The sequence below is a fragment of the Pinus tabuliformis genome, chromosome Q, assembly GCF_031772625.1.
Source record: "Pinus tabuliformis cultivar Carrire ecotype Pingquan chromosome Q, CPIR1, whole genome shotgun sequence".
Taxonomy (NCBI): Eukaryota; Viridiplantae; Streptophyta; class Pinopsida; order Pinales; family Pinaceae; genus Pinus; species Pinus tabuliformis.
In genome coordinates this window covers 216,001,730-216,073,818 of record NC_142296.1, presented here as the reverse complement: position 1 = coordinate 216,073,818, position 72,089 = coordinate 216,001,730, and positions in this window count along the sequence as shown.

Here is a 72,089-nt window from a genome sequence, read left to right as displayed (position 1 = left end):
ATTTCTAATGTGAGCTTCTATTTCTATTTCAATGTCTAACATGTTGAATTCGATGTACATGTTAAGTTTAGATACATTGATTTGAATGTACAATGTTAATTTCCAATACATTAGCTTTAGTGGTCATCCGAATTTCTCATTTTATTTTAGTTCTATTCAAATTATAACACATTTTTTTTATCGTACATATCAATTTCTAAGGCATTGCCTCCATGTACATGTCAATTTATATTTATATTCTATTCAATGTCAATATCTATTTCAAATTTCTATTTATTTATTTTTATTATTTCTATCTCCATTTACACATTAGAAATTGAAATAGAGACATCCAAACATACAAATTACTCATTGCATAGATGATCATAAATTTTTTAATTGATCGAGTTAATAAGTGGAAAAAGTCTACATGTCAACTATGGGATTTGTTAAAAGGTTATGAGGTATGAGATCACCATAACAACCTAGTTTCATTGGAAAAAGTCTAGATGTCAACTATGGGATTTGTTAAAATGTTATGAGGTATGAGATCACCATAACAACCTAGTTTCATTGAACACTTTCAACATGTGTGCTCTTTGACTACTTGTTAACTCTCTCTTCACATAACTCATTTCATTGAAAAAGTAAATTTCAATTTCTTGTCATTGTCAACCTGAATTCCTATTCCAATTTCTTTCTTTTTTAGTTTCAATTCAAATTCCACTTTTATTTCATTTTTAATTTTATTTTATACACATAAATTTATATTCAATGCCAGTTTTTATTTTAATTTTTAATTAAATGTCAACATCTATTCCAATTTTTCAATATCAATCTCTATTTTTATTTCAAGGCCAAATGCATTGAATTATTTGTGACTATCAATTTCTATATGCCATGATTTTAATGTTCATTTGAAATTCAACTTCACCTTAATATTTCCTCTCTCTTTTTCATATTAGAAATTGATACAGAAACATGTCACCTGATATTCTATTCAATATATATATATATATATATATATATATATATATATATATATATATATATATATATATATATATATATATATATATATATATATATATATATATATATATTTGTTTGTTTCAGTGTACATATCAAGTTTGATTTCCATCTCTATTTCAATGTGAGCTTCTATTTTCATTTCAATTTCTAACATTTTGATGTCAATTTTAGATGCATTGGTTTTAATTTAATTTTTAATTAAATCTCAATGTATATTTTAATTTTTCAATGTCAATCTCTATTTTTATTTCGAGTCCTGGTGCATTCAATTATTTGTGACTGTCAATTTCTTTATGCCATGATTTTAGTGTTCATTTCAAATGCAAATTCACCTTAATATTTCCATACTCTTTTACATATTATAAATTTATATAGAAACATTTCACATGATATTCTATTCAATATACATATATGTAATTATTTTTTTTAGTGTACACATCAAGTTCAATTTCCGTCTATATTTCAATGTGAACTTCTATTTGCATTTGTATTTCTAACATGTTGATAGCAATTTTAGATGCATTGGTTTTAATGTACATGTCAATTTTTAACACATTGATTTTAATGAATATCTCAATTCTATTCAATTTTTAATATGAGCTTCTATTTCTATTTCAATGTTTAACATGTTGATTCCGATGTATGTGTCAATTTTAGATACACTCATTTTAATGTACAATGTAAATTTTTAATACATGGATATTATTTTACATCCCAATTTCTCATTCTATTTTAGTTCTATCAAAATTCTAATGCATTGATTTTAGTATACACGTAATTTCTAAGACATTTCCTCCATGTACATGTCAATCTATATTAACAATTTATTTAATGTAAATTTAAATTTTAAATTTACATTTTTTTTTTTTTTTTCTTAATTTTTTTTTTTATCACCATTTACATATCAAAATTGAAATAGGGACATATAGACATAGAAATTACTCACTACATAGATTATAATAAGTTATTTAATTGATTAAGTTAATATGTGGAAAAACTCCACATGTCAACTATGGGATTTTTTCAATGGTTCTGAGGTATGAGATCACTATAACTAGCTAATTTGAATGAACACTTTTGGCATCTATGCTCTTTGACTACTTTTTAACCCTTTCTTCATATAACTCATTTTAGTAAAAAAAAATCAATTTCAATTTTTCTTCAATGTCAACCTTAATTCCTATTCCAGTTTCTTTCTATTTTGATTTCAATTCAGATTCCACTTTCTATTTCATTTTCAATTTAATTTTGTACAAATTAGTTTATATTCAATGCCAATTTTAATTTTGAATTTTAATGAAATGTCAACGTCTATTTCAATTTTTCAATGTCAATTTCTATTTTTATTTTAAGTCCCGGTGCATCGAATAATTTGTGACTATCTATTTCTATATGCCATGATTTTAGTGTTAATTTGAAATGCAACTTCACCTTAATTGTTACATACTCTTTTACATATTACAAATTGATACAGAAACATGTCTCATTATATTCTATTCAATATACATATTCATAATTGTTTGTTCCAGTGTACACGTCAATCTCAATTTCCAACTCTATTTGAATGTTAGTTTCTATTTTCATTTCAATTTTTGACATGTTGATGTCAATTTTAGATGCATTGGTTTTAATGTACATGTAAAATTTTAACATGTTGATTTTATTGTACATCACAATTCTATTTGAATGCTAGTCAATTTCAGATGTGAGCTACTATTTTTATTTCAATGTCTAACATGTTGATTTCAATGTACATGTCAATTTTACATGCACTGATTTTAATGTACAATGCCAATTTCTAATACATTGATGTTAGTAAACATATCGGTTTCTCATTCTATTTCAGTTCTATTCAAATTCTAATGCATTGATTTTAGAGTACATGTTTATTTCTAAAACATTGTCTCCATGTACATGTTAATTTATATTTTCATTTTGTTCAACGTCAATTTCAATTTCAAATTTCATTATTTCATATCTTATTTTATTTCTATCTACATTTACAGATTATGATTTCAAATAGAGACATCTAGACATGTAAATTAATCACTACCAAAATGATCTTCAATTATTTAATTGGTTAAGTTAATAAGTGGAAAAAATCCATATGTCCATTGTGCGATTTGTGCAATGGTTCTGAGGTACAATATCACCATAACGACCTAGTTTCAATGAAAACTTTCGACATGTGTGCTCTTTGATTAATTATTAATTGTCTCTTCACATAACTCATTTCAGTAAAGAAACAATTTCAGTTTCTCTTTAATTTCAACCTCAATTCCTACTCGAGCGTCGTTCTATTTAGATTTCAATGCAAATTCCACTTTCTATTTTATTTTAAATTTATTTTTTTACATATAAATTTACATTCAATAACAATTTTAGTTTTAACTGTTAACTAAACGTTAACGTCTATTTCAATTTTAACTTCTATGACTATTGATTTTTCAATGTCAATTTCCATTTTTATTTCATGTCTTGCTGCATCGAATTATTTGTGATTATCAATTTCTATACACCATAATTTTAGTGTTCATTTCAAATGCAAATTCACCTTAATATTTCTAGTATTTTATACATATTAGAGAGATTGATACAGAAACATGTCATCTGATATTCTTCTCAATAAACATATACATAATTGTTTTTTTGTGTGCACACATCAAACTCAATTTCTATCTCTATTTCATTGTGAGCTTCTATTTTCATTTCAGTTTCTAACATGCTGATGTTAATTTTAGATTTATTGGTTTTAATGTTCATGTAAATTTTTAACACATTGATTTTAGAGTACACTTCAATTATATTTCAGTTCTATTTAATTTTTAATGTGATCTTCTATTTCTATTTCAATGTCAATCAAGTTTATTTATAATACATTGAATTTAGTGGAAATCCTAATTTCTTATTCTATTCAAAATCTAACACATAGATTTTATTGTACATGTCGATTTATGTTTATATTATATTCAATGTCAATTTCAGTGTTTATTTCTATTTCTTATTTTATTTCTATCTACATTTACAAATTAGAAATTGAAATAGAGAGATTTAGACATATAAATTCCTCACGGCATATATTATCAAAATTTATTTAATTGATTGAATTAATAAGTGGAAAATCTCTATATCTCAACTGTGCAATTTTTTCAATGGTTCCAAAGTACAAGATCACCATAACAACCTAGTTTCAATGAACACTTTCAACATGTGTGCTCTTTAACTACTTGTTAACTCTCCCTTCAAATAACACATTTTAGTAAAAATACCAATTTCAATTTCTCTTCATTATCAACCACAATTCCAACTCCTGTTTCTTTCTATTTCGGTTCCAATTCGAATTCCATTTTCTATATCATTCTTAATATAATTTTGTACATATCAATTTATATTCAATAAAAAATTTAATTTTAACTTTTAATTAAATGTCAATGTCTATTTCAATTTTAATTTCTATGACTATTGATTTTTGAATGTCAATTTACATTTTTATTTCAAGTCTCGGTGCATCTAATTATTTGTGACTATCAATTTCTATATGCCATGCTTTTAGTGTTCATTTCAAATGCAAATTCACCTTAATATTTCTGTAATATTTTGCATAATAGAAATTGATACAGAAACATGTCTCCTGATATTCTATTCAATATACATATTTATAATTGTTTGTTTGAGTGTACACATCAATCTCAATTTCTATCTCTATTTCAACGTTAGCTTCAATTTTTATATTCCATGATTTTCTTGTTCATTTCAAATGCAACTTCACCTTATTACTTCCAAACTCTTTTACATATTATAATTGATATAGAAACATGTCGCCTGATTTTCTATTCAATATACGTATACATAATTTTTTTTTTCAGTGTACACATCAATCTCAATTTCTATCTTTATTTCGTTGTGAGCTTCTATTTTCATTTCACTTTCTAACATGTTGATATCAATTTTAGATTCCTTGGTTTTAATGTACATGTAAATTTTTAAGACATTTATTGATGCAGGAGCATCCAACTGAGGGTACCATGACTGTGTGTTTAGTCTCAGCTAAGGAGGACAGGTTCATTATCATTTAGTTTCATTTACATTTGTTGATCAAAATAGTGTCTAGGAACTTGTTTTTATTTCATTATTAGTTAAGGGATGTTTAGGAACAATATAGTTAGGTTAGGGTCATTACCACCACATTGTTTTGTCTTTTCATTAATTTATCTTACAACTGTCTTTTCATTTAAAAAAAAAATATTGTAAACCTTACAACACAAGAAAGCCCGAAATAGTTATCAATTATGTAACTATAAAAGCAACTGAAGAATAACTGTGAACAGTTCAGGTAACTGTCTGATAACAATACAAAGACCAATGTAATACATTTTGAGGGGGTTCAATGCACGAGAAGAGGAATACAAAAAAAAAGAGAAAATAATTTTCAAACACCTGAGTATCTGAATCCATCTGCAAACAGTCTGTCTATGATATTTATTTCTTCCCTCTAATTACTGTATGTGTCAATTCAATAGCACTGCGCGTTTCCATTTATTTTTCCTAATAAACAAAGATATAGTTCCCAAGTTCAAACAATGAAGCCATAACAGAGTGTTACTAACATGGAGTTCCGACGACAGGCACAATGCCCAAATATACGAAAGCAAACAATAGCTACGAGCCAGTTCTCAACGAAATGAGGATACAACTACTGTAGAATGCAAACATAACACAGGTAACCCATTTCCACGAAATTTTCTTGTTAATTCCTCCTTCATAAATATAATGCTGGCATACATAAAGAGTAGTTCAAAGTGCTAGATAATAACAGAGAAGGTAAGACAAAAACAAACCCCGAAGCTAGGGTTGAACCCTAGTCGGTCACCAGAGAGTAAGCGAAATAAATTACAAACAACTAGAGCCCGAAACGTAGGCGAAATTACAAACAACCAGAGCCAAAGGTCACTCAACAGCAAAGGACAAATAAATAGAGGAACACCAGGACTTTTCTAGTGTCGTGACAGAGAAAATACCATTACAAATTAAGTAACAGCAACAGAGAGCAACCCCACTGGAGTCATTGGGTTGTAACCGTTTCTGAGACCATGCCTGGAGCAAACCCCAACCTGCCATAGAGAACCAGCAAAACCATGTCAGTTAAATGTATGGCAAGAGCAACTTGGAAGTGAAAGTTGACAAGCAATTCAAGAAGAGTTGGCTTACCTGAAGAGTTATGGTGTTGGAGGAACGAAACCCCAACTGAGTCACAGTCACAAGTGAAAACCTTGCAGACAAAGAAGCGAATGCCATTAGTGTCGAAGAAAAAAGAAGAAGACAAGCTATAGCATGGACGAGTGAACTTACCTTGCCAGGACCAAGCGAAGCCGAGGAAGTACATTGTGACTGAGACCTGCCAGAACATAAAACAGTCATACATCAACCAGAGAACCAATAACCGGAAGCCTAACCAGAAAAATTGAAGCAAAGCAAGATAAGGGAATAGAGGAAAGCATAATAACCATGTAGGAGGTTAAAAAGCCAACAGAGGAATGAGGTAAACCCTCTCACGAAATCGATGAAGCCTTCAGTACAGTTCCCAGGCAACCAGGTGACGAAACGACAAGTGTGGGTGGAGTTACCTTGACACCAGGTGGAGGAACCCATAGCCAAGTGCATATAGAGAGTTATAGTTGAGCTCTACACAGTTGCAAGTAGGCCGATGAGAGCACACAAACCCTCATTGCGACAGAGAGAAACCGGGAAATGCCAAAGTGAAGTGAAATGAGCGTTTTGGAAAAACCAAAGAGCGGGAAGGGGAAAATCGAGGCGAGTACAAAAGCCAGCGTACCAGCAATAACTCCACAATCAATGCCAACAGACAAATATCTTTGTTAATCAACTACTTAAGACTAATCATATGTGTTGACCCAAATCATATATTAATCATTGTTTAATTAACATTAATCCATAGTTAACGGGCTAGTCCCATCATATTGTGGTATCAGAGCAGGATTTGGAGTTTTCCTGAGAAATGGAAGTTGGAAGACAAGGTTGTGGAAGAGGTGCTCGGAGAGTAGCAGAGGAAGGATTGCGGGAGGAAATCAGGATCCTTATTGCCCGTTTGGAGGCAGTTGAAGCAGGAAGAAGAAGGGATCCGTAGGTAGGAGATGAGAGCGAAGAAGAAGCCATAGTTGCAATAGATGGATCAAATGAAGAAGGGCTGAAAATTAGATTATTGAGGTCGGTTCTATTGGCTAGCAACAAGCCTAAGCTAGAAATTCAAAATTACTATAGCAACTTGTCCACAGAAGTTCTGTTGGAATGGATCAACAAATTGGACAAATATTTCAAATGTGAAGAGGTCAGTGAAGATCGGAGAGTTAAGTTCGCTGCAACAAAGTTGAAAGGACATGCAGCCCTGTGGTGGGACAGTGTCCAAGTGGAAAGAAGAAGGATGAACAAGTTGCCAATAAAGAAATGGCCAAGAATGGTGGCCAAGTTGAAGGGCAGATCTTTTCCCAAAGATTACCAGATTGCACTGCATCGGCAAGTGCAGAATCTGAGGCAAAAAGGGATGACAGTGAGAGAATATACTGAAGAATTCTACCTGGTAAATTTAAGAGCTGGTTACATGGAGGACACCCTAGAAAAAACAACAAGGTATGTAAATGGTTTGAGATTGGAAATATTAGATGAGATAAGCATTCTTTCCCCAAAAAATATAGAGGAAGCCTACCAGAGTGCCATGAAGGCATAGGAGAATATCACCTGAAAACAAAATTCTAGGAGAGGAAGTGGAACCGGTAGAGGAAGAGGACAGTACTATGGCAGAGGACAAACTGCGAATAATAGTGAAGAGGGTAGTAGTTCCAAAACTTCAGGGACAACAAAAAAAATGAGACAACATGATAGGTGGAAGGCCATATCAGAGAGAAAGAGGAAATGGCCAAGGTAGAGGAGCTGCCTATCAGTGCTACAGGTGCCGCAAGTGGGGGCACATATCTTTTGATTATCCTGAAGTGGAACAAGTTGGTCAAAGGGGAGCGTATGTTACATAGCCAGAGGAAGTAGAGGCACCACCCCAGGAAGCAAAAAAGGTGCCGGAAACAGGGGAAGCCTTAGTTCTTAATAAAGTGTTGTTGAAACCAGCCAAGGAGACAGTTGAACAAACTCAAAGGAAGGAATTATTCCGGACAGTTTGTAAGTCGCACAAAAAATGCTACAAGTTGATTATCGACAATGGGAGCACGGATAATCTGGTTGCCACAGAGATGGTAGAGAAGTTGGGTTTGAAGCGGCTGAAGCATCCCACTCCTTACAAGGTATCGTGGCTGCAGAAAGGCCATTAGCTGTTGGTGGACGAACAATGTGAAGTTGAGTTCCCTATTGGCAGGTATAATGATAAGGTTGTTTGTAATATTATGCCAATGGACGTATGTCATATACTGTTAGGAAAGCCATGGTAGTACGACCAGAAGGTAGCGCATGATGGGAAGACAAACTGTTACAAATTTGTAAAATATGGGATTAAGCACACACTTGTGCCCATCAAGGAGGAGGAGACAACAGAAACAAGCGGGACGAAAGTGTTACTAATGGGTGGAAAACAGTTTTTGAAGCAGATTGAAGATAGTGAAGTGAACTATGCTGTGGTGAGAAGGGAAAAAACAGTGTTGTTGCACACAGAAATGTTTTATTTACTTGCAGAAATTTAGAAAATGCTGCAGGAATTTAGCGATATTGTAGTGGACGATTTACCAGATAAATTGCCTCCTAAGAGAAGTATAAGTCATCACATTGACTTTATACCTGGAGAAAGTCTACTGAACAAGGCAGCATACCGGATGAGCCCCAAAGATAATGAGGAAATCAGAAAACAGGTGCAGGAATTGCTGGATAAAGGGCTGATAAGGGAGAGTTTGAGCCCCTGTGTAGTTCCAACAGTTCTCGCTCCTAAGAAAGGAGGAGAATGGTGAATGTGCACGGATTCGAGGGCCATCAATAAGATTACCATCAAGTACAAATTTCCATTGCCATGGATGGACGATATGATGGACTGCCTGAGTGGGGTAGCATACTTCTTGAAGATTGATCTGAAGAGTGGTTATCATCAGATTCGAATCAAGGAAGGGGATGAGTGGAAGACAACCTTCAAGACCAATGAAGGGTTGTATGAGTGGCTAGTAATGCCATTCAGATTAAGTAATGCACCTAGTACCTTTATGCGACTGATGAACGAAATGCTGAAAGAGTTCATTGGAAAGTTTGTAATAGTGTATCTTGATGATATATTAATTTTTAGCAAGACTAAGGAGGAACACTTTCGACATGTTTGAAGTGTGATGGAGAAATTGCAGCAGAATAAGCTGCTGATAAATCTTAAAAAATGTACTTTTCTTCAAAGAGAACTGGTTTATCTGGGTTTTGTGATTGCAAAAAATGAGTTGAAGATGGACCCAAATAAGATTGTAGAAGTTATTAAATGGCTATCCCCAAAAAGTCTGTTTGAGGTACGTAGTTCTCATGGGCTAGCAAGTTTTTATCACAAATTTATAATGAATTTCAGTGAAATCTGCGCACCTATGTTGGATACTATAAAGAAGGAAAGTTAGCCTTTTCTTTGGACTGAGGCAAGAGAGAAACGATTTCAGCTGTTGAAGAAGAAGATTACAGAAAGACCAATCCTGAGATTTCCAGATTTTAACAAGCTTTTTTAGGTTCGCTTTGATGCAAGTGGTATGGCCATTGGAGTTGTACTAAGCGAAGAAGACAAACCTGTTTCATTTTTCAGTGAGAAGTTGAATGAGAGCAGGTAGAAGTATTCATGTTATGACAAAGAATTCTATGCTATCATCTAAGAACTGAAGCATTGGAGACACTATCGGCTAGGGAGTGAGTTTGTTTTATTTTCTTATAATTCTGCACTGTAATATGTGATGCAACATCATAAGCTGAATCAAAAGCATGCTAAGTGGGTTGAATATCTATAGAGTTTCACTTTTGTGTTGAAACACATTAGTGGGCAGGCCAACAAGGTGGCAGATGCGTTGAGCAGAAGAGCCTTGCTCTTGCAGGAGAGTACGATACAAGTGCTGGGCTTTGAGAATTTGAAATAATTGTATCAGACTGACACGGATTTCAAAGAGGCTTATGAAGCTTGTCAGAATCCTTTGCTGAGAAAAAATAGTCCATGGTTGGACTATAATTTACAGGAGAAGCTATTGTTTAAAGGGGGACAGTTATGCATTCTCGATTGTTTGATGAGAGAGAATATCATTCAGGAGAAGCACAATGGAGGTCTAGCTAGGCATTTTGGCATAGAAAAAACATTAGATTAGCTCAGCCATTTTTATTATTGGCCAAGAATGTGAAGGGATGTGCAGATATTTGTGACCAGATGTAAAGTGTGTCAGTTGGCGAAAGGACACAGTCAGAATACGGGACTCTACACACCATTTCCTATTCCAAGTAGAGCCTGATGCAGGAGCATCCAGCTGAGGGTACCATGACTGGGTGTTTAGTCTTAGCTCAGGAGGACAGATTCATTATCATTTAATTTCATTTACATTTGTTGATCAAAATAGAGTCTAGGAACTTGTTTTTATTTCATTATTAGTTAAGGGATGTTTATGAACAATATAGTTAGGGTAGGGTCATTACCACCACATTGTTTTTTCTTTTCATTAATTTATCTTACATCTGTCTTTTCATTTAAAAAAAATTATTGTAAACCTTATAGCATAAGAAAGCCCGGAATAGTTATCAATTATGTAACTATAAAAGAAACTGAAGAATAACTATGAAAAGTTCGGGTAACTGTCTGATAACAATACAAAGACCAATGTAATACATTTTGAGGGGGTTCAATGCACGAGAAGAGGAATAAAAAAAAAAAGAGAAAATAATTTTCAAACACCTTAGTATCTGAATCCATCTACAAACAGTTTGTCTATGATATTTATTTCTTCCCTCTAATTACTGTATGTGTCAATTAAATAGCACTGCGCGTTTCCATTTATCTTTCCTAGTAAACAGAGATATAGTTCCTGAGTTCAAACAATGAAGCCATAACAGAGTGTTCCTAACACGGAGTTCCAGCAACAACCACAGTTCCCAAATATACGAAAGCAGACAACAGCTACGAGCCAGTTCTCAACGGAACAAGGATACAACTACTGTAGAACGCAAACATAACAGAGGTAACCCATTTCCACGAAATTTTCTTGTTAATTCCTCCTTCATAAATATAATGCTAGCATACATAAAGAGCACTTCAAAGTGCTAGATAATAACAGAGGAGGTAAGACAAAACAAACCCTAGAGCTAGGGTTGAACCCTAGTCGGTCACCAGAGAGTAAGCAGAATAAATTACAAACAACCAAAGCCTGAAATGTAGGCGAAATTACAAACAACCAGAGCCGAAGGTCACTCAACAACAAAGGAAAAATAAATAGAGGAACACCGGGACTTTTCCAGTGTCATGACAGAGAAAAGATGATTACAAATTAAGTAACAACAGTAGAGAATGACCCTACTGGAGTCATTGGGTTGTAACTGTTTCGGAGACTAAGCCTGGAGCAAACCCCAACCTGCCACAGAGAACCAACAGAACCATGTTAGTTAAATGTATGCCAAGAGAAACCTGGAAGTGAAAGTTGACAAGCAAAGCAAGAAGAGTCGGCTTACCTGAAGAGTTATGGTGTTGGAGGAATGAAACCCCAACTGAGTCACAGTCACAAGTGAAAACCCTGCAGACAAAGGAGCGACTGCCATTAGTGTCGAAGAAAAACAAAGAAGACTAGCTATAGCATGGACGAGTGAACTTACCTTTCTAGGACCAAGCAAAGCTGAGGAAGTCCACTATGATTGAGACCTGCCAGAACATAAAACAGTCATACATCAACTAGAGAACTAATAACCGGAAGCCTAACCAAAAAAATTGAAGCAGAGCAAGATAAGGGAATAGAGGAAAGCATAGTAACCATGCAGGAGGTTAAAGATCCAACAGAGGAATGAAGTAAACCCTCTCACAAAGTCAACGAAGCCTTCAGTACAGTGCCCAAGCAACCAGGTGATGAAACGACAAGTGTGGGCAGAGTTATCTCAGCACCAGGTGGAGGAACCCATAGCCAGGTGCATATAGAGCGTTACATTCGAGCTCTACATAGTCGCACGTAGGCTAACGAGAGAACACAAACCCTCATTGCAATAGAGAGAAACCAGGAAATGCCAAAGTGAAGTGAAACGAGGGTTTTGGCAAAACCAAAGAGCAGGAAGGAGAAAATTGAGGCAAGTACAAGCCAGCGCACCAGCAATAACTCCACAATCAATGCCAACAGACAAATATCCTCGTTAATCAACTTCTTAAGACTAATCATATGTGTTGACCCAAATCATATATTAATCATTGTTTAATTAACATTAATCGATAGTTACGGGCTGGTCCCATCATTTATTTTAGTGTACATCTCAATTCTATTTCAATTCTATTCAGTATTTAATGTGAGCTTCTATTTTTATTTCAATGTCTATCATGTTGATTTTGATGTACATGTCAATTCTAGATGCACTGATTTTGATAAACTATGTCAATTTCTAATACAATGACTTTAGTGAACATCCTAATTTCATCCTATATAAGTTCTATTAAAATTCTAACACATTGGTTTTAGTGTACATGTCAATTTCTAAGACATTGCCTCCATGTACATTTCAATTTATATTTATATTCTATTCAATGTCAATTTCATTTTTTTTTCTATTTCTTATTTTATTTGTATCTCTATTTACACATTAAAAATTGAAATAGAGAGATTTAGACATACAAATTACTCATTACATAGATGATCATAATTTATTTAATTGATTGAGTTAATAAGTGGAAAACATCTACATGTCAACTATGGGATTTGTTCAATAGTTATGAGGTACAAGATCACCATAACGACCTAGTTTCAATAAACACTTTTGACATGTGTGTTCTTTGACTACTTGTAAACTCTCTCTTCACATAATTTATTTCAGTAAGAAAACCAATTTCAATTTCTCTTCCTTATTAACTTCAATTTCTATTTTGATTTCAATTAAAATTCCATTTTCTATTTCATTTTCAATTTAATTTTGTTTATATCAATTTATATTCAATGACAATTTAAATTTAAAATTTTAATTAAATGTCAACGTTTATTTAAATTTAAATTTCTATGACTATTTATTTTTCAATGACAATTTCTATTTCTATTTCAAGTCTTTGTGCATCGAATTATTTGTGACTATCATTTTATATACGCCATGATTTTAGTGTTCATTTCATGTGCAGCTTCAACTTAATATTTCTTGACACTTTAACATATTAGAAATTGATATAGAAACATGTTATGTGATATTCTATTCATTATACATATACATAATTTTTTATTTAATTTTAGGGTACAACTCAATTCTATTTCAATTCTATTCAATTTCTAATGTGAGCTTCTATTTCTATTTCAATGTCTAACTTGTTGATTTCGATGTACATGTCAATTTTAGATGCGTTGATTTTAATCTACAATGTAAATTTATTATACATTGATTTTAGTGGACATCTCAATTTATCATTATATTTTAGTTCTATTCAAATTATAACTTATTGATTTTAGTGTACATGTCAATTTATAATACATTTACTCGATGTACATGTCAATTTATATTGATATTCTATTCAATGTCAATTTCAATTTCGAATTTCTATTTTTATTTCTATTTCTTTTTCTATTTACATCTTCATTTACACATTAGAAATTGAAATAGAGACATCTATACATATAAATTACTCACTACATAGATGATCATAAGTTATTTAATTGATTGAGTTAATTAGTGGAAACATTCTACATGTCAACTGTGGGATTTTTTCAAATGTTCTAAGGTAAGAGATCACCATAACGAACTAGTTTCATTCAACACTTTTGACATGCATGCTCTTTGACTACTTGTTAACTTTCTCTTCACATAACTCATTTATTTTTTCTCAGTAAAACTATGCTAATCTATTTAATTATGTACATAAGAACATTACAGATAGAAAAACTGGTTTCCCATGGCCGACAGTGGCACTATGGGTTGGCAGCTGGCCCTTCCAAGGAAATGAGTCCAAGCCGCCTCAAAATTCATCAGAGTTTTTATTCTTAAACCAACATTACCCTCGCAAGGGCTTTGACACAAAAAACTACCCTCGGAGGGGCGACCAAGGACTTGTGCTATCGCCCTTAAAAGACCTACTAACTGAAACCAAAGCACATAAAGACCTGCATAAGAACTAAAAGACCCAGACATAAACATGTGATTTATCCCATGCACAAATAGCGACCGAGACAAAATACCTGAACAAAAAGATGGTCGACGGAGCGTTCCACTGACTGCTACTCTTCAGGCTCCTCCTCAATGATCGGGACCCATCCATATTCTTCAGGGAGGCCTTCCCGTTCTTCCCCTGCCTTGGATGACGACGCCTCCTGCGTCTGAAGTTGGGTGGGAGCCTTCTCAGGAGCCCTTTCCTTAGCCTTTTGTGGTTGGACATCGGAGGGCGATTCTCTGCTGCTCGACCCGTCTTCATCCTTCTCGTTTTCCTTAATAAATAGGACTGAAATGTGTGCGTTGATGTTTCCAAGAGTAAACACTGCAGTGCCAAACGCTGGAAGCGAGGGTGGTCCTGCATTGGGGCTACCCGTGTCCATGAACTGTGTAGCCTGCAAGTGGGGAGCCCCGGCCCTTCTGTGACAATAGCAGCAGCAGCAATGGTGATGGGAATCCGTTGCTGGAAGGCGTGAGGAGCCCCCTCGACCAATGCCGCGTCTGCACGGCATTCTTTCTCTTGGCCTGGCCATGATGGCATTGGAGCTGACTGTGTAAAACAGTGCTTCAAAGGCAGGGCCTCTCTCCTCAACACCTGAAAATAATACAGTGATGCCCCTGCCTTTATCAACAGGGAATTCGACCGCCGCAGCGTCTGCCAGAAGGAAGAGTTTGCCCAGGCCCGTCTACGCAGCGTGCCTTCCTCTCTGAGAATGGTTATACCCCATACCAACATCCAGCTTAATTCTATCAACATTCTCTTGATACCTGGGCGCCATAAATGCGCTCTGCCACCAATACAATCCACCTTAAGATTCATTGAAGGTTCTGAACAGAGGCCTCAGAATTTATGTCTTCGGCGGTGTTCCGAGTGTCCTCCCTCGTGTAGATTCGTGTCGTCACCTGCTGGCCATGTGGCCTAGCATCCTCTGTCGTGCGAACACCCGCATCCGGGTTCACATAACTCATTTCATTAAAAAAATCAATTTCAATTTCTCTTTAATTTCAACTTCAATTCCTATTCTAGTTTCTTTCTTTTTCAATTTCAATTCAAATTCCACTCTCTATTTCATTTTAAATTTCCTTTTGTACATATAAATTTATATTCAATGCCAATTTTAATTTTAATTTTTAATTAAATGTCAATTCCAATCTCAATATTTCAATGTCAATGTCTATTTTTATTTCAAGTCCTGGTGCATCAAATTATTTGTGGCTATCAGTGTCTATATTCCATGATTTTAGTGTTTATTTAAAATGAAACTTCACCTTAATATTTCTAGACTCTTTTACATATTAGAAATTGATACAAAAACATGTCACATGATATTCTATTCAATATACATATACAGAATTTTTTGTTTCACTATACACATCAAGTTCCATTTCCATCTCTATTTCAATGTGAGCTTTTATTTTCATTTCAATTTCTAATGTTGATGAGAATATTAGATACATGAGTTTTAATTTCACATGTAAATTTTTAACACATTTATTTTAGTGTACATATCAATTCTATTTTAATTCTATTCAATTTTTAATGTTAGCTTCTATTTATATTTCAATGTCTCACATGTTGATTTCGATGTACATGTCAATTTTAGATGCACTGATTTTAATGTACAATGTCAATTTCTAATACATTGAATTTTGTGGACATCCCAATTTCTCATTCTATTTTAGTTATATCCAATTTCTAGCGTATTGATTTTACTGTACACATCAATTTCTAAGACATTTCCTCCGTGTACATGTCAATTTATATTTATAATCTATTCAATGTCAATATCAATTTCAATTTTCAATTTTCAAATTTTATTTTTATTTCTTATTTTATTTGTAACTTCATTTAAACATCAGAAATTGAAATAGAGACATCTAGACATAAAAAATAGCCACTATGTATATGATCATAAGTTATTTAATTTGTTGAGTTAATAAGTTGAAAAACTCTACATGTGAACCATGGGATTTGTTCAATGTTTCTAAGGTAAGAGATCGCCATAATGACCTAGTTTCAATGAAATCTTTTGACATGTGTGTTGTTTGACTACTTGTTAACTCTTTTTTCATATAACTCGCTTCAATGAAAAAATCAATTTCAATTTGTCTTCAATGTCAACCTCAATTACTATTCCAATTTCTTTCTATTTCGATTCGAATTAAGATTCGACTTTTTATTTCATTTTTAATTTAATTTTGTACGAATCAATTTATATTTAATGGAAATTTTAATTTTAAGTTTTATTTAAATGTTAATGTCTATTTTAGTTGTTCAATGTCAATTTTTATTTTTATTGCAAGTCATAGTGCATCGAATTATTTGTGACTATCAATTTCTATATATCATGATTTTAGTGCTCATTTGAAATACAACTTCACATTAATATTTCCGTACTCTTTTACATGTGAGAAATTTATACAAAAACATGTCTCATGACATTCTATTCAATATAAATATTCATAATTTTTTGTTTCAGTGTACACATCAATCTCAATTTCTATCTCTATTTCAATGTTAGATTCTATTTTCATTTCAATTTCTACGATGTTGGTATCAATTTTAGTTGCATTGGTTTTAATGCACATGTAATTTTTAGCACATTGATTTTGGTGTATATCTCAATTCTATTTGAATTCTTTTCAGTTTCTCATGTGAGCTTCTATTTTTGTTTCAATGTCTGATATGTTGATTTCGATGTACATGTCAATTTTAGATGCACTTATTTTAATATACACTGTAAATTTCTAATATATTGACTTTAGTAGACATTCTGGTTTGTCATTTTATTTATGTTTTATTTTAATTATAACGCATCGATTTTAGTGTACATTTAAATTTCTAAGACATTGTCTCCATGTACATGTCAATTTATCTTTTTATTCTATTCAACATCAATTTGAATTTCAAATTTCAATTTTTATTTTTATTTATTATTTTAGTTCTATTTCCATTTACACATTATAAACTGAAATAGAGACATCTAGACATAAAAATTAATCACTACATAGATGTTCTTAAGTTATTAATTGATTGAGTTAATAAGTGGAAAAACTCTACATGTCAACTGTGGGATTTGTTCTATGGTTCCGAAGTACATGATCACCATAACTACCTAGTTTAAATGAACACTTTTTACATGTGAGATCTTTAACTAGTTATTAACTTTCTATTCACATAACTCATTTTAGTAAAAAAACCAATTTTTGTTTCTCTTCAATGAAAATATTAATTCCTACTCTAGTTTCTTTCTATTTCGATTTTAATTCAAATTCCACTTTCTATTTCATTTTAAATTTAATTTTGTACAGATCAATTTATATTCAATGATTTTTTTTATTTTTTTTAAATGTCAGCGTATATTTCAATTTTTATTTCTATGACTATTGATTTGTCAATGTCAATTTCCATTTTTATTTCAAGTCCTAGTGGATTGAATTATTTGTTTCTATCAATTTCTTTACGCCATGATTTTAGTGTTCATTTCAAATGCAACTTCACCTTAATATTTCCAGACTCTTACATTTTATAAATTGATAGAAAAACATGTCATTTGATATTCTATTCAAAATACATATACATAATAGTTTTTTCAGTATACACATAAAACTCAATTTCTATCTCTATTTGAATGTGAGCTTCTATTTTCATTTCAATTTGTAACATGTTGATGTAAATTTTAGATGCATTGGTGTTAATGTACATGTAAATTTTTAACACCTTGATTTTAGTGTATAGTTGAATTCTATTCGATTTATAATGTGAGCTTCTATTTATATTTCAATGTCTAACATTTTGGTTTCAATGTAAATGTCAATTTTAGATGCACTGATTTTATTGTACAATGTCAATTTATAATACATTAACTTTAGTGCACATCATATTTCTCATTCTATTTTAGTTCTATTCGAATTCTAATGCATTGATTTTATTGTACATGTCAATTTATAAGACATTGTCTCCATGTACATGTAAAGTTCAATTTCAAATTTCAAATATTATTTTTGTTTCTTATTTTATTTTTATCTCTATTTAGACATTGAAAATTGGAATAAATACATCTAGACATACAAATTACTCAGTACATACATGATCATAATTTATTTAAATCATTGAGTTAATAAGTGGAAAAACTCTACATGTCAATTATCAGATTTGTTCAATGGTTCCGACGTACGAGATCACCATAGCGACCTAGTTTCAACTAACACTTTTGACATGTGTCCTCTTTGACTACTTGTTAACTCTCTCTTCACATAACTCATTTTAGTGAAAAATCCAATTTCAATTTCTCTTCAATTTGTCCTGAATTCATTCTCCAGTTTTTCAATTAAAATTTCACTTTCTATTTCATTTTCAATTTAATTTTCTACATATCAATTTATATTCAATTTCAATTTTAATTTTAATTTTTAATTAAATGTCTAAGTCTATTTCAATTTTAATTTCTATTATTATTGATTTTTCAATGTCAATTTTTATTTTTATTTCAAGTCCCGGTGCATCAAATTATTTGTGGCTATAAGTTTCTATTTCCCACAATTTTATTGTTAATTTCAAATAAAACCTCACTTTAAAATTTCTAAACTCTTTTACATATTAGAAATTGATACATAAAGATTCGACTGATAATATATTAAATATAGACATACATAATTGTTTGTTTTACTGTCCACATCAAGCTCAATTTCTATCTCTATTCCAATGTGATCTTATATTTTCATTTCAATTTATAACATGTTGATGTCAATTTTAGATGCATTGGCTTTAATGTACATTTAAAATTTTAACACATTGATTTTAGTGTACATCTCAATTCTATTTCAATTCGATTCAATTTCTAATGAGAGCATCTATTTCTATTTCAATATGTAACATTTTGGTGGCCTGGGTGCAGGCGATATGGACAAACGACCGAAGCCTGATATAATTTCTTTAATTTCTAGCTGAATTCCTCTTTTTTCTTCAAGAGGTGTATCAATCATCTAATGTTAGACTCACTGTTTCATGATTTTTTCCTCTCATCACCCCAACCCTCTTATCAGGCACAAATTATATCAAAGGCCTATTTTCCTCTATTGGGACTATAATCCCATAGGAATTATAAATACAGACTATCATTGCTTTAAAATAAGTGATAATGCATTTAAAGTGCAATATACATTGGCACAGGGCTTTCATTCCAAAGGAACGGAAATACACTATCGGCACTTTAAATTCAAACAATGCGTTTAACGCAATTAACACTATCAACGGTCTATAATCATCCCTTCCAAGATTCTTCCCTCGATGCAATAACACATAGGATTATCGGAGATTGCGATCGATGACTCTAATAGTCTAAAGGCTTGCACCTCCCGTTCTGATCTGGTGATGTGATAACAATCGTGGAACCGACAACCTTTTCATTCTTTTCTATAGTGTTTCGGGTTTGGGTTGTCAAAGTTTCGGACTTTGGCAGCTCCAAAGGTCCCTTCCACTCCACTTGGGGTTCTACGATACGATAAAAATCGTGGACCTGATATGCTATCAAAGCCTCCCTATAATATTTTGGCTCCGGTAGTGTCGCACTATCAGATTTCGGCATTCCAACAGTTGAGTTCTGTCTTGCTCTCACTCAATTATGTAACAAAGGTTATGGACCCGATGAGGGTATAATTCCTATACAATAAAATTCAAGTCTGGAACTCTGTTCTGACTAAGTATTTTCATGACTTCTCTATGTAAAACAAAGTTTCTACTATAGAGCTTAACAATGCATGTAAGAAAACAGGCATGCCAATATGAAAGGAAAACACCCCAAAAAGCCATCAACCTAAGTGTTTATTGGGAAACAAAGGTTGAATCACCATTAATGAAACACAGGAAATAACAGAACTGGAACCGATATACGCAGAAAAATAACAGTTTAATAGAGAAACATCAATTAGATGCACAGAAAGAGTTTTTGCCAATGATAATGCCTCCAGGCTTGACTCCTCCAGAGTGTCTCGTTATTTCATTTTATAAATAATAGATAAGCCCTCTCGGTCCTTATCCCATACAAAAGCATGCCTTTTACATAGAACGATTTAAAGCAATTATGCATAAAGCTTATTACAACTTATCCATAAGTGATTATTACAACATAATTTTATTCTTATTTCTATCCTTATCTTAAACTAGAAAAGCATGGAAATTGTTGGCTAGAGGATCCCACTCCTTTTCCTGTAGATTTTTTTGGATTTTTGGAATAAGTTTGAAGATTTTACCTCCAAGTCACATGCTCCTGCATCAGACTCCTGAGGACAAAATTCTTCATGGGCTCCTGTCCATGAGTTCATCTACAGAACTGCCCAGTTTTTGTAACATGTCTTCTATAACCCAAGTAGTTTTAGTGGTTGACTGATCCTTCCATTTTACCAAATACTGGAATTATTCTCATCCCCTTGTTTTCTTAAACACCTTCTTGTCCAGAATTCTTTCTGGCTGCAATTCCTTTGCTGTGGGTAACTGTTTTACCTAGTCAATCTCTTGGGTCTCTTGATCTTGTGTTGTATCATTTGCAATTTCACCTTCATACTTGTATAGGTCTGCAACATTAAAAATTGGTGATATTCCAACATCAGGGGGTAACTCAATCTCATAGGCATTTGCAGAAAATTTCCTCAACACTCTGCACGGTCCAATTTTTTTGAACTTCAACTTGTTATACTCCCTCTTTGGAAACCTCTCCTTTTTGAGATGTTCTAAAACTAGATCTCCAACTTCAAAGTTCACCTCTCTTCTTTTCATGTCTGCTCTAGTTTTGTACTTGAATTTACTATCCCGTAGCTACTGTTTCACTTGTTCATGTATTGCTTGCATTTCTAAAGCAAACTCTTCACCCTCTGCAATTCTCATCTCATCTTTTACCAAGTTTCTTAACTCAGATACTCCTCTTGGATGCATTCCATAAATAATATGGAATGGAATCTGTCCTGTACTCCTGTTAGGTGAGTCATTATATGCATATTCATCTTGTGCCAACACTTGATCCCATTTCTTTAGATGTTCTGCAGTAAGGCTCCTTAAAAGATTGCCCAAACTCCTGTTCACAAATTCAGTCTGTCCATCAGTTTGTGGATGATAGGCAGAATTGAAACTTAATTTAGTTCCCAATTTCTTCCATAATATCTTCCAGAAATGTCCAACAAATTTGGAATCCCTGTCTGAGGCAATACTCTTAGGCAACCCATGCAATCTTACAACCTATTTAAAAAACAAATTAGCAATGTGAGAAGCATCACTAGTCTTATAACATGGAATAAAATGTGCCATTTTTGAAAATCTGTCCACTACAACAAAAATTGAATCATTACCTCTTTGAGTCTTTGGTAAGCCCAAAACGAAATCCATACTTACCATATCCCAAGGCCTATCTGGAATTGGTAATGGGATATACAAACCTATGTTTTGGCTCCTTCCCTTTGCATATTGACAGACTTTACAAGTTCTCACATACTTTCCACATCAGATCTCATTTTTGGCTAGAAATAAAATCTGTTCAACTGTTGAAAAGTCTTCTCTATGCCAAAATGTCCGGCAAGTCCTCCACTAGGTTTTCTTTGATTAAATTCTCCCTCATTGAGCAGTTTGGTATGCACAGTTGATTTTTCTTAGACAACAGTCCATCTTGTAAGAAATAATCCAACCGTCTACTCCTATCAATCAAAATAGGATTTTTACAAGCTTCAAATGCCTCTTTAAAATCTGGATCTATTTCATACAATTCTTTAAGAAAACCAAAACCCATCACTTGGATTTGACTCTCTTGAAATAATACATTCCTCCTACTTAAGGCATCTATAACTTTGTTTGATTGGCCATTTATATGCTTCAAAACAAAATGGAAATCTTGAAGATACTCTAGCCATTTGGCATGTTTTTGGCTAAGCTTTGGCTACTCCATAATATACTGTAGTGCATGGTTATTTCAATAAAGTATGAATTCCTTTGACATTAGATAATGCCTCCATTTCTTCAATGACTGCACAACTGCATATAACTCCTTATCATAAGAAGAATACTTCTTTTTGGAATCATTTAGCTTTTCACTAAAGTAGGCTATAGGTCTATCTTCCTGGCTTAAAACACCTCCAATTGCTTCTCCGTTGGCATCACACTTCACTTGGAAAGGCTTACTAAAATCAGGTAGAACCAAAATAGGCTTTTCAGTGATTTTCTTCTTTAACAACTGAAAATTCTTTTCTGCTTCAGCAGTCCATCTAAATGGTTGTTTGTCTTTCTTTATGGTCTCAATAATATATGCATTGATCTTACTAAAATTCTTAATGAATTTTCTATAAAAGCTAGCAAGACCATGAAAACGTCTTTACCTCAAAGACACTTTTAGGTGAAGGGCACTCCATGATGGGCTTGATCTTCTCTAGATCCATCTTCAGCCCTTCAGTAGAAATAACAAAGCCCAAGTACACTAGCTCTTCTTTCATGAATGAACACTTCTTCAAATTCAGCAATAATTTCTCTTGTTGTAACCTTTGTAAGACATAATTCAAATGCCTCATGTGCTCCTCCTTAGACCTGTTGTAAACTAATATATCGTCCAGATATACTATTACAAATTTACCAATAAAATATTTAAAAACTTCATTCATGAGTCTCAATAATGTACTTGGTGCATTTGACAACCCAAAAGGCATTACTCTCCACTCATACAATCCCTCATTTGTATTAAAAGTGGTTTTCCACTCATCCCCTTCTCTTATCCTTATTTGATGATACCCACTTTTAAGATCTAGTTTTGAAAAATACTTTGATCCACTCAAGCAATCCATTAAATCTTCAATTCTAGGTAAAGAAAATCTATACCTGATTGTGATTTTATTGATGGCTCTTAAATCTATACACCTTCTCCATCCTCCATCTTTCTTTGGACTCAACACTGTTTGCATTGTACAAGGACTCAATCTTTCTCTGATCAGCCCTTTGTCAAGAAATTCTTGCACCTGCTTCCTAACCTCTTCATTTTCTGTAGGAGTCATTGTTAAGGGAAAAGTTCCCCTAGGGTCTTGGGTTGATACCCTAGCAGACTGAAAGTTGTCTATACAGAGAAACACACATTCCATACAGCCATAATGCTAATATAAGCAAACTCTACGATAAGGGGCGTACCTGAGGTCCTATGTTTGAGAAGGTCCTTCCAGGGTCCAAACCCTTCTTGGAGTTCCTTTTGCTCCTTTGACCTGCAAAACAATCAATTCAAGAAAGTACAACAGTATATGGACTAAACATTATAAAGAAACCATCTTCATATTATAAAGAAAGGTAGTTAGTTATGAAATTAAACAACCATTCACATATGAATTCTAACATGAATATCATAAACATGAAGAAGATTTATATCAGGAACAAAGGCAAGTGCTTCTTTTATTATAGACAAATAAAGTACAGAAAGGAATAATTTCACCTGAGTCGTCCTTTCGCAGGCTCCAAGCGGAACCGTCCTCTGGATTCGTCCAGTTTCAAGCCTTTAACAAACTCCTTCCATGACTTACTCCATGATATCTCAAGTAGTAAATGGACATCATCACACAAGGAAACAAGGGTTTCCTATAAAAATGGGGGAAGTGCAGGAGGCACAAGGATCTTCAAACCTGGTTAGGAAAATCTCAGCATAATAACCTTTCTCTCTCTTCTCTCCTCCCTTAGGCCTTCCCATTGAAGCCTTTTTATACTTCTCCCAAAGTAGTGTTTTAGTTGGGAATTCGTTGGGAACAATTGGGCCACGGGCATTAACAGGTGATCAACAGGTAAAACCTGCGATCTCTGCCCGAAATTAAGGAGATTTAATTTCTTTTAAGTGTTTTAAGACATATACGCGGGTTGGGTATACACAGACCCACGTATACACGCGTTTATCTCAGGGCAATGTCGCATATAGGGAATAAAACACTGTTTTTTAGATTTTGGACCAGGTCTGGAAGGAGGGCTTGCCCTAGGCCATGGGTGCAGCATCACAAACCCCAAGAGTGAGATTTGGAGCTATAAAAAATGCCCCCTAATATATGAGGTCAGAAGGGGTACATGATGGCCGAAATGTATTAAGCAAGTACATGGAAAGGAAATCTGTCAAAAATCGAGAAGGACTTCACCAGAGTTTAGCCTACCAAGCCACAAAAGGAGATAAAAAAGAAACACTGTCTGAGGCGGGCATACCCATGCTCAGAAAAAGTAAAGCATGTCCGCATATCAAGTACAAGCAGATCCACTAAGTATACAAGTATAAAGAACTGGAAAAACATAATGGATCATCTGATCATGATCGAACAAGTACATGTCTGAATATCACATATAAGAATGTCAATGATGCTGGAGGATGAACCGGATCACTGATATCGAGAACTGATCACAAAAGGTACCGACTGAACATGATGGAATAGGATGGTACTACACTGCAAACTCAGGTGCCAGCATATAGAATGTCGCCATGATTGACTACAACATATAAGGTGGAATGGTATCAACTAGCAGCAACAGGAGCAACTGTCAAGTGAACCAATGAATGCTGATACAACCTGAGGTCTTCACCAACTGTCGTGGTACATTTCTACACCATGGGAATAAATGATCTGAAGTCGACCATGTGAGAAATCGTTTGATTACCGGTCATTGATGTATACTGTTTAACAAACGCGAGACTACTCACCAATAATGATAATGAGCGTCAAGGTACCCAATACAATCTAACAAGTGTGAATAGATGAGTTGGAGTCGAACACCTATAAGAATCTATCGATCAAGAGACAATGATGGTTTCCCACTATCGATAACGAAGGATATTTCACTAATGACTGCAAACCCCAAGGTATTGCCAAATGGACTCTAGATCTTTGCCCCAGAGCAATGAGTTAGAGCTGATAGGGAAAGATCCGCTAGAAGGAAGACATTAAGGCATCCTTCATCAATCTAGTGCGAGTGTAACCCGTAGGCCAATAATGTGGAAGGAATCGGACGAAAAAGATGTAGTAACACGACCGAAGTACGTTTCCGGCATACACAAGATGTGGCTAACGCACGACAGAAACCCTCTAAACCAACCAATAATGGAAGTTGACATATAGGCGAGGTATCCACCAATAGGGTCAAATGGAAACCAAGGTACTGCACGAATCCCAATGTGTGATAATGTAAGCTAATGTCGAACACAAGGGAAACCACTCAGTAAAAGACCCATGATACTGATCGATGTTGAGCACAAGGTGACCTATCAATAATGAAAATAGGGCCAGGGTGCAGCTCTAGGCCTGTCCTCAGAGCAAGATGTCGTTGTCGATAAGGACAAGACCCGCCAGCAAGAAGTCAATGGAGACCTTCTCAAACCGGCACAAGTAAAGGACCAATATAACTGATGTGATGATAGACATGATATTGACAACCAGGGATGGCCGACTGAAAAATGAGTCAAGAGACACCGTAGAGAGGCCGACTCAGGCTAACTTCCCTTGAACAAAAGCACGACTCAATGTGACTATATGGTAGCATATGATGACTCTGTATAAGTTTGTCATGTAGGAGGCACGAACGAACCCTCCATATGATTGGAAGAGTTAACCAATCGGGGGAGAACTGACTCAATAACAAGGTTAAGGCAGACCTAAGTCAAACTAAATCCCGCCTGAATAGAGGAGACTTTGCTTTTAGTGATTTGTTCAAGGGCGGCACGACTGAATCTAGCTACCAAAAATAAATGGAAATACTGTCCTATTCCCACTTTTTTTGGAATATATATTTTTTTGTCTTTTTCTGTTAAGCTGGAAAAAGAATAAAAGAATGCTATGGTATAGTGGAAAGAATGAGTGTCAGCGAAACAGATGATTTAGTTCCTGGGAATGGAACATTCCTATGCTCAATGCAGGGAGGTGAAAAATGGTCAATGACACTCAAAGGTGTGTTCCTTCCACGAGTCAAGGTGTGTTAAGTTGCAAAGGTCAAAGATATGTGAGGTTGATTTTGCAGTCGTCATGGTCAAAAGTTGGCTTCAACACGAGTCCAAGTGAAGCTGGCTCTAGGCCAAAAGGTGCAAGTAGTCAACATGCAATGCAGTGGTACAACTCAAAACAAAGGATCCTCTAGGGTATAAGGCCATAACGAAGCGAAGAAGCAAAGAGGAATGAGTCTTCATCGCATAAGTCATGGCAGGACTACAGAGGACTCCTAAGCCTACTCAAATCGGAGCAGCATGGGCAACAAATGTCAGTGAGGTGCTAACTATGATGCCCATGTAAAAGATGGCTTCTACCATCGTGTCATGATTTAAAGAATTGGCGAGTGAAGATGGCTTACGAACCATAACACGATGGGATTGACCCTATGGCAGATGTATCGACAAATGAAGGCTAGTATGCATAATGCAACGCAAAAATGGCTTCCCTAACCTATATTCCAGTGAGAAAATGATACCTGGCATGACAGGTCAGCAGTCATGGAACTGTCTCGAAACTGTCGAAAAAACGTCCAAAATATACTGAAAACCAAACCATTCTCAACATTCCAAGCTCCCAAGTTAAAAGTCACATGAGGCCAAACAAAATAAAATTTTGAAAAAATTTTGCATTTTCAAAACCTATAAAAGAGTTTTTGGACTCACCATTTTCACCATTTGAGTTTGAGACCAAAGGAGTGGAGCAAAAGGAGAAAACTTCCCATATGCCAAATTCAACCGTTCAGATTCTTCCAAAATCCCCAGGTAACTCTTATACTTGTCTTGCAATTGATTGTGACTAGTTTTAGAATTTTTAATTTATGTTTTACCGTTGAATTTTTTGCCAAAAATTTCACTGCGGAGTATACACAGGTTGGTAATATGAAACCCGCATACACGTGGGCCCTATATGCGACTGTGTGCAAAGGGACTCGCATATACGCCGCGAACATTTTAAACAAAAAAACTAACGGTTGAAAATCATTTTTTCTTCAGGATGGCGGTCACTTTGCGAGAAAGAAAGCATACCGTAGTGGATGATGAGGTCATGAACGATCCTAATGCTTTGGATGACCTACGGGGATGTGGTTTGCCTAAATTCTTCAAACTTCTGAATATGAAAGAAAACACACGTCTGCTTGAGATGCTCATCGATTACTGGAATATCAAGGTGGATGCCTTTATGATTGACGAGATTCCACTCAGGATAGAAGTGGAAGATATCTATTTCATCACGGGCCTTTCCCGAAGGGGATAGTAGTACATTCCTGGGGCAGGACACGGAGCAATCTCTCGATCGAAGACTACGTACAAATATATTGCCCGAGACATCCAAAAAAGGCTGGAAGTCAAATTTCCATCACACATGTGGCGAGTTTACTGCTGAGGATAATCTTGTTCACCATAGCTTGAGTGAACGGATCAACTTCTCCGCACCAGGCATCACGGCTAACCATGAGCGTGGTAGTTGACTATCTCACCACTGTATTTGACTAGTGTACTCCTCTTCTGGCTAGCATGAAGAGCCAGCTCACTTCTATCAAGAGGGGGCAAACCAAAAACTTTGGATATGGGACTATTCTATGTTCTTTTTTTTTTGAGAGGGTCCCAGCACTCGCCCTAGGGTAGCAGTTTCCATCAACACCCCACGAGATCCATGCATGGGCAGGTGGGCCAACCTGATGAAACGTCTAGGGGGTGGGGACATCCCACAGACTGCATTTGACGATGACTTCTTCACCTAGTGGGATCAACAGATCATTGCCATAGATGACTACCCTTATGCTGGGTTGGATTTCCGAGGAGATCCTGATCTAGCATTACCATCGACCGCAGCATAGGGCGACATTGGTAAGTATTTTTGATTTTATGATTTTTTTTGTATTTTTCAAATAAAATAATAAATTTTGAAAAATATTTTTTATGGGATTCAAATGACTAATATGATGATCATGTTCCAGATATCGGGTCGGTATGACCAGATGGGTTCCCGCGGCATGGACGACGCGGCCAAGGAGCCGAAGAGGCGGCTACTGATATAGAACGACTTCTACATACCATTCAACGACACTTGGTGAGACTAACTCACCGAGTATCGATGGATGCCGTAGAGGACCTTCCTGAGGATATGGAGCGTCATGTGGTTGGCATGCCACGTGACTGGGTTCGCACTTTTTGGCGTGTGGCCAATGTAGTAGTTGCCTACTTAGCCACTCATCCTGAGCCGGGGCATTAGATATACCAGACATGATTATGGGCATTTGAGTCCCAATTTTGTATATTTTTGGACAAACTTATGTACACTCGAGATGCTTTATGATATATATATATATATATATATATATATATATATATATATATATATATATATATATATAGTTCGACTTTTTGATTTGTGATGAATGATTGATATGTCAGTCTAATGCTTGATTAGCGATAGAATCTGCTAACCAATTATGAGATCTTGGAATGTGCAAATAATTAATATAAGTAAATGATATTTGCAACAACCTCACCCTTAAATACTGGCGATATAAACATGGATCCCTTACTCGATAAATGTTGTTCAATTGTGACACTATCAATTGTGAATCAAGATAAACTACCAACAAGTCGATTCCATAAGAAATTGCCTCGGGTAGTAAATTAATGACGGTAGTATTCTCAACCATATTATTTGAAGAGGGACCAATGCATACGCCCCTTGATACCATCAATTGACCAGTTGGAAGTAGAGTACCCAAGCTGCGGAAGCGAGATTCCGAGTGTGCTGACTAGCACCATCGGCGAACCCAAAATGGATGAAGTCATCCATCAATAGCCGCCACAGAAGACCAAAAAGTGTTGATATCAACAAACTCTCAATGAGATATCTACAAATATACAAAACATACAAAGAAGCCTAGCTGCTAAGAAAAGTACTTCTTAAGGTAGAGCCCATCAAGGGGCTCCACCCACTTGCTCCTAGGGATGTTTATCGGTACAATTATCGAACCAATCAATATACTTCCTTCGGCAAGTGACTGTGTTGGAGCCAAAGAGACTGTACAAACATCGCTAGTCAGACTGGAGGACCTGGATTTGACTTCATGCAATGGGGAATGAAAACATGATCGACGATGTAAATCTTCCAAAGGTTGATCTACATCCGTCATTCCTTCGAATATTGCTTCTTCAGATGGAAAAACGATATCTGAGCAATCCAACACAAAAGTGGAATGAAGGTTCCGAGGATGAGCCACATCACCATCTATATCATTCATAAAGGAAGGAGTAGAATGGTTGTCTGCAGAGTTAGTGATAAACTCACATCTAGGTTCTGCTGTAGACATAAGAGATTCTATTTCACCCACCTTGTCGTCATCCGATGTGGTCGCAGATGAAGATAAGGGTCCAGGATCCGAAAAATAACGAGCTTGGACAAACTCTTTCTGTAAAGGGTCCCTGGAGGATGAAATTGTATCTATTCTAGCCGTAGGAGGGGGAAGATCAAACGTACCCATCAATGAAGAGTACATCCCGACTCCTAGATTCTCAGTAGGCGGACGGGGGTTATCCACTAAGGGAACAGTAGAGTCCGAAGTTGCTCGAGGATCGACTGGAGAATAATCCAATTGATCAACCTTAACAATTTTCCCTTCATGAGGAAAGAAAATGACACGAAACAGAGTCGAAACAACAACTTCCATTTCATATACCTAGTTCCTTCCTAAGAGGAGATTGTAGTCTAGGTTAGCATCAATGACTTCTACTTCAATATTAACGACCTTCCCTCCAACACATATAGGAAAGGCCGGGATAATCCCGTATGGCTTATGAGAATGGCCATCAAACGCTGTCAAGAGGGTAGGTGAAGGAACAACCGATGGTGATCCAATGGCCTTCTAGCATGACATAGACATGACACACGTGGAAGCTCCCTCATCTATAACCGTCCGAAAAATATTCGTTTTTTGGTAGGTAGACTTTATCTGGAAAGCCATGTGTTGAGGAAGTCCCTTTTTGAAATTATTCATATCAAAAGTGAGAGCTAAGGAATTACTTGGATCCACTGCCCCCATTGCTGACAGCAAGGCACTTCTTTGAGAAGGACATGATTGGAGAACCTCTAAAGTGGACATAGCACATGGACTCTGAGCCAGATCCTCAAAAATGGAGTAATTCTGGGCTGCCCTAATATTAGGGTTGATAGTCGTGCGTTTAGCGGAACCTTTCGGTACCCATGGTATAGTCTCGACAGAGGGTCGCTCAATATGAAGTGGGTTGGTAGTTTCGGGAACTAATTTACGCTTGGAAGTTTCACCTTCACCATAATTGCGTGACCGTGTGGCCACATTAGCGTGAGAACCCATCATGAAAACATTTGATGATTTGTCCCCTTCCTGGCTGCCCCCTGCAAAGGTACCAGGGTTTGAACTCACGCCAACAAGAAGTTGTTGCCCTTCAGGCATAGAAAATTTTAGGGGCGAATGTTCGCCCTTTGGTGAAATTAAGGGGTTTTATATTTTTAGTGGGCGAATATTTTGTATCATAGTAGATTTTTACAAATCACCTCAAATAGCCCACCTTATTTTAAAGGAGAGGGTAAAAAAGGTAAATTTAGCCCTTCAAATTAGGAGTTACAACCTTCCATTCGCCCATTTTCAAGAATAGGTTTTATTTAAGTGAATCCTATGGGCCAAAGGCCCAAATACCATATTTATAAAAGAGGTATGGTAAATTAATAAAACTATAAATAAATGAGAGGTATGGTAAATAAATAAAACATTTTTTATATTTACTCCATAAGTCACCTTATATACATGCAAGGGTGTAAACAAATAAAAATATAAGAAAGTGGAGGTATGGTAAATAAATAAAACGTCTTTTTATACTTACTCAAAAGGTATGGTAAGTAAATAAAAATATAAATAAACTAGACGCATGGTAATTAAATAAAAGCTCTTTTTATATTTAGTCCATAACCCTCGTTCTATTTATGAAGGCTCAAGAAATAGGTTTTATTTAAGTGAATCCTATGGGCCAAATACCATATTTGTAAAAGAGGTATGGTAAATTAATAAAAATATAAATAAACGAGAGGTATGGTAAACAAATAAAATATTTTTTTATATTTACTCCATAAGTCACCTTATATTTACGAACACTCAAAAAAATGCATTATATTTAAGTGAAACCTATGGGCAAAATACTATGGGACAAATACCATGGACTAGATTGTTATTAATACCATGCAAAAAAACATTATTAACCCTAATATTAGTATTAATAAAAATAAAAATGGCACATGGTATTGACCCATGGTATTCACCAAAATGGCACATGGTATTGACCCATGGTATTCACCTGGAATGTAGCCTATTTAAATGGGGGAATTAAACCAGCATAGATCCATCTTTACTTTGGATCTACTAACCCCCGAGAGGTATCAAATATCGTGATATGCAAACTAGCATAGAGTGAAAAAATATTTGATCCAATCAAAAGTAAAAATGGATGTTGTAATTTAATGTATGTAAAACATTTTAGCTTGGTTAAAATACAAAATAAAATAAAAACCAACTATTAGTTTTATTAATTTTTATAAATTACTAATAGTAATTTTTAAGCTCCAGGTTTATGATAACCCATGGTAATACCATGGTATTCATGTGAGCATAGACTATTTAAAAGGGAAATTCTATTATCTTAGATCCATCTTAATTCTGGGTCTACCAAGTGCTCAGAGGGATAAATAGATTTCATCCCCCTAAGAGTGGTAGATGTGGAGTTAAGATGGATATAGGTTGGTTTTTATGATAATGAAGATATTAAATAGACATAGGAAATTATATTGTAAAAACATCTTAAGGTGAATGGTTAAAGCATAGACATTGGACAAGTATATTTGTATACTTCTGTTTTAAATTGAAACAAATCCAGGGCTAAAAGGAATGGATTGATTGCACTAGTCATCCTTCTATAACTTTCCAACATATGCTGGAGTAAACAGATTGTAATTTGGGTAATTTTTCTAATTGCAAACAGGAACATACTTGTGTATTGGCAGGGTGGTTATGAGGTCCCTAGAAGTGATGAATTTGAATTTTTCTTGGTTTTATATATAGTATTAGGTTTTTTCTCATGCTTTCTATGAATGGCACGGGTGAATTTTATCCTACACCCACTAGGTTATCGATATGTAATTTCGGTAATTTTGATTTCAAAAGATATTTTAAAGAAATGCAATGATTTCATTTGTGTATTCAATAAACACAAGATTTTATAATTGAGTAAAATATTTGCCATGCTTGGTGAGAGATTCGCCAAAAAATTATATATACATATCATATTATTGATAAAATCGCCTTCCATTTTTCCTATATACCATGGAGATTCGCCCATTTATTATACATGTAAATTTTGGGGGGTTCTTAAAATTTTCCCTGCCTTCAGGAAAAGGGTTGGTTAACACAACTTGAGAACTAGAAGTCCCTTGCTGCCCTAACAAGCGCTGAGCATCTTGAATCTTTGGGTAGAGATGAGTTAAATGGTCTCCATTGCATAGCTTGCATGGAAACTTGACTTTCTTTCTAGACTCATTTCTACCACCACCAACATTATTGCCAGGATTATTTGCATCAGTATTCCCATCTTGACTCTTTTTCTTACCTCGTTCTTTCTTCTTCCCATTGGAATTTTTATTTCCTTTAGGGTTATCAAATTAGACGACATTAATTGAAGAGGGTTGGGAAGCCAGAGGGTTAGACGATGTGACTTGGTTGTTAGGAGCGGTTTGCAAAGACAACTGTTGCAATTGGCTCAACAAGTTCACCGCATTTTTGTCTACCGACCCAATGATACCATCTGCATGGGGACCTGGCTTCGACTTGGCTATATCAACCTTAGATCCAGGAGCATCTGGAAAGTATTTTTGTAGGATCCCAGACTGAAAGTAGATCAATTCTAATTGCTAGGCCCTAAAAATGGCTTGCTCCTCAGAATAGACTCCGAACATGGAGACATCCTTAGAGATCTTAGGTTGTAAAGATTTCAGAAAACATTCGAGACACTACTCCGGAGGGATTTCGGCTTTAATGAGCCTCTTTCTCCGTCTCCATTCCTGAATATGGTCAGAAATGTGAGTTTCCTTATCCTCACGAAAAGTGGCCAGAAATTCAGTTCCGGCATCATAACGGATAGGCAACTGGAAATGATTTAAGAAAATATTAGCTACGTCAGCGAAAGATGTAAAGCTGCCCCCTGGTAACTCTATATACCATTTGGCCACATTACCAGTCAAGGTGCGTTGAAAAAGTCTCAACCTAATCGAGTCATCAATAAGGGAGTTCGATGAGCACCACAAATGGAATGTGGTTATATGGTCACCTGGGTCTTCACCGCTCTTACCTCGAATTTTGGAATGTCCGAAGGGAGTTTGGTTGGGACTGGAGGCCAGGCTGGATTGTATTTGATTGGATCGTTTGTTAATTTAGTGAGATCTGGCAAGTTCAAAGTTTCCAGAAACGGAAGCCTAGGAGGACCTTGGGCATTCCACCCAGATTGGGTGGAGCTCCCAAAGTTCTGAAAAGATTGGTCTGGATTTTGGAAGGCACCAGGTTGCCTGAAGTAACCAGCAGAACTAGCTGAACCAAAAGGCAAGCCTTGTGATCCAGCAAAATTCGGAGTTTGACCAACTCCGGCCACAAAGCCTCCATAACCAGCAAAGCTTCCTCCTAAAGGATTATAAGGAGTTGATAACCCCTGATACGGATTCCAAGCAGAAGCTAAGGGAGGAATACTTTGAAACAAACTAACTATGGAGTACGGCCTATTCCCTTGTTGGCCGAAAAACGGATTCCCAGTTCCCATGCCACTAACCGCAGGGTTAGTCCAACCTTGGAAAGGATTGTTGCTTTGTCTTGTAGAAGAAAAAGGAATAGATCCTACTATCGGGTTGGAATGTGGTATATGACCACTTCCAAAAGGAAAACCCTGGAATGAAGCTGATCCACCCATCATGGATGTGGTGGCACTAAACGGAACTGACGGAATACCTTGTGAATGGGTGCCAAATGGGAAGAATCCAGAACTAAAAGCATTGGTTTGGGAATTTCCACTTGTGGAAGGAATGGAGGTAGACCCACTTAAAGATGTGCTAGCAAAAGACTAAAACAAAGAAGCAGAGGAGATGGAAATCATTCCTCCCCCTTGTACTGATGTTGGAGTGTGCATAGTTGTAGCACTTGTAGTAGAAGCCATGCTTCCAGTAGTGGTCATGGATGGTAAGTGCGTAATGTGACCTGGACTTGATGGTCTATGCGTCAGAGTCCCAACGTATTGTAATACTTCCGGATGGCTAGATGGTAGGGGAGAATTCAGAGCTGCTAACGACTCTGAGAGTTCTTCTACCTCTATGTTATTGTCTGTTTGAAAGAGAACTCGAGAAAGAATTGGAGCGTTCCTCTCTTGTTCTACGGAAGTGCCAGGTCTTGCTTGAACACTAATGCCCCCGAGAGGAGGATCAATCCCCGATGCGTCAGCTGCCGTGGAACGAAACCCACCGGCAGTATTACCTCTGCGCCTTCTAGGAGAAGGCTCTAAACTTGTTGGTGAAAGACCACGAAGTCTTTGAGACCATCTAGGTGATTGGTCAGCCACTTTGAATTTTTTATTAAGATCTAACTAAAGACTCAAAAAAATTGAAATCAAGGCCAACTAAGAGCACAGAGCACACACTATAAAGTCCCTAAAAGATATCAGCCAGTCAAACAACTTCCAAGTATTTCCGCTCCAGGTGATTAGGACCGGACACCAAAATAAAAGAAAGTGAATTAAGGGGCCTTCCAAAGATAGTCTGGGATAATGACAGCCTAGTCCTATCAGCGAAGGTAACAGAGAAAGTTACGCTGACCTCCTAACAACTGCCTGCGCCGGTGCAAGCCCCCAAGCTCCGCAAGGGTGCCCTCCAGTAGTACCGTTGAGAGTGATGCAACGTCGACCTCAGGTGCCACGGGATTCCCCTCCTCAGCCACCTGTGTAGATCCCTAGGAGTAGCAACTATGGATACCAGCTCGTTGCAAAAGCCAGGCGGAACAGTCGTGAGGTAAGATCGGACAAGTAGGAGATGGGGTATCTCTCTTCCTTGTCTTCAAAAACCCTCGTGCTTAACTCCCAGATCTGGAGCTTTCCTGGTCTTCCTAACGCTATTGGATTTTCACTCACTATTCAGACTCCTATGTTTGACAGTTTAAATGGCCTTGGAGAGTTATCTCTCCACTCGCCTAATCCAAGGCCCTAAAATATCCTAAAACTTGTTGGTGTGTCTAACTTGACAATTATAAAATGTTCTAGTATATTTTAATTAGCACTTGTTTTTAAATGGGCTGTTTTTTAAGTCAAGGGATAAGCGGAAGTGAAACTAGTGGTGTTTTGACGCAAAAGAAATTAATAAAAACCAAACTACATGCAAATGCACTTGTTTTCGTTTTTCGATGAAAAGAAATTTCTACAGGGTTCAGTGGAACTTCAAGGAAAACAACAAATTTTCTATTCTTCTCTTTTACTCACGCTTCACACTCACAAAAGTTAACAAAACTATGGATGCCTAAAAAGATGTGCAAATCTATCCTAATGCAATGAGTACATGCTGATGCAAAACTTGAGACTACTCTAAATCAAGAAATGAAAGTTACTTGTTTATCAATTTTTATTTTTCCACTTAAAATATTTAGATGGAATATGAGTTGCTACCATTCATTTCGTCTAAACACTAAAAACAAGCTTCAAGACAAACAAAAATGCACTTTCATTCACTGAAAGGAAACCAAATCAAAACAAAGTTCAAGAAAGCCAAACCAAGTTTTTCAAAAAGTTTTCTTCAAAAGCAAAAACAAAAATGTCTTTTCAAAAATGCTCTCAACACGACTAAAACTTTATGATTGAAGAATAGGAAACAAACACTTTTGCAAGTTGACAACACACAATGGATGAAAAATCAACAAAAAGAAATGTGTTTAAAGATGCTCTTAACAATCAAAAGCAGGAATGAAAGCTTTGGCAACAAAGACCAAAAGATCAAAAAGACAATTTTCAAGAAAGTGTCAATCAACAACTTTCATGAAACAAGAAAAGTAGATGGTCACAAAAAGCAGTTTTGTCAAGCAAACAAAAAGGTCACCAAAAACAAGATTTAACACAAAGATTGAGATCAATCTTCCTGCCCTGATGAATCAGAGCAGCCAAGATTCCCAACAAGAAATCTTGCGTGCTTAAGCAAAAAACGATGACACTTGCAAAAACAAAAACAAGACCAACACTTCTCACAATCAGAGAGAATTTGAAATCAGATACTTGTTGTAAAACTAACAACTGACACTGGAAAGTAACTGTTCAGGACTGAATCAAACCAGCAGACAGACCTTCAGAGACAAAAATATTTAAAAAATCTTGAAAATTGCAAGATATACGCGACTGTACTGATGTACAGATTGCATGTATACGCAACTGTGCCTAAGGAAACCTGCGTATACGTGGGTTCACTTAAGGAAACATGCGTATATATGCTTCTGTAAACAAGAAAAACAACGTATATAAAAGATTTCAAGAAAAAATAAAAAACAGTCTGAAGAAACTGACCAAACTTACAATTCAAGTTCCTACAGGAACAGACTACACAGCAACAGCAAGCAAACAGACAGCTGAGCCCTGATTGGCTTGAACACACCCAAACTAGGAACAACAATGGTGTTGTCCCCAGTGGAGTCGCCAATTTTGTTAAGGGAAAAGTTCCCCTAGGGTCTTGGGCTGATACCCTAGCAGACTGAAAGTTGTCTATACAGAGAAACACACATTCCATACAGCCATAATGCTAATATAAGCAAACTCTATGATAAGGGGCGTACCTAAGGTCCTACATTTGAGAAGGTCCTTCCAGGGTCCAAACCCTTCTTGGAGTTCCTTTTGCTCCTTTGACCTGCAAAACAATCAATTCAAGAAAGTACAACAGTATATGGACTAAACATTATAAAGAAATCATCTTCATATTATAAAGAAAGGTAGTTAGTTATGCAATTAAACAACCATTCACATATGAATTCTAACATGAATATCATAAACATGAAGAAGATTTATATCAGGAACAAAGACAAGTGCTTCTTTTATTATAGACAAATAAAGTACAGAAAGGAATAATTTCACCTGAGTCGTCCTTTTGCAGGCTCCAAGTGGAACCGTCCTCCAAATTCGTCCAGTCTCAAGCCTTTAAGAAACTCCTTCCATGACTTACTCCATGATATCACAAGTAGTAAATTGACATCATCACACAAGGAAATAAGGGTTTCCTATAAAGATGGGGGAAGTGCAGGAGGCACAAGGATCTTCAAACCCGGTCAGGGAAATCTCAGCATAATAACCTTTCTCTCTCTTCTCTCCTCCCTTAGGCCTTCCCATTGAGGCCTTTCTATACTTCTCCCAAAGTAGTTTTTTAGTTGGGAATTCGTTGGGAACAGTTGGGCCATGGGCACTAACAGGTGATCAGCAGGTAAAACCCATGATCTCCACCTGAAATTAAGGAGATTTAATATTTTTTTTTAAGTGTTTTAAGACATATACGTGGGTTGGGTATACACAGACCTACGTATACACACATTTATCTCAGGGCAATGTCATGTATAGGGAATAAAGCACTGTTTTTTAGATTTTGGACCAAGTCTGGAAGGAGGGGTTGCCCTAGGCCATGGGTGCAGCATCACAAACCCCAAGAGTGAAATTTGGACCTATAATAGTCATTCTGTAAGATTCTTTGTTAGGTATACTTAATCCAGACTGAATAAAATCTATATGATGGCTAATTCTTCTAATGGGTGGCAACTCATTTTGCAAATCATCAACAATAATATCACAATATTTCTCCAACATTTCTTGACTTTCAATGGGTAAATCAGAAATTTTAGTAGAAGTTATTATTACCTTGGGCTTGCAAATTACAGTAAAATTTACCTCATTCTCTTCAATCTGCTTCAAGTATTCCTTTCCTCCTAGTAACAGAGTTTTTGGACCAGTCTTCTTTCCTGGTACATCTTCTTCTTGCAGAGGTAGCAACGTATGATTGACACCATCCTTTCCAAACTTGTAGGTGTTTCTTTTCCCATCATGCATGGCTCCTCTGTCATATTGCCAAGGTATTCCAAGCAATATGTGACACACATCCATTGGCATCACATCACATACAATTTTATCTTTATACTTGCCCACCTGAAATTCCACTTCACACTGTTCATTCACTAATAGTTGATGTCCCTTTTGTAACCATGACACCTTGTAAGGTGTTGGATGTTTTATTGTCTTCAGCTTCAATTTCTCCACCACTTTTGTAGAGACCAAATTATCAGTGCTACCACTATCAATGATCATCTGACAACATTTCCCTTGAACTTTACACATTTTTCTAAATAAAGTCTTTCTTTTTTATGGTTCAACTATCTCCTTTGCTGGCTTGAGAAAAACTTTATTAACTACCAAAGATTCTCCTCTCTCTGGTATATTTTCTTCTTCTGTCACTACTGTTGTTGCTTCCCCCTCAGCTTGAGCAACAATAACATTCCTTTGATTTGTTTCTTCTTTCTCTGGGCACTCAAAGGCTTTGTGTCCTAGTTTGTTACATCTATAACATCTTACTTCTCTTCCTCTTCCTCTGCCTCCTCTTCCTCTAGAGAAACTTCCTTTGCCTCTTGCATCACCTCCTGTGGGTGCATGCTGGGTTGAGCTGCTACTAGCTCCATCTTTAGGTGCTGTAGATCTTCCTCTACCACCTTGACTTCCCCTTCCTTGGAAATTACCTCTCCCTCTAGCAGACTGCTTCCTCATTAGTTTTTCTTCAGCTTTCAGTGCTATATGATAAGCTTCCTCTACTATTTTAGGAGACAGTATACTTATCTTATCTTGAATGTCCATCCTAAGGCCATTCACATATCTAGCCACCTTCTCATCTGTATCTTTGGCTTCTCCAGCTCTAATGCTTACCTTGTAGAATTTCTTTGTGTATTCTTTCACTGTAAAAAATCTCTGTCTAAGATTCTGCATTTGTCTGAACAAGGTTTGTTGATAATTAGTTGGCAGAAACTTACCTCTTAGCTTTGCTACCATCCTACTCCAATTCTTGATAGGTTGTTTGCCAAGTCTCTTTCTTTATACCTACACACCATCCCACCAAAGTGATGCATGGCCTTTTAGCTTGGTGACAGCAAACTTTACTTTCTTCTCATCTTCCGTTTCTTCATAGTCGAAGAATTTCTCCATGCCATTAATCCAGTCTGTCAATTATTCTAGATTCAGTCCTCCTTCATAAATTGAAACCTTGGTCTTTTGCCTAGCTGTGGATCTCAACATTGACTGGAAGAATCACATCTCAAGGGTAACTGCTACAACTTCCCCCTCTGCAGCTTCAACCACAAGTTCACTAACATCTCCATCATCTATATTTCTGCCTGTTGTTAATGCATCCACTCTAGCTTGCATCTATTATACAACTTCCATTACTTCAATGTTTACAGTAGGCCATCCTCTTCCACCACGTCCTCATCCTCTTCCAACTCTGAAAGCCATAGTAACTTTCCTTCTCCTGCTTTTGAGATTCAATTCAATGTCAGCTGGTTGCTCTGATACCACTAATGGTGGCCTAGGTGTAGGCGACATGGACAAACGGCTGAAGCCTAATATAATTTCTTCAATTTTTGGCTGAATTCCTCTTTCTGCTTCAAGAGGTGTATCAGTCATCTAATGTTAGATTGACTGTCTCAAGAGTTTTTCCTCTGATCACCCCAACGCTTTTATTGGGCACAAATCATATCATAGGCTTGTTTTCCTCTGTCAGGACTATAATCCCATAGGAATTATAAAGACAGTCTATCGTTGCTTTAAAATAAGTGATAATGCATTTAAAACACAATATACACAGGCGAAGGGCTTTCGTTCCAAAGGAACAGAAATACATTATCGGCACTTTAAATTCAAACAATGTGTTTAATGCAATTAACACTATCGGTGGTCTATAATTGGCCCTTCCAATCTTCTTCCCTCGATGCGATAACACATAGGATTATCAGGGATCTCGATCAATGACTCCAATAGTCTAAAGGCTTGCTCCTCCCATTCTGATATGGTGATGCGATAACAATCACAGAACCAACAACATTTTCATTGTTTTCTATAGTGTTTTAGGTCTAGGCTATTGGAGTTTTGGACTTAAGTGGCTCCAAAGGTCCCTTCTACTTGACTTGGGGTTCTGGGATGCGATAACAATCACAGACCCGATATGCTATCAAAGCCTCCCTATAATATTTCGGCTCTGGTAGTGTCGCGCTATCGGATTTCGGCGTTCCAACAGTTGAGTTCTATCTTGCTCTCACTCAGCGATGCGATAAAGGTTATGGACCCAATGAGGGTATAATTCCTGTACAATAAAATTCAATTCTGGAAATCTGTTCTGGCTAAGTATTTTCACGACTTCTCTATGTAAAATAGAGTTTCCACTATGGAACTTAACAATGCATGTAAGAAAACAGGCACACCGATATGAAAGGAAAACACCCCAACAGGCCGTCAACTTAAGTGTTTATTGGGAAACAAAGGTTGAATCATCATTAATGAAACACAAGAAATAATAGAACCAAAACTGATACACGCAGAAAAATAACAATTTAACAGAGAACCATCAATTAGATGCACAAAAAGAGTATTTGCCAATGATAATGCCTCTGGCTTGAATCCTCTAGAGCGTCCCATTATTTCATTTTATAAATAATAGATAAGCCCTCTTGGTCCTTATCCCATACCAAAGCATGTATTTTACATAGAATGATTTAAAGCAATTATGCATACAGCTTATTACAACTTATCCATAAGCGATTATTACAGCATGATTTTATTTTTATTTCTATCCTTATCTTAAACTAGAAAAGCATCAAAATTGCTGGCTAAAGGACCCCACTCCTTTGCCTGTAGATTTTTTTGGATTTTTGGAATAAGTTTGAAGATTTTCCCTCCAAGTCACATGTTCCTGCATCACATCTTGATTTCGATGTACATGTGAATTTTAGATGCGTCGATTTAAATATACAATGTCAATTTCTAATATACTGACTTTAGTGGGCATCCTAATTTCTCATTCTATTTTGGTTCTATTCAAATTCTAACAGATTGATCTTAGTTTTCAGTCAATTTCTAAGACATTTCCTCCTTGTACATGTCAAGTTATATTTTCATTCTATTCAACGTCAATTTCAATTTAAATTTTTAATTCTTATTTTATTTTTATCTCCATTTACGCATTAGAAATTTAAATAGAAACATCTGGACATACAAATTAATCATTACATAAATGACCTTAAGTTAATTAATAAATTGAGCTAATAAGTTGAAAAACTCTACATGTCAACTGTTGGATATGTTCAATGGTTATGAGTTAGGAGAACACCATAACTACCTAGTTTCAATGAACACTTTTTACATGTGTTCTCTTTGAATACTTATTACCTGAATGATCATATAACTCATTTCAGTTAAAAATTCATTTTCAATTTCTCTACAATGCCGATCTTAATTCCTACTCTAGTTTCTTTTTATTTCAGTTTTGGATCAAATTCCACTTTCTATTTCATTTTCAATTGAATTTTGTACATATCAATTTATATTCAATGTTAATTTTAATTTTAATTTTTAATTAAATGTCAACATCTATTTCAATTTTAATTTCTATGACTATTGATTTTTCAATGTCAATTTCTATTTTTTTTGCATCTTGGTGCATTGATTTATTTGTGACTATCAATTTATATACACTTTGATTTAGTGTTCATTTCAAATGAAACTTCACATTAATATTTCTAGACTCATTTACATATTAGAAATTGATACAAAAACATGTCGCTTGATATTCTATTCAATATACATATACATAATTGTTTTTTTTAGTGTACACATCAAGCTCAATTGTTATCTCTATTTCAATGTGAGGTTCTATTTTCATTTCAATTTCTAATTTGTTGATTTCAATTTTATATGCATTGGTTTTAATGTACATGTAAATTTTAATACATTTATTTTACTGTACATCTCAATTGTATTTCAATTCTATTCAATTTTTAATGTGAGCTTCTATTTCTCTTTTAATATATAACAACTTGATTGCGACTTATTTCCGTGAATCTTTGCGGCTTATTTCTCTAGATCTACGGCTTATTTCCATGAAGATTTGCTGCATTACTAGGTCATCTGTTTCTTTGGGAGATTGCAGAGTTGGTTTAAGTACAATACGGTTCATATGTTGTATTGGTTGATAGCAGAGATGGACAGGTAACTTCGCCAGATCTGTCTGTCTATGAATCTCCGACTAGATCTGGAACTGCACCCGTGAGCGCTGGATCTCGGCTCCGCCCTGCCTACTGGTTCTGCAGATCTACGGCTTATTTCTCCAGATCTGCAGCTTATTTCCGTGAAGCTTTGCGGCATTATTTCTCCAGATCTGCGGCTTATTTCTGTGAAAGCTCTATAGCCGTGATTGTATTATTGGCCGAGTGGGTCGAAATCTCAGGGCTGCTCCCTGGATTGGATTTCGATTAATTTGTTGCTTGCCCTCCCGGACCGCTGTAGTTTTATTTGGAGGAAGCCACGACCACAGCGTCAAGATCAGGATCGAAGGTAACTGTGGAATTAAGCTTCGAGAGGGCTGCGTTGTGGAAATGATGCTCTAGAACCCTCATCCTGCACGATTTTATATTTCTCCAGATCTGCGGCTCTATTGAGATATAGAGCGGCTATCTAGATCTGCGGCTCTCCAAGTTGTAGATCTGCCGATTCTGTGGCTTCCATCTCTTGGCGTGGCTTATTTCTCCAGATCTGCTCTATTGAGATATAGAGCAACTATCTAGATCTGCGGCTCTCCAAGTTGTAGATCTGCTGATTCTGTGGCTTCCATCTCTTGGCGTGGCTTATTTCTCCAAATCTGCGGCTCTATTGAGATATAGAGCGGCTATCCAGACTTGCAGCTCTCCAAGTTGTAGATCTGCCGATTCTGTGGCTTCTCTTCGGCAATCTTCTATACTCAGCAAGAGAGCATTCTCGAGATGGCTCCCAGCTTCGCGAAAATAGCTGTTGGCTCAGATCAGTCTGCCTCTGGGGGGCAAGCTCCTGCCCATATAGTCAGTGAAGCCCCAACCCCCACTATCCAGGTGGTCCAGGCCTCACTCGATGAGGCTTTGAAGTTCTCTGAAAGTGCCCTAATCTGCCGATTCAATGGTTTTTGGCCGCGGCTGACAGCTCTCCACAGTTGGATCTCAGAGGTATGGAAGCCTCTAATTCCTGATGCAATTAATATCTACCCCTGTGCTAGGGGTTTCTTTATAGTGGATTTTGAAAACTCTGAAAGCAAACAATGTATTCTAGATTCCGGCCCTTGGTTTTGGGAAAAATCAGGCCTATTCCTGAGGCCATGGAACCCATCATTTGATCCCTCAACAACAGTCATAACCTCAGCACCAGTTTGGGTGAGATTGCCAAACCTACCTTTGCATCTATGGAATTTCTCTTCGCTAAAAGCCATTGGAAATGCAATTGGGAAATTTTATTGCAGGTGCCTAGAAACAGAGGAATATGCCAAAACCACCTATGCACGCATCTATGTGGAAATGGACTTCAGCGTCGGATTCCCAGCTGAGATACACCTAACAAGTAAAGACTATGTGTGGAACCAGAAACTCGATTATGAAAGTGTCCTCTTCAGATGTCGATCCTACTTTGAGACAGGCCACCTAGCCAGAAATTGCCCAAAATCTTCCTAGAAAAATTCTGCTAAAAAAAATCACCACAGATCTACATGGTGGCAAGGAGCACAAAAGGAACACTACACTGTCATCAAAGAAGAATACTCTCAAGAAAACTCTGAATCACAAGAAATCGGGCAAGAAATAAACAACTCTCAAGACAAGCAGGGGGAAAGCCCCGCCCAACAACAAAAGAGTGAACTCAACAACCCCTCAAGTTATGAGGATTCGAATACCGCACAAAATAAATCTCCATTTAACAACGAAGTAGATCTCCTAGACCAAACTTCTTCTCCGACTATCTTCAAAAGGACGAACACAATAGATCGCAAAGCTAAGACACCAATGTCCCAAGAATCAGAAGAGATGAAGGAGATGCAAGATAAAGAAAGTTGGAAGACCGTAGAGAAAAAAAAGAAAGCTACAACACCAATCTTGCCAAGAAAGATGAGGAGCCAGACAATTAGAAACTAAGAAAGAAAATTATAGGTCTGATAGACCAATTTGGTCTTAGTGGACAGTAACCATCATCATCATCATCATCATCACATGTCAATTTTAGATGCATTGATTTTACTGGACATTGTCAATTTCGAATACATTGACTCCTATGGACATCCCAATTTATCATTTTATTTTCGGTCTATTCAAATTATAACTCATTGAGTTTAGTGTACATGTCAATTTCTAAGACATTGTCTCCATCTACATCTCAATTTCAATTTCAAATTTTAATTTGTATTTTTATTCCTTATTTTATTTCTATCTCCATTTATACAATAGAAATTGAAATAAATACATCTAGACAAAAATTTATCACTACATAGAATATCACAAGTTATTTAATTGATTGGGTTTGTAAGTGGAAAAACACAAAATTCCAATTGTGGGATTTGTTCAACTGTTTTGAGGTACGAGATCACCATAATGATCTAGTTTCAATGAACACTTTTAAAATGTGTGCTTTTTGACTATTTGTTAAGTCTTTCTTCACATAACTCATTTCAATATAAATAATAATTTCAATCTCTTCAATCTCAACTTCAATTCCTACTCTAATTTATTTCTATTTTAATTTCAATTCAAATCCCACTTTCTATTTCATTTTCAATTTAATTTTGTACATGTCAATTTATATTTGATGCCAATTTTAATTTTAATTTTTAATTAAATGTAAAAGTCTATTTCAATTTTAATTTATATGACTATTGATTTTAATGTCAATTTCTATTTTTATTTCAATATTAGGTGCATCGAATTATTTATGACTATCAATTTTTATACGCCATGATTTTAGTGTTATTTCAAACACAACTTCACTTTAATATTTCTAGACTCGTTTACATATAAGAAATTGATACAGAAATATGTTGGCTAATAATATATTAAATATCCACATAAATGATTGTTTGTTTCAGTGTACACATCAAGCTTATTTTCTATCTTTATTTCAATGTGAGCTTCTAGTTTCATTTCAATTTCTAACATGCTGATGTCAATTTTAGACGCATTGGTTTTAATGTAAATTTAAAATTTTAACACATCGATTTTAGTGTACATCTCAATTCTATTCAATTTCTAATGTGAGCTTCTATTTCAATTTCAATATTTAACATCTTGATTTTGATGTACATGTCAATTTTAGATGTGTTGATTTTAATATACAATATGAATTTATAATACATTGACTTTAGTGGACATCCCAATTTCTCATTCTATTTTGGTTCTATTCAAATTCTAATGCATTGATTTTAGTGTTCATGTCAATTTCTAAGACATTGCGTGCATGTACATGTTAGTTTAAATTTTCATTCTATTTAACGTCAATTTCAATTTTTATCTCTTATTTTATTTCTATCTCCATTTACACATTGGAAATTGTAATAGAGACATTTAGACATACAAATTAATCACAACATAGATGATTTTAAGTTATTTAATAAATTGTGTTAATAAGTTGAAAAACTCTACATGTCAACTATGGGATACGTTTAACAGTTTTGAGATACGAAATCACAATAACAACCTAGTTTCAATTAACACTTTTGACACGTGTGCTCTTTGACTACTTATTAACTCTCTCATCACATAACTCATTTTAGTTAAAAATCCAATTCAAACTTCTCTTCAATGTCAACCTTAATTTTTATGCCAATTTATTTCTATTTCAATTTCAATTCAAATTTCACTTTCTATTTAATTTTAAATTTAATTTTTTACATATCAATTTATATTTAATGTCAATTTTAATTTTAAGTTTTAATTAAGTGTCAACATATATTTCAATTTCAATTTCTATGACTATTTACTTTTCAATGTCAATTTCTATTTTTATTTCAAGTCCTGGTGCATTGAATTATTTGTGACTTTCAATTTCTATAAGCCATGATTTTAGTGTTCAATCCAAATACAATTTTACCTTAATATTTCTGGACTCTTTTATAAATTAGAAATTGTTACAAAAACATGTCACCTAATATTCCATTCAATATATATATATATATATATATATATATGTTATGAAACCAACTCAAAAAAAATATATAAAAGATATATCAACACCTTAGAATTCAGCCCCTTTGAGGGGGCAACCTCCTTTACATTACATAAATGAACAATTCTTGGATGATTCAAATGACAAAACCTCATTTCTATATATAGGAGTCTAAGGAATCACAATATAACCCAACCGACCTAACAATAATAATATAAAGCCACAAAAATAACAATAGAGGGATTCTATGGGGCACAATAATAACAATGTGGGGATAATAGGGGTTCAACAATATTAATAATGGATACAACTACAATAGTAATGGGGTAATCACTAGCATTATAGGGACCCAACATGCCCCTCTCCTTCAAAAAAGTGTTGTCCTCAACGCTTGAGTAGTTCTAGATGCTTCTGTATAAAATTATTATCCTCCCATGTGGAATCTTCAGCGGATAAGTTCTTCCACTTGATAAGATACTCCGAAATTGATCGATTTCGTAGCTGTCGAGTTCTTGTTTCTGTGACTGTTTCTGGTTCCAATGTAATTTTTCCTTCCTCATCAAGTTCTGGCAATATTGTTTTCACTCGGAGCTTGTTGCCTATAACCTTCTTTAAACATGAAACATGGAAAACTGGGTGTAATCGAGAAGCTACAGGAAGCTCCAATTTGTATGCCATAGTACCAATCTTTTGCAACACCTTGTATAGACCATAATACTTTGGTGATAATTTATTATCCTTCTTAGCGTGCTTGAGGGACATTTGCTTATATGGTTGTAGTCGTAGGAATACCCAATCACCTACATCAAAACTTCTTTCACTGCGATGTTGATATGCCTGTTGTTTCATTCTATTCTGTGCCAACACGAGGTTATCCTTTAAGAGTTGGAGGACTTGTTGTTGATGTTCGATGTGATGTTCCACTGCTTGAACCTTAGAATTTTCTCTTAAATATGATGTGATGGATGGTGGCTGATATCCATAAAGTGCCATAAATGGGGTCATTTTTGTTGTTGTATGGAAGGAAGTGTTATACCACCATTCAGCCAGAGGCAACCATTTGACCCATTGTGTCTGCTTATTAGATACAAAGCAACGAAGATATCCTTCCAAACATTTGTTTACTATCTCAGTTTGCCCATTAGATTGAGGATGATAAGATGAGCTATGAGCTAACCGAGTACCAAGACAAGAAAACAATTCTGTCCAAAAATTTCCAATGAAAATGGGATCTTTGTCACTTACAATAATCTTTGGGTTTCCATGTAGCTTTTGAATTGTTTCCATAAATGCAGTAGAAACTGTACTGGCTTTAAATGGATGTGATAATGCACAAAAGTGTTCATACTTGGTAAGTCTGTCAACTACCACCATGATGAGACTCTTTCCCTCAGACTTGGATAAACCTATGATGAAATCCATTGAAACCTCCTCCCAACGTTCACTTGGAATGGATAAAGGTTGTAATAGACCTGGTGTCTTAATTGTTTCAACTTTATTTTGTTGGCAAACCAAAAATTCTGCCACAAACTTTTGAATATCCGATTTAAGGCCATCCCAAAAAAATTCCTTCTTAACCCTGTGGTAAGTTTTAAAAATCCCGAGTGCCCTCCTAAGGGAGAAGTGTGAAATTCCATAATAATCTTTTGTTTTAGTTGGGAATTCTTACAGAGGTATAAGCAATCTTTGTACCATAACGAATCCAACTAAATGTATCAGATGTACTAGAATCGTGTTGTAACTTTCGAATAAGTGCCCACACTTCTTTTTCATTCTTCCATTCCTCCCTTGCTTCGCTTATCCAATCTGGTTGGATAATAGAAATGGCGCACAACAATGCTTCCACATCCTCATCCTTTCTTGAGAGTGCATCTGCCACCACATTTTGGTTCCCTTTTTTGTAGATGATTTCAAAGTCATAACCCAACATCTTTGTGACCCACTTTTGTTTCTCTTCAAAGGATAATCTTTGTTCTAAAAAGTATTTAAGGCTATCATGATCCGTTTTTACCTTGAAGTGTCTTCCCATTAGGTAGGGTCGCCATTTCTTAAGTGCATGGAGTATTGCCAACATTTCCTTCTCATAAATAGCTTTGTGTAAAAACTTTCCCTTGATTGGACGACTTTCAAAAGCAATGGGTCTTTCATCTTGCATTAAAACAGCACCAATTCCATTTCCTGAAGCATCACATTCCACAATAAAGGTTTTTGTGAAGTCCGGTGTAGCTAAGACCGGTGCTTGGCACATTGCCTCTTTAAGAAGTTCGAAGGCCTTTGTTGCTTTTGGAGTCCATGAAAATGCATCTTTCTTCAATAATGTTGTTAGAGGTGCTGCTATTCTCCCATAATTCTTAACAAAATTGCGATAATACCCTGTCAACCCGAGAAATCCTCACAGATGCTTTATGGATGTGGGGATTTTCCATTCCTTAATGGCTTTAATTTTGCTAGGGTCTACCTTAACTCCTTTATGAGATACAATATGACCCAGATATTCCACCTCTTGTACTCCAAAGAAACATTTGGATCTTTTTGTATATAATTGTTTCTCCTCCAATAGTTGTAGCACCCTATCAACATGTTCAACATGATCCTTCCAAGACTTGCTGTAGATTAGTATATCATAAAAAAATATTAACACAGATTTTCTAAGAAATGGTTTGAAAATGGAATTCATCAGACCTTGAAATGTTGAAGGTGCATTGGTAAGGCCAAAAGGCACGACCAAAAATTCATAATGACTCTCATGAGTTCTAAATGTTGTTTTCAAAATGTCTTCAGTCTTCATTCTGATTTGATGATATCTTGAATGGAGATCGAACTTGGTGAAGTAAATTGATCCATGAAATTCATTCAGTAATTCATCAATGACAGGAATGGGAAACTTATCTTTAATAGTGAGCTTGTTGAGCTCCCTATAATCCGGACACATGCACCATGATCCATCCTTCTTGTGCATCAATACTACTGGAGCAGAGAAAGAACTTTGACTCGGTTGAATTATACAAGCCTCTAGCATTTCTACAATGATACGTTCAATTTCACTCTTTTGGGCATAGCGATATCTGTACGGCCTGATGTTTGGAGGAACACTTCCTGGAATCAGATGAATAGCATGATCATGATCACGAATAGGTGGGAGACCTTTGGGAGTCTCAAATACCTTGGAATGATTGTCCAAGACTTTTTGGAGATCTGGAGAAATAGATGATTCCAATGTGGAAACATCTAGTGAACATAATTGTGCAATTACACCTCTTTGTTCCTTTTTTAGAAGCTTTGTCATACCGTTAGAGCTGATTATATTTCTCGATTTCCCTGCAATACCCCTTAATTCAACCTCCTTTCTTTCCATAGATAATTTCATGAAAAGTTCTTGAAAATTAAAAGCTATTGTACCCAAGGATTGTAGCCATTGGACTCCTAGTACAACATCAACACCTCCCATTGGAATGGAAAGCATTGGGCTAGTCAATAAATATTCTCCCATGGATAGCTTGATATTATGGCACTTTCCAGAGCAATTTATTATTCCTCCATTTGCAACCATCACTTGACACTCTGGTGCTGGATATAAGAAGAAATTCAATTGTTTTGCTACCTTAAAATGAATAAAATTGTGGGTACTTGAATCAATCAACACTATTACCTTTTTCTTCTTGATTTGTCCTTCTATCTTGATGGTTTGAGGAGTGGTAATTCCTACCAATGCATTACAAGATATGGTCAGATTCATTTCTTCTTTATCTAGACTTTTTTCTTGGAGTATATCCTCTTCTTTTGAACTTTCTTGCTCGTTTTCTTCTTCCTCTTCACAATCTATGTAGAATAATTTATTCTCAGCACACTTATGACCTTTAGTGTATTTGCTATCACAACTGTAACAAAGCCCTTTTTCTATTTTTTCTTCCAATTGTTGTGGTGTCAACCTTATAGGTTGTGGAAGACTAGGGGCAACAACACTTCCATCTTTATAGTTGTGAGTGGGATGCTTCCTGGTTGCCATAATTTTGCTTTCCATTTTTCTTGCTAACCTGAATGCCTTCTCTAATGAATCAGGTTCCCAAACGCGAACATCATGTTGGATATTATCCTTTAAAGTCCCTATAAACACATCAATCCTATGCTCCTCTGGAATATTTTTTACCCTTATGTTCAATTTTTGGAACTCCTCAATGTGCTCCATTATTGAGCCCTTTTGTTTGAGACTTATCAATTGGCTAAAAAAAGTGTTGCTTTTTGTATCCTCATAATGTGCAGTCAATTCTTCCATAAAAATTTCCCAAGTGATAATTTTTTTATGAGAGCAAAGCCATTGATACCATACAAACTGATTTGGTTCCAAATATAAAGTTGCAATACATACCTTTTGTGTATTTGGAACATTATTGAGATCGAAAAATTGCTCCATCTATAATATCCATGTTGCGGGATCCTTGCCATCAAACTTCCTCATATCGATTTTTGGAATATGGTAGGTCTTCGATCCCACATTAGAGTCTATGAAATTATGATAAAAATTTCTTTTATTGGCATCATGAGTTTCCTTTACTACCTTTTCACCATTAGTAAGTATTTCTTGTAGAAAAATTGTCAAATCTGTCTTCAAATCTGCCATGTCTCTCTTCAAATCTGTCTTCAAATCTATCTTCAAATCATCCATATTAGCTTCCATGCCCTTTATCTTAGATTCCACACCATTTATCTTAGCTTCTGTTAGCTTTTGTGAGAGTGACATTTGTTGCACTTGGTCTTGTAATTTTGATATATCATGTAGCATTTCTTCCTCTTCTCCATGAGTCATGCTAGAGCTTTCAGGTTGCTTACTAGGTGTTTGCATTTTCTTTCCTTGGGGTATCAGTTACTGATAATAATGCTCTACTATGCCCTTTTAATTCCTTCAAAATAAATTTTCAAACCAAGCTTAAGCAAAAATTTAAAAAAATCTACACACATTTTTTCACTTTGTAGGAGCTCGATATTGCCTTTGGTGTATCTCTGTACTTTCAGATCATCCAGTTTTGAAATTGCGACCTGAAGTAGCCCTTTGTGTCCTCTTTCCAATGCCACCAATCTAATCCAAATTGGATTCTCCAAAGAAGAGTTATGTGAAATCTCCCACAGTGACCTGATTATAGACTAGTTTAGTAGAGCGAACTTGTACGACATGCCACGAGTCACTGTTTTAACCTTTGGCTCTAAAAAAATATATACAAGAAACTACAGTCCATCCTCTTTCTGTAACTTCTTATGAAATTTCAATCCGATGCCCAGAGAGAAAGTTATGATGGTTTTCCCCAAGTCACCCATTTGGAATGTAATTCAAAAGTCTGCAAAAAGACCAAATTCCTCAGATCATATCTCCACAAAATATAGCACAAAATTTTTTGAAATTCAAACCCGAGGTTTAGCGCGATTTATTCTCAAATGGGTTTTTTTTCTTTAGCTTCTGAAACATTGCTGAAAAAAAGCTATAGTGAAAATGCCACGATGACCTATTTGGAGCCACGAAACCCTAGAATCCATAGCTCTGATACCAAATGTTATGAAACCAGCTCAAAAAAAAGATAGAAAAGATAGATCAACGCCTTAGAATTCAGTATCTTCGAGGGGGAAACCTCCTTTACATTACATACATGAACAATTCTTGGATGATTCAAATGACAAAACCTCCTTTCTATATATAGGAGTATAAGGAGTCACAATATAACCCAACCAACCTAACAATAATAATATAAAGCCACAAAAATAACAATAGAGGGATTCTATGGGGTATAGTAATAAAAATGTGGAGATAATCGGAGCACAACAATATTAATAACGGATACAACTACAATAGTAATGTGGTAATCACTAGTATTATAGGGACCCAACAATATATATATATATATATATATATATATATATATATATATATATATATATATATATATATATATATATATATATATATATATATATATAATTGTTTGTTTCAATGTACACATCAAACTCAAATTATATCTCTATTTCAATGTGAGCTTCTATTTTCATTTCAATTTCTAAGATATTGATGTTAATTTTAGGGGCATTAGTTTTAATGTACATGTAAATTTCTAAAGTCTCAATTCTATTTCAATTATATTCAATTTCTAATGTGAGCTTCTTTTCTATTTCAATGTCTAACATGTTGATTTCAATGCACATATCAATAGATGCACTGATTTTAATGTATAGTGTCACTTTCTAATACATTGATTTTAATGTACATCTCAATTTCTTATTCCATTTTAGTTATATTCAAATTCTAACACATTGATTTTAGTATACATGTCATTTTCTAAGACATTGGCTGCATGTTTATGTCAATTTACATTTATAATCTATTCAATTTCAATTTCAATTTTTCTTTCTATTTCTTATTTTATTTCTATCTCCATTTCAATATTAGAAATTGAAATAGAGACATTTATACATACAAATTACTCACTACATATATGATCATAAGATATTTAATTGATTGATTTAATAAGTGGAAGAAGTCTACATGTCAACAATGGGAATTGTGCAACTGTTCCGAGGTACGAGATCACCATACTGACCTAGTTTCAATGAACACTTTGACATGTGTGTTCTTTAACTACCTGTTAGCTCTCTCTTTAGATAAATTATTTAAGTAAAATATTCAATTTCAATTTCTCTTCAATGTCAACCTCTATAATTGTTCCATTTTGTTTCCATTTAAATTTAAATTTCAATTCATTTTCAATATAATTTTGTATGCATCAATTTATATTCAATGCCAATTTTAATTTTAATTTTTTATTAAATTCCAATGTTAATTTTGATTTTTCAATGTCAAATTCTATTTTTACTTCAAATCCTCGTGCATTGAATTATTTCTGACTATCAATTTCTATATGCCATGATTTTAGTGTTTATTTGAAACAAAACTTCACCTTAATATTTACAGACCCTTTGACATATTAGAAATTGATATAGAAATATGCCACTTGATATTCTATTCAATATACATATACATAATTGTTTGTTTCAGGGTTGAATACGCTGTGATACGGAAGTGACAGAGCGGAAAAACTAGGGTTCGACACAGGAGGCGACAGAAACAAGCTGGTAACCATGGAGGGGCAAGGAGGAGGGAGCTCCACTCCCTCCTACAGTAATGTGGTTTCAAACAGAGGCAGAGTAGTGAATAGAAACAAGCCTCAAAACTCCTCGAAGAACAAGGCAAAAATTTCTGACACCCAGAATGCAGAAGGCAGCAAACCCCATGAAAAGGAAGGGACCCATGAAGAGGTTCGTCAAGAGGAGAAAGTAGAAGATAGTAGTCAGGGATTTGAGAATAGAGCTAAGATGGGGCCCTCCAAACCAAAGTCTAACATTAAACCATGGGTAATCCTAAATGATCCAGCTCTGCGAGAGCACAGGGATCATATGACAACCTACGCGATCATATGCAAGTTTATGGGCGTCTAGCTTACAGAGAAAGCACTGTACACATGGATAAAAAACACCTGGGAATCAAGAGGAGAGTTAAATATACATCTCGGATCCAAGGGTCTTTTTACTGTGGTATTCATGAACCTGGAGGACAAGGACAAAATTCTTGAAGGAGGACCATACTTCTATGCGGTTGCTGGTCTATATATGTGACCTTGGACGATGAAGTTTGTTTCGGAGTGAGAAACGTTCACATCGTTCCTAGTATGGATTAGACTATACTCCTTATCTTTAGATTATTGGATGCCAGAATCTTTAAAAGCAATAGGTAACAAATTAGTTCATTTCATAAAGGTATCAGAGGTGACCCTGCGAGGAAAATATACCTCCTTTGCTCGCATATGTGTAGAGATGGACTTATTAGGAGCACTTCCAGATGAAGTCATCCTAGAAGTCTATGACAAGGAATGGGCTCAGGCAGTTGACTATGAACACATACCATTTAGATTTGCAAATGTCATGAACATGGAAACCTATTCAGAGATTGCCCACTTAATAAAAGGGAGGAACACCAGAAAACCAACAAAGGAAAAGACCATATAGGTTTTACTAAAGTGGTAGGAAAAGGGAAAGGAGTGGGAAATAAGACCCAAAAGAAACCTAGTGAAAGCAAAGCACCAAATCACAATAGTTTTGAAATTTTAGAAGAAGAAGTAGAAGAGGAGGGAATACAAAAGTAACCAGAGGACCAGCAAAGCGAGAAAGGAAAAATGAATAGCATGGAGATCACACAGGAACATAATGAACACAAAATAGACCCATTGAGTACCATGGAACTAGAAAGGGACCATGATATGACCTTAAGTGAAAGTGGTACGGAGGACCAAGACTTACAGGAGATCCTTGAGAGGGAGAACCTTGAACTAGAAAAGTTTGTATAATAAGGAAGCAACGAAGGAATTAACTCTCTACCACAAGAGGAAGTTGATAGGGTGCAACAGCTATTCCTCAACAGATCACATCAAAAAGCTCTAGGAGTCAAAAGAGGCCATGATAATCAAGAAAATAGAGGGGTTACATCAATGGGATTAATATTAGGAAAATCCGCCAAAAACCCAGGTAAGAAAAGAGGAAGGAAGAGACAGAAAGAACTACTGTTAGAATGTGGAAAACTCATGATTGACTTAGGCAAGATGAAAGATCTCTCTAGTTACTCCTTTACAAACCCCCCTCAATGAAGCTCACAACCTGGAACATTAGAGGACTAGGGAGTAGAAGAAAACAAAGAAATCTAAGTAATAGAATCAAAGAAGAAAAACTAGACATGGTGTTCATACAGGAAACCAAATGCTCAGTAGAGAAGATCAGAGAAAAGCATAGCAAATGGTTAAGTAAGTATGAGTATCTTGAAGTCAAAGCAACTAAATCAGCTGGAGGAATTCTCACTTTATGGAATCCTCAAAAATTTGGTATACTTGATGCAGAGGCATCCAGGGACCACCTTTCTTTGATTATTCAACCTGTGGGGGACAAGGAGTGTTACATGATCACCAATGTCTATGGCCCTCAACTACTGGAAGATAAATTCAGGCTCCTCACCTCTCTAGAGGATATGAAAAAAAGACACCCAGCGATACCCTGGATTCTGGGGGGAGACTTCAATATGATTAAATCTCTCATAGAAAAAAAGGGGGAACCAGAACACTTGCTAGAGACTCAGTTGCCTTCTAGAACTTCTTCACCAATATGAGATTGGTGGATATGGACACAAGAAATGACATTTTCACATGGAATAACAAAATAGGGGGTACTACCCAAGTAGCCTCAAGATTAGACAGATTCATAATCTCAAAAGAACTTCTGCTCACTAGACAAAGCCTGACAGTGTTCATTCTCCCTTTTGGAGGCTCAGACCACTAGCCCATCCAACTGGAAGCTTCTTTAACTGGTACGTTGAGAAACAGACCCTTCAGGTTTGAGAATGTCTAGCTCACTCACTCTGATTTCCTCACAAACATTAAGAAGTGGTGGAAAGAAGAGTTACACTCCCAAGGCACGAAGATGTTCCTTCTACATCTTAGGCTCAAACACATCAAGAGAAAACTCAAAGAATGGAATAAAAATGAGTTTGGAAATATCTTCAAAGCTAAAGGAGAAGTGGGAAAGCAATTATAGGAAATTAACCAAATTCTCATCATTGAAGGCTTCATAGAGGAAAGAAAAGAGCTAGCAAACTCACTTCAACAAGAATGGGACAACATATGTCTCCAAGAGGAAATCTTCTGGAGACAAAAATCCAGAGTACAATGGATTAAGGAAGGGGAGAGAAACACCAAATTCTTTCACAAATCCACTATAGCACATAGGATTAACAATAGAATTTCAAAACTCATAGATCCTCAAGGAACAGAGAAAAATACTCATGAGGAAATGGAAGATATACTGGTCCAGCATTTTCAAAGCATTGCTAAGGAAACCATAGCAGACAGATCCCAATTCATGAAAATATTTACTCAGCACATTCCTAAGCTAGTTTCCAGGGAAGACAATCATAATCTCAACAGGCCAATAATGGAGGAAGAGGTCAATGAAGTTATCAAATAAATGCATAATGGAAAATCTCTAGGCCCAGATGGTTTCAATGTGGACTTCTTCAAAATATGCTGGAAGATTGTCAAACAAGACATTCTGGAGGTAGTGGAGGACTCGAGAAACTCTAAATTAGTTTTGAGGGCGCTTAATGAATCCTTCATTGCCTTAATCCCCAAACAGGAAAAAGCCACCTCTCCTGATAGATTCAGACCCATAGCATTATGAAATGTGGTGTACAAAATCATTTCCAAAGTCATTGCCAACAGACTCAAACCCCTCCTCCCAACTCTAGTGTCAGAGGAGCAAACGGGTTATGTGGAAGGGAGGCAAATTCTCAATAACATCATTCAAGCTCATGAAGTGGTACATTCCCTCAAAACCAATAAGCAAGCAGGAATGATAATGCAGCTGGACATAGCGAAAGCTTATGATAAACTAAGTTGGGCTTACATAAGGGATGTTCTCAAAGCATATGGCTTTGACCACAATTGGATAAGATGGGTCATGGCTCTTGTTACCACTGCTAGTTGTTCAATTCTTCTCAATGGCTCTCCATCTAGAACCTTCAAGCCTACGAGAGGTCTCAGACAAGGAGATCCTCTCTCCCCATTCCTCTTCATTCTCATGATGGAAGGGTTGGGCAGAGCGATCATTGCTGCCAAGGAGGAAGGAAGAATACAGGGACTGAGACTCACACAGAATGGAGACACTGTGACACATCAACAATTTGTGGACGATACTATGCTGCAGGGCATACCAACAGTCAAGGAAGCCAAAGCATTCAAGAAAATTCTATATGAGTTTGCAATGGCAGCTGGTACTGAGGTAAGCCTCACAAAATCAAAGATATTCTTTTTCAATACTGATATTTCTATTCAAAGAAATCTCTCCAGAATTCTAGGCTTTCAAAGAGATTCACTACCCTCAAAGTATCTGGGAGTTCCCCTCACCGACAAACCGTTGAACAAGGACATCTAGGAGTCTATAACAAATAAATTGAAAGACAAGGTCAACAAGTGGACAAGCAGAGCCTTGAACCTAGTAGGGAGGCTGGTCCTCACTAAGGTGATACTCCAAACTATCCTAATCTACATGCTATCAGCCCTTCCGGCACCAATAGGAGTCCTTCAGCAAATCAGAAATATTCAAAGAGACTTTCTCTGGGGAAAAGGGGAAGAGAAAAATAAATGGGCTCTGGTAGCTTGGGACAAGATCTGCAAACCCAAATCCCATGGTGGTTTGGGTCTACATGACCCAGATATTCTAAACAAAGTTCTGGGAGCAAAACTGTGGTGGAGATGGCTAAAGGAAATACAAAAACCCTGGGTGAAACTCTGGAAACAAAAATATGCAATGAACTAGCAAGAAACAGACCTCATAAGAATGAAAAGACACATAAAAGGTTCCCATATTTGGAGCAAGGCCTTGGAAAATAGAGCTTTAGTACAAAAACATAGTTTCTGGGAGATCAGAAATGGTAATCTTTCCTGGTTCTAGGAGGACAACTGGCAGCAGGAAGGTAACCTTAGCAGAGAGGAATTAGCAAGCATCCAAACTGATACCATTAACAAAGGATTAAAGAAAGTAAGTGACTATTGGGATCAATCAAGGGACAATGGCAAATGGAGAATTTGGAAGCTACCAGACTACAGTGAGCTGACCCCGCTGAAAACTCAAGCTAAAGCTCTGGAAGCTATTCTGGAAAAGAGACAAATTTTTACCTCAACTTCAGATGACCTATTAAGATGGGGCAGAAATAATAAGGGTGTTTTCAACCTCAAAGAAGCCAAAAGAATAGCCACAGGTCTTAACTTTCCAAACACTGACAAGACATGGAAAGACCTATGGAATAACCCACATTGGATGAAGATCAAACTATTCAGGTGGTTGGTTCAACAAGACAAGATTCTAACTTGGGAGAATCTCAGAAAGAGAGGTTTTGCTGGCCCCTCAAGATGTCACCTATGCGGCCAGCAGGAAGAAACCACAAATCATCTTCTCAACCTCTACTCCTTCACCTCAACCCTATGGAACTGGGTAGTAGATGTCTTCAAGCAGACAGACAGGAATGAAAATAATATCACTGTTACGTTGAAAAATTGGAGAAGAGATTTCTCAGACAATGAGACAATAAACACAACCTGGGCTCTGATTCCAGGGTTCTTGATCTGGAATGTATGGAAAGAGCGCAACAATAAGATCTTCAAAGACAAAAATGGCCCAGTTAGAAGCATCATAGTGCTAATCCTAAAACATCTCAAGGAGACAGTCAACACCCTTGGGGGATTTTCTACAGGAAAGCACATGGGCCACAGAGAGGCTCACATTCTGGAAAGGTTGGAACTTCAGACACATATCCCTCAGAGTCTAAATCTTACCACAAAGCATACTTTAGAGGGAAAGGCTTTCTGGCAACCCCCTCCATAGGGTTTTTTAAAATTCAACATAGATGGAACCTCAAAAGGTAACCCTAGAGGCGCTGGTTATAGAGGAGTCATAAGAGATGAGATAAAAGTCATCTTTCACAGTCATCTGGGAAAAGCCACCAACAATATGGCTGAACTCATGGCTATGGAGCAATGCTTGGAGATTCTAATAGAGCACAATACACATAATGTTATCATCGAGGCTGACTCGGAATTAGTCATCAATTCGGTCAAGCGGATAGGCACAGGAACAACACCAGATAAAATCTCAAGCCACTGGAGGCTTCTACAGGTCTATCACAGAATTCAATCACACCTAAGAATTCTAAGAACTCTCAGTTTTGTGCATGTACGCAGGGAAGCCAACAGAGTAGCGGACTGGCTAGCCAATGAAGGGGTAAGATGCACACGAGATAACATGTGCTGCAGGTGGGAGGAGGTACCAGACAACCAAATGCGTGAAGGTTGTTCATCTCAGGCCCTCACAGACATGGAGCAATACCAGAATAGACAGGGCAACTGACTATCACCTTTCATCAATGAAGAATAGGAGTATGTTAGGAAGATACATAGAGTTTGGGAACTTGTGGGTCTCAAAGGAGATCACCATAGTTTGCCTTTGCATTGGTGCTATTGGAAGCTTGGCCAGAGAATGGGTAACCAGGAGCATAGTAACTATTAGTCCCAATAGATGGCTCAGAAGTATGGAGGGAAACAGATTCAAACTATTTGTGGATTGGCGCCATCGTGGGTCAAAGTAGTTTCCATGTCCCCAGGAACCCTCAAATCCTGAAATGGTCTTTAAGAAAAGCAATCGATGCCACTCTCTATCCACCATGTGGCCTCTGCCTGATACTGGCCTCGGCCATGGGATCATGGAGCTGAAAATTAAAGGCTATAGGCCAATGAGTAGTTTTGTGGGTTCGGGAGATAGTCAGTGGGAGTCAAAACAGCTTCCGGATTACCACCCTTTTCAAGCGCCCTAAAAACCAAAAGTGGTTTCTATGAATTGCATGTGATGCCACTCAACTGTCAACACGTGGCTTGGGGCGGAGAGAGAATACCGCCCTCATTGGGCGGGTATTCCTCGAGCTTCTACTCCGCCCGATATGGCCATTGGCCATTGGATCATGTGGGAGCAGATCGACAGCTATAGGTTGTCAAGCATGTTAGTGGGTCCGGGAGAAAGTCAGCGGACCCAAAATCTTTTGGATAATGTATCTATTTCCCTCTTAATTCCACCTAATGGTTTAGCGCCAGAGGCAGTTAAATGACAGATCTATGGTTAAGGTCAACAAGCATGTCAATGGGTCTGTGTTAACCTCAACGAACCTGAAATCTCTTGGATACAATCTATATTCCCATATTTAAGGCCGCCAAATGCTTTGTCGAGGCATCTTTTTGTTTTGTACAGATACTAAGTTCTGATTTAAGTCTTCCCTTTGTTGGAGGAATTGCTTCCTCTTTATGCCTATTGTAACTTATGTAACATATTTTCAGTCGCAAGTTAATAGAAGGTCTGACTCTTGCTTTGGTAAAAAAAATAATTGTTTGTTTCAGTGTACACATCAAGCTTGATTTCTATCTCTTTTTCCCCGTGAGCTTCTATTCTCATTTCAATTTCTCACATGTTGATGTCAATTTTAGAGGCATTGGTTTTAATGTACATGTAAATTCTTAACACGTTGATTTTAGCATACATCTCAATTCTATTTGAATTCTATTCAATTTCAAATGTGAGCTTCTATTTCTATTTCAATGTCTAACAAGTTGATTTCGAATTACATGTCAAATTTAGATGCCCTGATTTTAACGTACAATGTTAATTTCTAATACATTGACTTAAGTGGAGATCCCAATTTTTCATTCTATTTTAACTCTATTCAAATTCTAAGGCATTGGTTTTAGTCTACATGTCAATTTCTAAGACATTGCCTCGATATACATATCAATTTATATTTTCATTCTATTCAATGTCAATTTCAATTTCAGTTTCAAATTTTTATTTTTATTTCTTATTTTATTTCTATATCCATTTACACATTAGAAATTTAAATAGAGACATGTAGATATAGAAATTAATCACTACGTAGATGACCTTAAGTTATTTAATTTATTGAGTTAATAAGTGAAAAAATCTACACGTCAGAGGTGGGATTTGTTCAATAGTTCGGAGGTACAAGATGACCATAGTGATCTAGTTTCAATGAACACTTTTGACATGTGTGCTCTTTGACTACTTATTAACTCTCTCTCCACATAACTCATTTTAGTAAAAAACCAATTTTCAATTTCTCTTCAATGTCAACTTGAATTCCTAATTCAATTTTTTTCTATTTCGATTTCAATTCAAATTCCTCTTTCTATTTCATTTTCAATTTAATTTTGTACATATAAATTTATATTCAATTCTAATTCTAATTTTAATTTTTAAATTAAATGTCAACATCTATTTCAATTTTAATTTTTATGACTATTGATTTTTCAATGTCAATTTCTATTTTTATTTGTGACTATCAATTTCTATATGCCATGATTTTATTGTTCATTTCAAATGAAACTTCACCTTAATATTTTCAGACTCTTTTACATATTAGAAATTCATTCATAATGATTTTTCTTGATATATATATCTATATAAAAGAAATTTAGTGTACACATAAAGCTCAATTTCTATCTCTATTTCAATGTGACCTTCTATTTTCATTTCAATTTATAACATGTTGATGTCAATTTCATATGCATTGGTTTAGTCTTCATCTAAATTTTTAAAACATTGTTTTTATTGTACATCTCAATTCTATTTCAATTCTACTCAATTTTTAATTTCTATTTCTATCTCAATGTCTATCATGGTGATTTTGATGTACATGTCAATTCTAGATGCGTTGATTTTAATGTACAATGTCAATTCCTAATACATTGACTTTATGTACATATCGATGTCGATTTGCATTGGTTTTAATGAACATGTAAATTTTTAACACATTGATTTTTGTGTACATCTCAATTCTATTTCTATTCTATTCAATTTTTAATGTGAGCTTATATTTCTATTTCAATGTCTAACATGTTGATTTCAATGTACATGTCAATTTTAGATGCACAATTTTTTTTTTTTTCTGTGTAAAGACTAAGCTATTGTATTAAAAAGATGAAAAAATATTTACAAAGAGGCCCTAGCCTCTGAGGATGCATAAAGCCACCCCCTGTCAGAAGAACGCAGCAGGTGCACATGGCCACCTGAATTACAAAGATAGAGTCCATAGAAGTGAGCATGGGCGAAGCAGTAGCAGGTGGCCCCCTGACTTACAAAAGAGATCCCTTCAAAAGAACAGCAGTAAGCATAATTGACTATCCAATGATTCATTGCATGTATCTTGTGGCTTGCTGCTGGTAGCATTGTGGCATAGGAGAGTAGTGGGACCATTATTTCCAGACTTCTGGAGACACCACAAACTCTGAAAGGTCCCCTACCCAATAACAAAAAACTGGGCGCCACGGAAAGAGATGAAACCCCACCAAAACTCCAAAACATGACCATTGAACAGCAGAAGAAACAAGAATTAAACCTTCGAAGGCTCACCTTGCGCATTGTTGTCTACTTCTAGCGAGAAAGGAAGCCAGTCAGACATGGTAGCATCTTCGGTCACTTCCAGGCGAAAATCCGGTGGATGAACCGGCTGCAGATGCGAATCCCGACCAAGAACAGGCTCCACAGGATTGACGTCGTCTGGAGGAGGATCTTCAACATTACCAACCTCCGCAGTCGCCCGGGCATTACAAGTTTGAACCTGCTCCCCAACGTCCTCCTCCTGGCTGGCAGAATCTTCCTCTTCCTCCGTAGCAATTACAGTAATCAGGAGAGAGACAAGAGAATGATTTCTCTGGCACCTGAAGGTGAAGCGGGAGGTATGGACTTGGCTCTCTAAAGGTTCCTACTCCTCTGAGGGAGAAGACGGAGGCGCAACTATGGCAAGCGGCGGAATTTCTCTGGCTTGAGCCTCCTGCCGTCTACTTATCCCCCAAACACCCGCTCTTCTCGGGACTCCTCTTCGTCTCGGTGCCATGAGCAGGGGAAATCTCGAGCTCTTTACAGTAAAAGGCAGAGTGTTAGGACGCAAAGCCTTAACTCTTCCACCCAGAACGACCTTAATAGAAGCCTGAATAGAATTATGGGCCCTCACGATCCCCTTCACAGTCGAGAGCCGAGAGAGCGCAGGCTGGACAGAGGTGAAGCCTCTGTAGCTCCTCACAAAGCCAAAGATCGGCCCCTTTCCACCCTTAACATCAAACAACATAACAAAATACCGCGCATACCAAACCTGGATCAAATGCGCCATTAAATAGACCTTTGCTTGGAACAATCTGGATACATACTGAACAATCCCCATCGAATCAGGGTACAGGGCGCTTAAAGTCGCCTCGCTTGAACCCATCTCCCACCTGCAATGCCGTCTCCTCAGCATTTAAAGGTATTAATTCTTCGCAGAGCCACCGAGTGTAGCCGTCCTGGCAAGCCACCTCATGACGCCAGCTGCCCAACGCAACAAGCTCATGCGATCATCAAGCTGCCACCCGCATCCGGGCGTGAATCTTCCTGTGGTAGCATGTCTCTGTCTAATATTGCTTGGAAGGTGGAGAGATGATCCGCCGAAACTGTATCATGTAGAGGGCCTGCTGAGAGCTCTTTCTCATTGTCCACCCCTAAATTAGCTAGGAAATCAGCTGGCTTGTTCCCTTCCCTTTTTATATGCTTGAAGGAAACAGCTCTGTTCTCTTGCAACCAATGTTGAACTTGTTCCAATCTGGATGCCAGTCTCCAGCTGCTGCTGACCTTGTGTACTTGGGAACCCTGTTGGAGCTTTAAGGCCATGTTTATTAGAATTTGGGAATCCCCTTCCACAATTAGAGGTAGATAATTGCCCTCCTGCGCCAGAGTGAGACCTTTCCATAGACCTTCCAATTCCGCAGCATTGTTGGTATTCCAACCTATTGTGCCAAAGAAGGTAATGTGAGGTTTACCCTGATGGTCTCTAATAATGCCTCCATAACCAGTCTGACCCGGATTGCCTTTCGAAGCGCCATCGAAATTCAGTTGGAACACGTTTATGGGTGGTGGCACCCACTTTACATTATGGGTTAGGTGCTTTGCTGGGTTAGCCTTGACCGAAATCTGAGCTTGTATCTTTATCTGCCAATTGTTCCAGATGGCTAGCTCCTGGGGTTGCTTTGGGAAATCGTCTTGGGACCAGCCCTTTGTGGAAAGAGTTTCACTGATATTGTTATGAATTCCCTGCCATACCTGCTCCAGTGTCATTGATTGACCTTTGAAAATCCTCCGGTTCCGTTCCTTCCAGATATTCCACATCAAGAATCCCGGTATTGTTTGCCATAGGATATTTAGGATCTTACATTGGTATGGCGCTTGAGGCCATTGGCGTATTGTATCTTTGATATCCCCCAGTACTCGGCCTTCCTTTTGACAACGAAATGCCACCTTTTCCCATATCTTTCTGCTCATCTGGCACGTCTGCATTAGGTGTAGGGCTGATTCTTCTTCCTGATTGCAATTGAGGCAGATGGAAGGTCCCAAAAAACCCCGCTTTCTGAGATTGTCCCAGGTGAGGATTCTATTGTATGAGAGAAGCCACAGAAAGGTGGAAACCTTCGGCCAGATTGGGGGTTTCCATATTTTGCTCCATATCTGATCTTTGTCCATTCTGTCCCTTATGATGATCCTGTAGGCTTCCTTTGTAGTGAAGGTACCCCTCTCCTCATAACCCCATCTCAATGTGTCCATTCCTGCTTGCTTTAATATCCTGCGTTTTTTTAGCTCTGAGGAGAGAGTGAGTTGGTTTTGATTTGAGCTTCGGGGTAATATGATGCTTGTTTCCTTCCACTCTCTCTGCTCTTGGTTAGTCGGTTCTTTCCAGAAATTGCTTATTTTCTCCTGCGGAGTTATCTCCCATTCTGAAATAGTTTGCATACTATCTTTGAGATTTGGTAGCTGCTGCCATGAATCTTCCCAGAACCTGGCAGTAAGACCATCTTTCACCTCCCAAAAGCTATGTTTTTGGATGAGATCTCTATGTTGAATGGCCGAGTTCCATATGAGCGATCCTTTACTGATTTCCGACATTCTGATCCTTTCTTCCAGGGGTAAGTTCCTTGAATATTTTGCTGTCCAGAGACATGCCCAGGGGGTGTTAAAGTTTGAAAGCCACCTCCACCATATTTTCGCTCCCATAGTCTTGTTACTTTGTTCTGGGTCTCTGAGTCCTATTCCTCCTGCCAATCTAGGAAGACAAGCCTTTTCCCATCTAATGAGAGCCCATTTTCTATTTGGTCCTGAGCTGCCCCATAAGAAGTTCCGCTGCAATTGTTTGATGGCCTTAAGAACCCATTTTGGCGCAGCTAAGATGGAGAATAAATAGAGTGGCATGGATTGCAAAATAGCCTTGATCAGCACAATCCTGCTGGCCATATTGAGCGATCTGTAAGTCCAAAGGAGCAATCTGGCTTCTAATTTTTCGAGCAGGTTTGTCCACGAGGAATGCTTGAGGGCTGAAGCGATAAGAGGAGCTCCTAGATAAGAGGAGGGAAGGGAAGCCTTAGAGAAGCCAAGAATACGCGTTATGGCTCTTTGGGTATAAGGAGGGGTATTAAAGAAAAAGACTTGGGATTTGGCATTATTGATGAGGGCTCCAGATGCTTTTGAAAAAGAGTCAAGGATGGATTTAAAAGAACGTGCTTCTTGAACAGATGGGTGGCCGAAAAGCATGTTATCATCAACAAATTGTTGATGAGAAACTGCTGGGAGATGGTGAACAGCAATCCCTTTGAGCTTATGCGCAAGAATAGCAGCTTTTATACTTCGCCCCAGACCTTCAGCGAGGATAACAAACAGAAAGGGAGACAAGGGGTCTCCCTGCCTAATGCCCCGGGAAGGACGAAAGGTGGGAGAAGGAATCCCGTTGATGAGGATGGAAAAGAAAGATGAGGAAATGAGACTGCTAACCCATCTGACCCATGGGGGTGCGAAGCCAAAAGCAAGGAGAGTTTTTTGCAAATAATCCCAGCTGATACTGTCGAATGCTTTGGATAGATCGATTTTGAGTAGCATCCCTGGCTTCTTCAATTGCTTGAGTGAATGCATTATTTCATGAGTTAGGATGATCCCATCTGTAATCTGACGCCCTTCTACATACCCAGATTGTTCGGGAGAGATGATAAGGGGCAGCAAGGGCTTCAATCTTAGGGCAATAACCTTAGAGACAATTTTATAAATGATATTGCATAAGGCAATGGGCCGATACTTATCTGGAGAATTGGATTCCGAAGATTTGGGGATTAATGCTAGAAATGTTGCGTTCATGGCTGGATACATCCATCTGAGAGTCCTTGATTCCTCCACGACCTGCCAGACTTCCCATTTAATTAATTCCCAGAAATGCTGAAAGAAATTTGACGTGAACCCATCTGGGCCAGGCGCTTTTCCTGCCTTGAGTTGATTCACCGCTGTTTCTACCTCTTGAAGACTGATTGGTTTGAGAAGAAGAGTATTATGGTCTTCTGTAATTATTCTGGGGATGTGCCTGGTGATGTTATCAATTGCTTCAGATCTGTTGATGTTTGGTTCTTGATTCATATGTTTAAAGTAGTTGACAAACTCCGTTTCTATTCCTTCATGATTTTCAACCTTGATTCCTTGTTCATTGTTAACATAGGAGATTTGGTTGATCATTCGCCTTTGGACTGTTGTTTTGTGAAAGAATTTTGTATTCTTTTCACCTTCCTTCAGCCACCTAATCCTCGACTTCTGCCTCCACAAGGTCTCTTCCTGCAGGTCTCTTTCCAGTATTTGCTTTTCTATGACTTGTTCCTGTTGTGTCAACTCCTCAGATCGGCCATTAGAAATTATTCTTTGTTGAATGTCCTTCATTTTTTGATTGAGGATTTCCTTTGATTTGAAAATATTGCCAAATGTGGATTTATTCCAACGTTTTATTTCCTCTTTGAGATACTTCAGCTTCTTTTGGAACAGGGCCATTCTTGTCCCCTCCGATGCATTAAAATTTGTCCAGGTTGTCCTTATAAATTCATGGAAGTCCGGATGCGATAACCAGAAAGATTCAAATCTGAATGGCCGCCTTATACTTTTGCCTGGTCTGTTCCAGTTTAAGGCTATAGGCCAGTGGTCCGATCCTGAATATGGTAGGATTGAGGCTATGAATTCTCCCCCCAAATGCACTGCATTGTCAGAAATTAGGAAGCGATCCAATCGCGAGGCCACTTGCGTCGGTTCCATTCTCTTGTTACTCCAGGTGTAAAGGCCATTTTCTGTTGGAAGGTCTATCATCCAGTTGTCTTGAATGAAGTCTTTGAGTAATGTACCGTCTCTGTTGATTCTGCATCGTCCTCCTCTCTTTTCCTCCAGGGTTGCTATCATATTGTAGTCTCCGCCTGAGATCCATAGCGGATGCGTCCGGTTTGCATTAAGCTGTGTTAATGCATCCAGGATATCAGCTTTCTGCTGGATTTCTTGTGGAAAATATACATTTGTTATATGCCCATCAATATTTGTGCCAATTAGATGAAACTTGGCTTGGATGAAATTTCTGTTTGCATGTATATTATCCAACTGTATCATTCTTGCATCCCAGAGTATTGCCAGGCCACCTGAGGCTCCCTGAGCATCCACCGCTATGACCTGCCCTGCCGGCCAGGCCTTGGCTGCTACTTTTTCTAAAACTACCTGATTACATTTAGTCTCTTGCAGGAAAAGAATTGCTGGTTTTTCTTCCATTATCATATTTTTTAGGAGTCTACCTTTCTTCTGGCCATTAAGCCCTCTAATATTCCATGATATCAATTTCATTGGGAAGGTTTGGGATTGATGTTAAAATACCTGGTTAGCTGGGCATATCTGCCTGAATCCACCAGGACCTCTCCGACCTTGATGGTTCTCTCCAGAGTAGACTTCCTTCCTCGCTTTTTGCTGTCTTTTGAAATAAACTTCCCATCCCATTGACTACCTGTTTGAACCCCTAGCGAGTATTTCTTCTGGGCTTTGTGGAGAACCTCCACCAGGTTGTCCACTTGCGTTTCAGTTATCTTGTCGAAGTTCCTTGTTTTACAAGCTTGCTCCAGACCAAGAATGTCCAGTTCCCCTATATCAAAAGTTTCTGTATCTTCATCCATATTCTGGGCCTCTTGATAGCTTTCTTCTTCTTCCCTTGCTTTTGCTGAGCCTGAAACCGTTGTGTCTATTTCCATCTCTGGTTGGCTCCAGATTTTCGTTTTGGTGCTATGGGTGTTTCCTTCCTGTGCCTCATTTTTTCCTTTAGATGGCGCTTTGGGCTCCTCAGTCTTTTCCAGATTTGAGGTGCGCTTGGATGTAAGGGGATCTTGAACGTGATGCGCTTCCTCTGCTAGAACAGCAAAGCTGTTACTTGTTGAAGGCTTTGAGGGATCCTTCGGGGCCTGCCTATTCTGAGATGGCTGTTTTTTATTTCCTCTTCTTCGGTTTGTTACTTTGGTGAACCCATCTGTCGTTTGTTTGTCCTGGTCTTGTTCCATGGACTTGGTATTTAGCGGGCAATCTCGGAACAGGTGCCCTAAGGCGTGGCATTTTCTACACCTAAAAGGCACATGTTCATAATCTATTAACTGGATCCATTCTACATCCTCATGAGAGAGTTTTACCTTGTCAGGCAGAGGTTCCTTTAGGTCCATGTAGACGCAGATCCGAGCATAGGAGGTGTACTTCTTCGTCTTAGTTTCTTCTGCTACCTTGACAAAGTCCCCCAGAACCTTCCCAATCTCCTGAAGCGATTCTTCCTCCCAGTACTCCCATGGCAATGAGTATAACCTGATCCATACTGGTGCCCAGCTCAGATCCTCCTTATCCGGGTTGAATCGTTCTATCCATTCTCTGAGAAAGAGACCCGCTGAGTTGAAGAAGTAAGGTCCGTTCTCAAAGACCCTGTTTCTATCCTCCAAACAGTTGAAGACTGCTGTAAAAAAACCTTTTGGTCCCAAATGCAGGGATATATGTCCTTTCGGGTGCCATTTGATATTAATCCATGTCCTCAGGGCTTTCTCATTTGGCCAAATGCCTATAAATTTGCCTATGAGGGCATGATCCCTCATATATTGTATTCTTGCATTGATTCTGTGACTGGGGAACTCCACTGTTGGCGTGTGCTTGGCAACAGGCTTGCATGTGGATGATCTCACTCTCTGGTCCTCTGGCTGAACTTGTTCATTCTGCCTGTCCGGCATATCCTCAGTATTCTCTTCATTCGTATTCTGGTCCTTCCTTGAATCGTCCTGATTCTCTGGTTGCATTTCATTGGTTGGTGGGGGATCCCCTCCTGCCCCCTGGCGGGGGTGCATTTTCGCTACTGCCAACTCCCTGTGCCTGTGTTCTGCAGCTTTGCCGCAGAGGGGTGGGCTTTTGCCCCTGCAGTCTGCCTGCCGTTGCAGGTCTGCGCCTAACCCTAGCCGCTGTACGCCGCTGCCATTTTCACCGTCGCGCTAGATGCACAAATTTTAATGTACAAGGTCAATTTATAATACTTTGACTTTAGTAGACATCCAGATTTCTCATTCTATTTTAGTTTTATTCAAATTTTGATGCATTGATTTTAGTGTACATGTTAATTTTTAAGACGTTGCCTCCATGTACATGTCAATTTATATTTTCATTTTATTGAATGTAAATTTCAATTTCAAATTTTATTTTTGTGTCTTATTTTATCTCTATTTCCATTTACACATTAAAAGTTGAAATAGAGACATCTAGACATACAAATTAGTCACTACATATATGATCTTAAGTTATTTAATTGATTGAGTTAATAGGTAGAAAAAATCTACATGTCAACTGTGGTATTTGTTCAATGATTCTGAGGTACAAGATCACCATAACAACCTAGTTTCAATAAACACTATTGACATGTGTGCTCTTTGACTACTTGTTAACTCTTTTTTCATATAACTCATTTTAGTAACAAATTCAATTTGAATTTCTCTTCAATGCCAACTTGAATTCCTATTCAAGTTTCTTTCTATTTCGATTTCAATTCAAATTCACTTTCCATTTCATTTTCAATTTAAATTTGTACATATCAATTTATATTCAATGCCAATTTTAATTTTAAATTTTAATTAAAATTCGACGTCTATTTCAATTTTTCAATATCAATTTCTATATTTATTTCAAGTCCTGGTGAATTGAATTATTTGTGACTATCAATTTCTATATGGCATCGTTTTAGTGTTCATTTAAAATGAAACTGCACCTTAATATTAAATTTTCAATTTTCAATTTTATTTTTATTTCTTATTTTATATCTATCTCCATTTACACATCATAAATTGAAATAGAAATATCTAGACAGAAATTACTCACTACATAGACGATCATAAGTTATTTAATTGACTAAGTTAATAAGTGGAAATACTCTACATGTCAACTATGAGATTTGTTCAACGGTTTCGAGCTATGAGATCACCATAATGGTTTCAATGAACAATTTTGACATGTGTTCTCTTTGACTACTTGTTAAATCTTTCTTCATATAATTCAATTTAGTAAAAAATTCAATTTCAATTTCACTTCAATGTCAACCTCAATTGTTATTCTAGTTTCTTTTTATTTTGACTTCAATTCAAATTTCACTTTCTATTTCATTTTAAATTTAAATTTTGTATGTATCAATTTATATTCAATGCGAAATTTTTTTATTTATTAAATGTCAATGTCTATTTCAATTTTTCAATGTCAATTTCTATTTTTATTTCAAGTCCTAGTGCATTGAATTATGTATGACTATCAATTTCTATATGCCATGATTTCAGTGTTCATTTGGAATGCAACTTTATCTTAATATTTTCATATGCTTTTACATATTAAAAATTGATACATAAACATGTCTCCTTGATATTTTATTCAATATACACATTCATAATTTTTTGTTTTAGTGTACACTCAATTTCAATTTCTAACATGCTGATGTCAATTTTAGATTCGTTAGTTTTAATTTACATGTAAATTTTTAACACATTGATTTTAGTGTACGTCTCAATTTTATTTCATTTATATTCAATTTCTAATGTGATCTTCTATTTCTATTTCAATTTCAGTTCTATCCAAATTCTAACACATTGTTTTTTGTGTACATGTCAATTTCTAAGACATTGCCTCCATGTACATGTAAATTTATATTTATAATCTATTTAATGTCAATTTCAATTTTAAATTTTTACTTTTACTTTTATTTCTTATTTTATTTATATCTCTATTTACACATCATCAATTGAAATAGAAACATATAAGCATATAAATGACTCACTACATAGATGATCATAAGTTGTTTAATTGACTAAGTTAATAAGTGGAAAAACTCTACATGTCAAATATGAGATTTGTTCAATGGTTTTCAGCTATGAGATCACCATAAAGACATAGTTTCAACGAACAATTTTGACATGTTTTCTCTTTGACTACTTGTTAAATTTTTCTTCATATAACTCATTTTAGTAAAAGGGTCAATTTCAATTTCTATTCAATGTCAACCTCAATTCCTATTTTAGTTTCTTTATTTTTCAATTTCAATTCAAATTTCACTTTCTATTTCATTTTAAATTTAATTTTGTGCGTATCAATTTATATTCAATGCCAATTTTATTTTTTTATTAAACGTCAACATCTATTTCAAATTGTCAATGTCAATTTATATTTTTATTTCAAGTCCTGGTTCATCAAATTATTTGTGACTACCAATTTCTATATGCCATGATTGTAGTGTTCATTTGGAATGCAACTTCACCTTAATATTTCCGTAGTCTTTCACATATTAGAAATTGATACAAAAACATGTCGCCTGATATTCTATTCAATATACATATTCATAATTATTTGTTTCAATGTACACATCAATCTCAATTTCTATCTCTATTTCAATGTGAGTTTCTATTATCATTTCAATTTCTAACATGTTGATGTCAATTTTAGATGCGTTAGTTTTAATTTAAA